General features: G+C 39.0%; 3 protein-coding genes across 4 annotated transcripts; 2 read left to right on the top strand and 1 right to left on the bottom strand.

Moving 5' to 3' along the window:
* Window positions 1-17,498: 17,498 nt before the first annotated feature.
* LOC133803296 (26S proteasome non-ATPase regulatory subunit 12 homolog A) lies at window positions 17,499-24,987 on the top strand. Of its 2 annotated transcripts, none has more exons than XM_062241293.1 (12): window positions 17,499-17,656; window positions 17,999-18,062; window positions 18,153-18,347; window positions 22,023-22,130; window positions 22,216-22,320; window positions 22,404-22,460; window positions 22,582-22,778; window positions 23,778-23,877; window positions 23,947-24,059; window positions 24,171-24,324; window positions 24,409-24,486; window positions 24,651-24,987. In XM_062241293.1, the coding sequence occupies exons 2-12, from the start codon at window positions 18,060-18,062 to the stop codon at window positions 24,867-24,869; spliced, it is 1,329 nt and encodes a 442-aa protein (XP_062097277.1). In that variant the 5' UTR covers window positions 17,499-17,656; window positions 17,999-18,059; the 3' UTR covers window positions 24,870-24,987. The 2 variants fall into 2 exon arrangements, with proteins under 2 accessions (XP_062097277.1, XP_062097283.1); XM_062241299.1 differs by having other exon boundaries at window positions 17,502-17,656; window positions 18,003-18,062.
* Window positions 24,988-26,320, top strand: LOC133803312 (protein TRACHEARY ELEMENT DIFFERENTIATION-RELATED 7A-like). Its single transcript, XM_062241311.1, has one exon. It carries the CDS (start codon window positions 25,570-25,572, stop codon window positions 26,122-26,124), a length of 555 nt encoding a protein of 184 aa, XP_062097295.1. The 5' UTR covers window positions 24,988-25,569; the 3' UTR covers window positions 26,125-26,320.
* A 21,638-nt stretch (window positions 26,321-47,958) lies between these two features.
* LOC133829344 (uncharacterized) lies at window positions 47,959-51,443 on the bottom strand. The gene is made up of 4 exons (XM_062259132.1): window positions 50,873-51,443; window positions 50,200-50,735; window positions 49,116-50,109; window positions 47,959-49,028 (listed from the first exon to the last, which is right to left on the bottom strand). The coding sequence occupies exons 1-4, from the start codon at window positions 51,441-51,443 to the stop codon at window positions 47,959-47,961; spliced, it is 3,171 nt and encodes a 1,056-aa protein (XP_062115116.1).
* Window positions 51,444-72,089: the final 20,646 nt, after the last annotated feature.

Here is a 72,089-nt window from a genome sequence, read left to right as displayed (position 1 = left end):
AAGTCGACCCGCTCCGGATGCCCCAGTCAATCGACCCGGACCTCGGGTAGATCAGGACGTCCTTCCCCCCGCGGTCGAAGGGGAGATTTCCACCATCTCTGGAGGACCACACATGGCTGGCACGAGTAGAGGCGCCCAGAAGAGGTATGTGAATGAGTTGAAGGCCCACAATGGAGCGGAGTTCGTCCCGGAACAGCGTCAATCAAAACAACAAAGATTAGAGAAACAACCGATTATCTTCGCGGAGGAAGACGCAAGCCATGTCCAATTCCCTCATAACGATCCCTTGGTCGTAGCAATCCAGCTCGCCAACCGGAGAGTAAGGAGAGTGTTAGTGGACAATGGGAGCTCGGTGAACCTCCTATTCCGGTCCACCTTAGAAAAAATGGGTCTGACCGTCTCCGATCTGAAGGCAACCTCGATGATGCTATATGGTTTTTCAGGAGAAGGATCAGCAGCGATAGGAACGATTGAGCTGGTGATCACCCTAGGAGACGAGTCCCGAATAGTGTCCAAACTACTCGAATTCGTAGTCATTGACTGCTCCGCTGCTTACAACGCCATTTTGGGCCGACCTACGCTCATTGCTTTCGAGGCTATCACTTCCGTCCGGCACCTCGCCATGAAATTTCCTACTTCAACAGGGATCTGCACTATCAAGGGCGATCAGCTCGCTGCCAGGGAATGCTACAGCATTTCCATGAAGGGAAAATCTAAACCCGGGCAGGTGACGATGGTCGTTCAGGACGAAGAGGAATCTCGGGGACCCAAGGCGGCCCCCGAGATTGAAAAACCTCGGATTTCCGAAGGCGAAAAGCTCGCCCTAAGCGAGGACATTGACCCCCGAGTAGGCGAGGACAGGTCCGAGCTCCAAGCTATTGAAGAGCTCGAGGAGGTAAGCATCGATGAACAAAACCCGTCACGGACGGTTAAGCTCGGAAAGAACCTCTGCGACGGAAGAAAGGCAGAGCTAACTACGTTTCTGAAGAAGAACCTGGACGTATTCGCATGGTCGCACGAGGACATGATAGGGATCAGTCCGAGCGTAATCATGCACACGCTCCACCTAGACAAAAGCGTCCCTGCCAAGTCTCAAAAGCAGAGGCGTTTAGGGACAACCCGAGCTGAAGCCCTTGAAGAAGAAGTGGCCCGGCTCAAAAAATGTGGCTTTATCCGCGAAGCCAAATTTCCTGTTTGGGTTGCCAATCCCGTGTTAGTTCCAAAGCCCAATGGGAAGTGGCGGACCTGTATCGACTTTTTCGACCTGAATAAAGCCTGCCCCAAGGATTGCTTTCCATTACCAAGGATCGATCAGCTAATGGATGCCACGGCGGGGCACGAGCTTATGTCCTTCATGGACGCGTACTCAGGCTACAATCAGATCGCGATGAATCCAGCAGATCAGGAACATACCAGCTTCATGACCCCGACTAATGTCTATTGCTATAAGGTCATGCCGTTCGGTCTTAAGAATGCCGGGGCTACCTACCAAAGGCTGGTAAATAGAATGTTCGCGGACCAGATCGGGAAAAATATGGAAGTGTACGTTATTGATATGCTTGTCAAGTCTAAGATTGCCAGCAACCATGTCACCGATCTGGAAGAATGCTTTAACATACTGCGAGAATATGGCATGAGGCTCAATCCTCAGAAGTGCACTTTCGGTGTCGCATCGGGGAAATTCTTGGGTTTCATAGTCAATACCCGAGGAATCGAGGCAAACCCCGACAAGATCAGGTCACTGCTCGAGCTTCCTTCCCCCAGGTCGCGGAAAGATGTCCAAGGCCTCACAGGAAGGGTGGCTGCACTGAACCGGTTCATTTCCAAATCGACCGATAAGTGCTTACCCTTCTACAACCTGCTCCGGGGAAACAAGAAGTTCGAATGGACAGTAGAATGCGAAGGCACATTCCTTGACCTAAAAGCGCACCTGGCTGAACCGCCTGTGCTATCAAAGCCCAAGGTAGGAGAACCTCTTTTCCTATACATGGCCGTCACTGAGGACGCAGCTAGTGCTGTTCTGGTGCGAGAAGAGGACCAGGCTCAGAAACCGATTTATTACATCAGCAAGAGACTCCTCGAAGCTGAGTCAAGGTACCCATTGATGGAAAAACTGGCGTTCTGCCTAATCACGGCCTCGCGAAAACTCAGGCCATACTTCCATTCCCACTCTGTACACGTCATGACCGATCAGCCTCTAAGGCAGGTTTTGCAAAAGCCTGAAGCCTCAGGACGCTTGCTAAAGTGGGCGGTCGAACTCAGTCAGTTCGAGATTTTCTATACTCCCCGAACTACCATAAAAAGTCAAGCCTTGGCCGACTTCGTGGCAGAATGCGCGGGATTCCATGAGATCCCATCAGAAGACTCACATCAGCTCGCCTCCTCAGGTTCATCGTGGAAGATCTTTGTTGATGGCTCATCTAACGAGAACGGCTCTGGGGCTGGAATCATTCTGATATCCCCAGAGGGGCATAGATTCCACTCGGCGCTAAGGTTTGGGTTCAAGGCATCTAACAACGAGGCAGAGTACGAGGCCTTGTTAGCTGGACTTAGGATAGCTAGCGAGCTAAAGGCGAGCTCTGTCCAATGCTTCAGCGACTCCCAGCTCGTGGTGAATCAGGTTCTAGGCGAGTATCAGGCGCGGGGTCCCAAGATGGCCGCCTATTTGGCAAAGGTAAAGTCCGAAATGTCTGCGTTTGGGCGGGGGTCGATCGAACAGATACCTCGGGAGCAGAACGCCAACGCAGATGCTCTCGCCAAGCTCGCCACCTCGGGAGAGACAGATTCCCTGGGGTTGGTGCCAGTTGAGTTCTTGGAGAAACCTAGCATAGATGGAGATCGAGCAGATATTGAAATGATTGACATCAGGCCTACCTGGATGACTCCCCTTATTGAGTATCTCGTCGAGGGTAAGTTACCCGAAGGGCGCAACGACGCACGATGAGTCCTTTATCAAGCTCCGAGGTATACGCTAGTCGAGGGGGTGTTGTACCGACGTGGGCATTCCTTACCTCTCCTCCGTTGCGTTCTTCCAAGTGAAGTGAAGGCCATCCTGCAAGAAGTTCATGACGGATTCTACGGAGATCACACTGGGGGGCAAAGCCTGGCCTTGAAGATCCTCCGGCAGGGTTATTACTGGCCGACTCTGTCCAAAGACTCGATCTCATATGTAAAAAAGTGCGACAAGTGTCAGCGGTTCGCTGCGGTTGCCCGAGCTCCTCCGACCGAGCTAAAAATGATTTCGTCTCCCTGGCCCTTCGCCGTTTGGGGGATAGATCTAATAGGCGCCCTGCCCACCGGAAAGGGCGGGGTCCGTTACGTCGTGGTAGCCATTGACTACTTCACCAAGTGGGCCGAAGCAGAACCGTTGGCGACAATAACATCGAAAAAGGTGCTAGACTTCGTGGTTAAAAGCATCGTATGTCGATTTGGCCTACCTAAAAAGATCGTCTCCGACAATGGTACTCAATTTGACAGCGATCTGTTCACCGAATTTTGCGAGAGGCACGGAATTGTGAAAATCTTCTCGTCCGTGGCCTATCCCCAGGCGAACGGCCAGGTCGAGGCTGTCAATAAAACTCTGAAGGCAAGCCTCAAGAAGAGGCTAGATGAGGCAAAGGGGATCTGGCCAGAACAGCTCCCCCAAGTTCTGTGGGCCTATAGGACCTCACATCGGACTCCCACGGGTCACACTCCTTTCTCCCTAACCTTTGGAAGTGAAGCAGTCCTCCCCGTGGAGGTGAAGGTCCTGTCACACAGGGTCCGGTCCTACGACCAAGACGGGAACCACGAGCTCCTATGCCACTCCTTAGACTTAGTGGATGAAAGGCGAGAGGATTCACAACTCCAGCTCGCCCATTATCAACAGAAAATCACTCGCTACTTCAACACTAAGGTCAAAAGACGTGCCTTTAGCGTCGGTGATTTGGTCTTGAGAAGAGTTTTCCTGGCCGGGAAAGATCCCAAAGATGGGGTTTTGGGACCAAGCTGGGAAGGACCATACCAGGTCATCGAAGTCATCAAAGAGGGAACTTATAAGTTAGCTCGACTTGGTGGAGGGGCGGTCCCGCGGACTTGGAATGCTATCCACCTAAAGAAATACTATCAATGAGCCATTTGTAAGGCCTAGAAGGTCACCTTCCATGTATAAATAAAAATCAAATGTTTCTCGTTATTTGCAAGTGTAATTTTAAAGTAACCACGAAAGACCCTTTCCCAGTTACTTGGGGGGCATATGGTACCTGGATATAACCAGGTCTCCTTAACGACTTAGGTGTTAATTTTTTATCTACGGATAAGAGTTATCACAAACTAAGTCCTATCCTGGTCTTAACCAGGTCACAAAACTTAGAAGTTAACTAGAATTTGTTGACCGTGGTTCTTCTTTAAAGAGCCCGGGATACGGATAAAAGTTGACGCGAACTGAGTTTTTCAAAATAAGTTCCTGGTCTTAACCAGGTCACAAAACTTAGAAGTTAACTAAAATTTGTTGACCGTGGTTCTTCTTTAAAGAGCCCGGGATACGGATAAAAGTTGGCGCGAACTGAGTTTTTCAAAATAAGTTCCTGGTCTTAACCAGGTCAGAAAACTTAGAAGTTAACTAAAATTTGTTGACCGTGGTTCTTCTTTAAAGAGCCCGGGATACGGATAAAAGTTGACGCGAACTGAGTTTTTCAAAATAAGTTCCTGGTCTTAACCAGGTCAGAAAACTTAGAAGTTAACTAAAATTTGTTGACCGTGGTTCTTCTTTAAAGAGCCCGGGATACGGATAAAAGTTGACGCGAACTGAGTTTTTCAAAATAAGTTCCTGGTCTTAACCAGGTCACAAAACTTAGAAGTTAACTAAAATTTGTTGACCGTGGTTCTTCTTTAAAGAGCCCGGGATACGGATAAAAGTTGACGCGAACTAAGTTTTTCAAAATAAGTTCCTGGTCTTAACCAGGTCAGAAAACTTAGAAGTGAACTAAAATTTTTTGAACGCGGTTCTTCTTTAAAGAGCCCGGGATACAGATAAAGTTAACTCGAACTAAGTTCATAAAAATAAAGAGATGAATTGTAACCAAATGCATAAAAATATATATATGTCAAACTGGCTGAGCAAATTGTCTCGAGGTGGAAACGCCTCACATAAAAAAGAGAATTACAATAGAAAGAGAGTTCAAAATACTTAAAAGAGAAGTATCCTAAGCCCCATCAGTTGGCCCTTTGGAGGTCGCGGTCTCATCCTGCTCCGCCGCGACAGAGGCCTCTCCAGTCTCCGATGGGGGAACCTCCTTATTTAGGCGGGCTTGGAGCTGCGGCAACAAGAATGCCCAGAGGTCCGGCGGCATGAAAGAAAAGTCCGCATCCGGATTGTGGGACCAGCAGTGATAGAACAGGTCTTGTAAGGACTGATCCGAGACGACCCGCTCGGCTTTCAGGGTGGCCTGGGAGGCCTGGGCCTCGGTCTTCGCCGCCTCAAGATCTGTCCGCGAGGCGGCCAGGGAGGTTTTAAGCTCTTGGTTCTCGGAGCGGATCTTCTCTAGCTCGGCTTTAGAGGCCGCCAGCGCGGCTCTCGCCTCCTGAGACTCCTGGAGGGCGGTCTGGCGCTTAGCTTCCAAACCCTCGAGCTGGGCCTTGGTCCTGGCAATGCCTCTGTATGCGGCAGCAATGCCCTGCAAGAAAGGAATGTTAAATTAACAAACTGGAAGGAAAAAGGCGGCGTGTGAGTGTTAAAGCCTTAAACGAAGGGGGCACTTTACCGTTAAGGTCATGTCCACCACAGACTCTATAACTCGGACCGGGCTCGTTGTTTCGATGGCCCGGAGCTCCTTCTCCCTGATATTGTAGAAATGGCTGACGGCGTAGCTAGCCGACTCATACACCGTACCCCGGAATGCTTCGGGCATCTTCTCCAGAGCCCGGGGGTCGACCGGGATACGCACATCCGGGGCTGCCGCGATCAGATTCCCGACCTCTATTACCCCGTCCTGGGCGGCTAATGGAGATCGTTGGGGTGGCGGGTGCATGAGCCCTGTCCTGGCAACAGGAAGGATCGCCCCCGCGACCTGGGATAGCGGAGCTTTCTCCTTCTCCTTAGCCGGGGATTTGGTGGAGGCCCCAGCCGAGCTCTTGGACTCGCGAAGCCTCTTTAACCTCGGCCCTGCTGGGGGGTTCCCGCCGAACACAACGCCCCGCAGACTATTTCCGGGCTGAGACATCTCTTCTGCTAAGAACAAAAAAACATGGTTATTACAAGGTAGCAATCATGCAGAAATAGAGATAAAAGGTTCAAAGGCAGTAAGTAAGCAAATACTAAGGGAGCCCTACCCCCCGAGCTGGAAGAGCCTAGGACGATTATCTCGCGAACTGCCGCAGGTTCTAGGTCTGATTCTGACTCGGGGCTGGACTCTTCTACGTACTGCCTAATCCCCGGAGCATAGATGCCCCTCTGGAGCGCAGGCCACGTGCGTAAGTTGGTCCCGTACTCCTCAAAAAGGACCGACCTAAAGGCTAGGGTATGATCTACTACTACGGTACCCTTAGGCCGACTCTCTTGGTTGTCCAGCACGAGCTGGTCAACGCAGTGAAGCAAGAGCGTGTCCAGGTCCGGATTCCTTGGGTGACGATGGACGAGCTGCCTAGGGTTGAACCTAACCAGCCGGGGGTCTGCAGTGGCCCTATCTACGTTCTTAAATAAGTAAGAGTTACCTTGACTGGAAGGACCCGCGGCTGCTCCGGATTGGGCCCTCTCCTCGCTCATCCCCTGGGCGACTTCCAAGGTCCTCTTCCTGTTCATCACCAGAGGAACTTCCTCACCTTCCTCCTCGCCTTCTTCGTCTGCGACCTCCTCCGCGACGATCGGTCTGTTGTCGCGAGCTGGGGGAGGCCCCCGGGGTCTTTTCAAATTCAAAGTCTGATTTGGGAAAATCAGCTTGCAGAATACCATCGTCTCGTCCGTCACGAGCACGCAGTAGTCTTTCTCACTGGGGGGCAAGTTCGCCAGTGTATCGTATTGACCCCCGAGGGTCACAGACTTTCCGGTCCTCGCGTAAATGGCTGCAAGGTTGGTTGAAATCAGAAGTGGAATAAGGGAGGAGCTAAAACAAGATAACCTTTAAAAGGCGAACTAAATCAAGGATCACTTACGAGGACGGTTGAAGTAGTGATGATCGCAATTGCGAAACCCAGTTGACATGAAAAATTGGTCTTTGAAGTCGTTTGGATGGCTCGGCAGCTCGATGACTGCTGCTGTGTTAGGGAAGCGGGTTAAATAATAGAACCCGTCGCCTCGCCCCCGCTGGTCCGGGCTGGCTTTGAGGCAAAAGAAATATAAAATATCAACCGGGGTGGGGACCTCCCACTCATGCTTTTGGAACAAATACCTCAATCCCACCAGCAGGCGGTATGAGTTGGGGGGGAGCTGAAATGGGGCTAACCCCACATAGTTCAAAAAATCAGCAAAATACTGATCCAGGGGGAGGAAGGCCCCTGCCTTGAAGTGTTCACCGCTCCAGGCCGCGAACGACTCGTCGAGCGGCGTGCAGCTCCGCTCCCCATCCGCAGCAGGTCGGGCGATCACGGAGGCCACCCCCAGGGGAATGTTGTGGTTGAGGAAGATTTTGGTGATCTTTGCCTGGTCGGTTATCTTCGAGACAATTCTCTCCGCCTCGAAAAACGCGTCAGGGGCCACCTCGGCTTGCTTCTCCACCGCCGGCCCAAAGTGAGGAATTGGCGAGCTGGGCACCACCGCCTTTCCTTTATCCTGTTGGGAAGACGAACTTCCCACGTTCTTCTGTGGTAGATTTCTCTTTGGGGCCATCTGGTCGCCTATCGAACAAAAGAAAACACTTTAGAAAAGGCGACCCAAGCAGGAGAGTGAAGCAAATATTAAGTACACGAGCTGGGGTAAGCCCAGCCCGTGGAGAGTGGTGCCACGCGTTCCAAGGAACACGCGTCTATGCCCTCAACAGATCCCAGATTACTCGGAATTCGTGTGTCAGAGGACTCAGAGTAAAACATTGCCTTGGGGGGAAAGTTTCAACAGGCAAGGCGTGGCAAAACCGCTTTTAAGGCGTACTCCCTAAGCTACCCGGTTTTTGCACCCAAAATTCCTAAGGGTCCTACCCAGAAATTGTTCTTAAGAGAGAACCATGGAACCCATATTCTAAGACGATGTCCCATGGCAAGTGTGCCCTAATCTAAGAAGGGCTGTCACCCTCCATATCCGCGCGACCCAGAAAACCTCTGCATGTGGCTACAGTAAAATTTTTTACCTAAGCTACAGTGGCATGCTTTCAAAAATAAACAGGGACAGAAGACTTATAGTATATGGTTAGATGGTGAGCGAGGTTGTTGCGCTGGTAGGAGCTTCGTTGGTACAGTGGCCTCCAAGGCTTTGAAGGAACTCGTACGCTTAAGCTTTGTGAACGGAGAAGATGAGAGCAATGGAAATGAGGGTTTCGTTCTTCGGAAGGTCAAAGAGAAAAGAAGGAAATTTGAGAGGTTTTGAATGGTAAGGTGGCCCGTGCGTGGGATGACCACCCCCTTTTATACAAGGGAAGGATCACGTGTAAAAGGCTCTTGGGAGACCCTCCACTCGAAATGTGAAACGATGGCTGGACAGTAGGCTAGTCCATTTAATGCGGTTCTCGTAGAGTGTACCGTCGCCACCCACGGCGTTCCACGTTTCAGACGCCTACGAAAAGCATGGAATACGAAGGGTTGTGGGGGAAGTCTAAAAGCCCCTACTATGGTCTCCCATATCTGACGTCATAGACCACGAGCAGGAGCTTGGGGGGCAGATGTACGCCCTGGTTTTCCCACGGGCTGTTTAGCAGGACGAGCCTCGGACTAAACATGATTTAGTCCGAGGCTCCCACAGGCCGGAGGGTCTATTTCCAGGACGGGCCCTTTCTAGCTCGAGGGGGTCCTGTTTCCAGCTCGCACTTGTTGCCCCAGGAGCTGGGAACAACATCCGACGACCACGGACGGATAAGCTCGGGTTATGAACTGCTCCGGTAGCGAGCTTCCCAGGAAGCTCTGACCCTATGGGAAGTCAACACGCAAGATAAACGTGCATATTCCTGCCATCACGTGTCCGATATCCCCCTGACTTCTCGGACACGCAGCAGGAACGTGCGTATTCAGACACCCACGGACGAGTTGGGCCGTGCGGCCCATTATCTCCTTCCATACTGATTAGACCACACTTGTGTGTCAGGTTTAGGAATTAATCATGAATATCACAGACTTGATGTGATATATGGTAAGGTCACGGGATGACCTCCCTACCAACTTCCAGGTGCCTTCTCCTATAAATATGGAGACCCTGGGAGTTGATAGGGGTTGGAAAAAATAGTCTTTGAAGAACTATATACTTTGTAAACCAATTACCCAGAGAATATCAATAATATTGACTAGTGGAGTAGAAGGATTTTAACCTTCGAACCACTTAAAAACGTGTCTCGAGTCACCTAGTTCTTTCCCCAAAGATTTCCTATCTGTGACGGTTCTACTTTTAGTACTAATCTCTTTCTCTTCTTCTCTTAATTATCTGTTGCCGAAGAACCGCGTCAACAAAGTATATTTCGCAAGGCCTGGAAGACTCACTCCTGAGTAATCGAACAACTGGATGTCGGAGAGATCTTGCAACGAAGAGTTTTTGGGTTTTCTTTTCTCTAAGAAAGAAGAAGGTCTGAAAAGCACAGAAGAGAGAAGATAGAGAAAGTTTTCGAATAAAAGGTGATGAATTGTGATCATTGTCTCTTCTATTTATACGCAAACGACATAAATCAATGCGAGCCATCCGATTTGGTCAGTACAAGATCTGAAGGGCTGTGTTTCAAAGGACAAAACGGCAGCAAAAAGTTGACAAGACCATTATTGCAGTCCACGAAACCCGAACAGACGCCAATGGTAATGTACCACATGTCCAGTACTCGAGTAGTGGACAAGTGTGGGAAATTGCAATAGAAGTCTACAAGTCCCTACTGTGTAGATCAGAAGATGACATCGTAAACCACGAACAGGGACTTGGGGGGCAAATGTGTATCCTAATTTCAGCACGAGTCTTTTACTCAGATCGTGTACAGATGGCAGGTAACTACAGGGAAGGAATAGCCTATAAGTCCAGGTATCCTCCACGTTGATAGCATGGTTCTCATGACAATTGCACGAGCTAGGGATGCATAAATTGAAAAGTGCGAGCTTGTAATATTTATAAGGCACGACCTCCATGATACGAGCTCGACGGTGCATGCAGCTCGTGGTAACTTGGAGATATGGCGTGTCCACGGATCCCCAAACACTCGGTACTTTATACGTTCATTTATGGTCAGTTTGTGATAGTTAATGTCCCAGATATTAGGAGATTATTTATTTCATAATCAGATCATATCCTAGTATAAATATGAATATTTCATAATAAATGTAATATATACGCAAATCCGTGTTTGACTCACGCGGTTACCCAAACCTGTCCAAGGAATTTATCTATAAATGTTGAGAATATTGGACAGGAAAAGGAGAGGATTATTCTAAAATACCAAGACTCTGTCCAAATAGAGAGAGAAAAACAGTAATAATATAAACTCATGGACTAGGTGGATTTTAACCACTAAACCACGTAAAAAGACCAGTGTTCTTGAGAGTAATTTTCTTACTTCGGTTTACCATCAAGCACTAATTCAACCTTGTTATTTTCTTGATTCACTGTTGGCGAAAAACTGCGTCAACAAGTTGTAATTGACATCTCTTATTGGTAGAGAAGAAATTGCATGGATTGGTGACATGACATCTTCATGAATTGGATTAGATTTTTTCAATTTGGGATTGACTTCTTCAAAATGTCAACTTTCTACATTTTCTTCCACTTTTACTTCCTTTTCTTTTTGTTTTATTTTATTCAGCAAAAAATGTATCATTTTCCTACAAAATGAAAAAAAATTAAATTCAAATTAAATATTTTCATTTATAAAACATATCACATTAATTCTATGAAAACATTAATTAAAACTTAATTTATTTTGACAGTTAATATCAATAAATGCGCATTTTTTACCCTTAATCAATACAATTCATAAATTTGTAAAAATATTATTTCTTACATCCAAATTAACCCTAATAATTATTTAGTGTACAAAATCTAAGTCCATAATTATTAAGATTAAAAATAGACGTGTAGCCTCCCAGCGGTGAAGCAACACATGTCCCACTGACTTGGCGCTCCAAAACTTGGCTCAAAATATTCCCAAATGCTCCCAAACTTTTTGGGTACTCTTATATACTCCAAAGAAACACTTTGGACCCAAAAATATGATTTATAAATGCATATATCAAAAGTCAACTCTCACATCTTGACTTTCGTGTAATCGTTATGGTTTTTGCACCTCTTCGTGCCTAACGAATTTCACTATGTGTTTAACCAATCATAACAAATGGGATGTCCCAAGATGCCGCCCAAACATGGGATACGTGCAGCTACCCCCTAACAGTACCAAAATTCACCCTTTCCAATAAGGTCGTGGGCTTATACACCTCGTAGTGGGCCTATTGACAAGCAAATGGGGTCCAAAAGCCTAACTTATGGGAAGAAAACCTTAATTTACATGTAATCTAATCCCATTAAGAGAATATTATTGTAATCAACTCCCATTAATGAGCTTAACCCCCTCAGCCACCTATTAATAGGACTAGGGTGTCACTTGTAAAAGGATTCCAACCTTAGCGCATGCAAAAACGCTGCCTAAATCTCTAGAGAACTTGAGCTTTTCAACTTCTTCCTCAATACAATTGGCTCGTGGATTATGGCTAATTAATAGCCTGAACCACGTAAAACCTTGTGTGTGATTCTTATTTTCTTTAAGCTTCATCTGTTTATTTGTAGTTGAAGAAAAAACCAGTCCATATATATATATTAAAAGATAGTGATGGCACTTAACATACTACAAGATGTATTATATTTGAATCTATCTCTTGTGTTCATGATTTAATATATATATATATATATATATATATTGATCCTAGCTCGGTATTAGAAAGAAACTTTCATAATACACCTTCTGTTGCACACTATGATTTATACTTTTAAAACCAACACAAACTCACTTTAATGATTTATCTACCAATTTCACCATCATCATTGCAGACCAACTTCAAAATCAATAACCCTATAAATCTAAAGAAAACAAAACCAGTCAAGTGTAGAGGGGCTTACTATAATTAGGAGGAGCTTCATTTTCACCTCTTAGGTATGATATTTCCAACCTTCAATTTCCTTCTCCATTGATTCACGGCTGCTTCAACCTCCCAAAACCCAGATTCAACCTTCCAAAACCCAGAAAACAAAACAATCTAGTATATGGTAACTTTTTCTATTATTTTGTTCTATGATAATTAGATCAATTTGTGGAGGTGTTAGGCTTTTCCTTGGTCATTTTGATTATTTGTTGAGACTTGCTATATGTAATGAAGGTCTTTTGAAATTTGCTGCATTTGTCTCTTATTTAAATTTAGGTGTATGAAATTGTTTATATATTAGAATGATGCAAACAAATTGGTTTATATTCTTTTTGTGATGTTTTTGTCATTTGTAATAAAATAATATGTGGAGCCAATATTTATAAGGGAAAATACCAATTTTATCTCTGTATTTTTTTCAAATACGCGACCAACCTCTGTGTTTTGTTAAATGACAATTCAGACTTTGTATTTTACAAAATAGATCAAAATAGTACTGTAAATCCGATTTTGGTCAAAATATATTCAATTATAATATTTTATTCTTAGCTCCTTGACTATCTTCTCTATTTCTCTGAATCTATCGCATCACCAATGATCAAATAATTGATTTTATATTTGAAAATATTTGGACTAAAATTGGGTCTCGAGTACTATTTTGATCCATTTTTTTAAAACACAAGGCCTGAATTTTTGTTTAATAAAACAAAGAGACCAATTGCATATTCGAAAAAAATATTGGGGCCAAAATACTATTTTTCCTATTTATAAATGAAAAATGAATCTTTAACTAATAATTTTATATTTTATTTTTGAATCCATATATAAAAGAAACAAAGAAAGAGAGAATTGGTGTCATAAAAATGGAAAAGTTCAAATCTAAACTTTACATTGCTCCCTCCATTTGTCTCTAGACTATGTTTTGGTCCATAACGAGGTGATGGTGGTCTTTAATTTGAATTATTATAATATATAAAATTTGAATAAGCACAAAGTCAATGGCCATTTAACATCGAGTGACTTTTCTCTTTGTTTTGGTTACGTTGAATTTGTTGGAAAAATTATATTTTATATATAATAAATAGCCAATTTAGGCTAATGTGTGAATGGAAAATTGATGCTTTAAATGTGGTCTATTGATAGCTGCTAATAAATGCAGATTTGGTCAAGGATGCAATCACCGTAATAATGGTGAATATTCTGATTGATATAAGAAATTATGGTAAAGATTGTGATTGATCAATATCACTAATTTTGTGGGATTTTTGGCATTAATTCCCTTGTGTCCACACTTGGTATTCCACCCCATATGAAGCCTATAAAAGGAGGCTTCACCTTTCATTCTAGAGACACCAACAAATAGAGTCACTCACTAAAAAACTCTCTTGTCTTCTTCTTCTTTGTTTTTCGTAAGTCTTAAGGTGATAGAGTGGAGGTATTAATCCGAGTTCGCTGGAGTAGTGAAAGTGGTATATTCCTCTACTCGTTAGTCATTGTATCCTGGGAAGTGGTTGCTCACGTATCCTCTAACACCAATCAGGTAGAGGGGGTAAATCTGCTTTAAGGAAAGCGTATTTTACGTGCCTCAGCTTTCTTTTCAATTACCAGTTTTATAATTTATTATTTTGTATTTATTTTTTCCTGTTCTTCAATTAATAATATATTATTATGTTTGTTAATTTTCTCCATACTCTTTATTTAAATTTCTAACAGAATTTAACATGGACTAAGCAAGATTCATTTTTTTTTTTAAATTGAGTTTGATATAATCTAATATGTGTTATATGTAGACAGTGATTTCTAACTCATAACTCATATTGAATATGTTTTATGTGAAAACCTTATTAATCTAGTTTTGAAAAAAGTTATTGGGTATTATTTATGAATGTTATTAGTGTTGAGTTTTATGTTTTTATACAACCACATTTCTAATGTAATACTTTTGATTATCAATAAAGAAATAGAAACTATTTTTTTCTATCAATTACATTGCTTTTTTGTTTTATTACATGATTATTTGCTTAAATTAGTGTATAAAATTTTCACTGTTTTGTTAATCTACGGTATGATCTACTTATACACTAAGTGTGATGTTGTGTCTGTGACATTAGCTAAGTTGATAAGATCCAATATATTTTGTTACATTGGACTAGGACCAACACTGATAATTGATATATAAATAAGTATCATTATTATCGAATCTAATTAGAGTTACAACATTGATTAGATGTCAAGTCGATCTAAATTCTTAGTGATACTATTTCTATTAATTGTATTAAGTGAATTTTTTGATTTGATTGTTAAAAACCTACCCTACAACATAGCCTATACTTACATTTTGGATGTCCATTAATATAATTGAATGAGAGTATGTATCATAGATATGAAATCTATAGCTTCTATATGAGAAGTGAAAATATGACTTTCTTAATAGCTTAGTCCAAATGGTCAAATGATTGAGTCATCATATCTGTGATTAAGTTCACGAATTTATCATTTATAAGAGACTTAGTAGTGGTTAAGAATAAAATACTGATAATGGGTAAAACGATAATTTATACCTAGCTCATTAGTAAGTCGTCGATACAAGATTAACTGACGATAATGATTATAACAATGGATAATGACTTTATGCGAGTAAGATTGTTCTATGAATTTAAGAGTTAAATTTCAAATCTATAGTGAAGTTATAAAAAATTAATAAATTGTGAGATAATTTATTTAATATAAAAACTCTCGAGAATTTATTAAAACTTGTATTCATGGATCGATGGTCCCCATGCGTCTCTTATCAAATCAAGTTTAATAGTCTTTGTTGACTGCCTTTTTCGCTATCAACTAATTAAATAAGAACTTAAAGAAATACAGATGGAAGACATAAAATTTACGTGATTCATGTTATAAAACAACCCTAGTCCACGAGACTTTAGTATTAGTGTTCTTGAAGCTTGAGATGGCAAGCTTCAATGAAGATTTTTTCAGGAAGCGTATATATTGCTTTGAGTACAAAAGTGGGATGAAAAGTCCCTTACAATGGATGGCCTAACCCTATTTATAGTGGTTGGGGACAATTAATTCCATTAATGGGGATTTATTACAAATATTCCCAATCATGTGGGAGTTTAATGCTAATTAACACCTTCGGGTGCCCTAATTAAGGTGGCGGGCCCAGGCGTATCGCACGGGGCCCAATTCGCAGGTTGCAGCCCACTACCTTACAGGAGACTCGCCCCTAACACTGCCAGAATGCACCTAAAAGTTTCCCATGTTAGGTGGCGCATTGGGACATGACAATTGTCGAGTGTACGGGCTCAACACCATTACTTGGGGCACAAGAAGATATCAGATGGGCACCTATGATACAAAGCTCGTACGACTAGCATCTGGCATTCCCTCTAGTTCCTCAGGACAAACTCCTAGGTTTGGAGGACTAACTGATCAAGAAGACGAGAGGAACATAACGAATGTCCTCGGGACGTGCCCTAACTTGAAGACTAGGGGTGTTCATTGGTCGGTTTGGTCGGGTTATAACATATTTTAATTAACCTAATGTAAAAATCGGGTTGCAAAAATCCAACTTTAACCCGTCCAATGTTTTAAGTGTTTTGGTCAGGTTAACTCGTCCAAACCAATCTTAAGTTTTTTTTTTTTTAAATGTTCAAATAATTAGATTCAACAAACTAAATGTATAGTATACATCTTCCAAACTTAGACATATTATTCTAAATTGAAACTTTAAAACATTATTCTAAATTCATTGTTAAAAATTTAAAATTAATATTTAATATTACATATAATATATACAATATATGTATGTATAAATGAAAAAAAACTCTCAATAAGTTTATTCGGGTTATTTGGGCGGGTTGATATAATTTCCAAATCGGCCAATATAATAATTGGATGGTTTGAATTTTTGTTGGGTTATTCGGGTTACATTTTTTGTCAGTTTTTTTTTATTTGGTTTGGTTTGGACGGTTTATTCGGGCTAGGCGGTTTGCAAAAGCTTTTGCACAACCTTATTGAAGACATCCACACCTGGAAACATATAATAATGCGTCGGGAGGAATCTGCGATCCAAGGAGCTCTAGGTGAGCTCTACAAGACTTTATTAGCTCCAAAGGAGCCTAATTACTTCTCTAATGACTGCCACATGTCCAATGATGAAATCACAGACAACAGTCTCAAATAATTGATTTAATTATCAATTATAAATGTCAAATTGACAAGGCAAATTTAATGATATTTACATGTATTGTAATTCCCTAATGATGTGTAATTACAATTATCCTCCCTTAATTAATACACCAGTGGGCCCAATTACGAGTCAAACACATAATTAGAGTGTATACTTTTTTGGACCTTGTGTTTTATCTTATTACTTGTTTGGACCCTGTGTTTTGATAAATTCCCTTTTGAACCTGTGTGTTTGTAAAATGGTTCAAATAGACCCATAAACCCAATTTTGATAAAGAAAAAATTGAATGTAACAACACAATTGTTAGGCAGAAATTTTTTGTTTTTGTTTTGAATTGTTAGTTTGATGAATTATTTGTAATTTTAGTTTAGAAAACTTTGACCAAAATTGAGTGAGTTTAGAGTTCTATTTGAACCATTTTACAAAATATAGTGTCCAAAAAGTCATTTGTCAAAACACAGTGTCCAACCACGTAATTGGATAAAACACATGGTCAAAAAATGTTAAGACCACCTCCAATGTAAGATGTAAATTTTGTGCCAAATTTGGCACAAAAAATGAGCATTGCTATATTTTGCTCAATATTTGCAATTGTATTCCAATACACAAAATGTAAATTAACAAAAAAAAAATAAAGTCAACAATTCATTCGATATTGATTGATAATATACAAAAATTATTTAATTTTTCATTTTTTATTGTAAAAAAGTGAATAAAAAAAATAATATGGTTAGTCATTAATTTTTACTAATAAATTAGTGACAATATGGTAAATAAAAAAGTAACATTTATTGTTTGGCCAAATTTGACCGATGCTATATCTTGTGCCAAAATTAACACAATTTTTATCATATGTCAAATTTGACACACTTTTTAAAATAACATTAGAGTAATACTTTTGTTAAAATGTGCTAAATATAACAATGCACTACTTTTTTTATTCTACAATTTATTAATAAAAGTATTTAATTGTTATAAATAATATTTCGAGGACCTTATAACAAAGTAATGGAGATTTTGAGGACTACCCGTGACAAGTACCAGTTTTGGAAAAGCATTTGTTAATTTCTTGATGGAAGAGGCAACCTCGCGGATATAAACTCTCAACAGCCAAACACTCTTCTCTCACCATCGGATCCGAAGCGCCATTGACGGCCATCTGCCCTTAGCTCAGCCCAACTCCACGGCGACTGGTTTTTCGACCGTTGGACACTGATCTTGGATTTCTGTACCTTTACGGTACTCTTACAATTTCCGTTCTTTCTTTACTTTCAGTGATATGGTATTGGTTGTATTTTTTTTGGTTCACAAGAATCTTCTGCCAAGAAAAGATTATCAACTTAGCAACTTTACTACCGTTTGGTTTTCTATCATAGCTTCCTCTAAGTGACAAGGGTTTGACATATTCAGATTTCAATTTTCTTTTTACCAGGAATCTATTGATGGGCTAAGCATTTCTTTTTTTATATTATTATTATTCATAAAAAAAATTCTCATGCATTTTCCCGGAAAACTGAGCTTAATATAAAACTATGTATGAATTACTGAATTACTCTAACTTAGGGTTTTCATTTGTGACAGGCAGTTCTCTGCTAGGGTTTTCATTTGGTTATCGTATATTGGGATCTAAACTAAATTAAATATGGTAATACCCTCTTTTCATTCGGATTTTTCATTGGCGGGATTCATTTGACTGTAAAAGTAAATTATGCATACGAATTTGTTCAACTTCCAGGAAGGAGGAGGTAATTTGGAGGCGACCATAGAGCAATTGCTCAATGTGGAGAAGCAGATGAGGCTTGCTGGAGATGTGGCAGGAACCAAGAAGGCTGCCACTGACATTCTACAACTCTGCTTTGAAGCACGTGCTTGGAAGACCCTCAATGAGCAGATTATTGTCTTATCAAAACGCCGGGGTCAACTTAAGCAGGTACTACATTGAAAAAGACCAACTTAACTTTAATGTTGGATAATGATTTTTAAATTGTTCTGTGTTTCAATTCGGTTTTAAACATTTAGTTACCTGCAGACAAAGAGTTACAAACTGTTTAAAGGGATCTAGGACTTGTGTAATTGTTAAAAATCAGAAACTTCTTTGGAGCAGTATTTATGCTTCATAAGTTGTTTATAATTTTCTATTTTTAGTATGTGCAATTTATGCATTTGCTTATAAATGTTAGAGTTGACTATGTCTAGATGCCAGAACGAGTGTTTTTCTTCTTCAAATTATTGCATATGTTTTTTTTTTGGCGCTGATAGTGTAACCCTCGTGTTGGTGGTATTAGTTTATGCAACAAGAAAACTAACTTTAACTGTGTCGTTTTAGTTAGGACTTTGTTCTGTGTAATGCACCATTATATGTGTGGCGAGTTTGTCTTCTAGTTATTTGTGGCTAACTCAAGTAGTTTAATGAGGAAATGGTCCAGGATTCAACTCCTGTAATCGTATAAACAAAGGTATTTTTTGTTCTCCTAAGAAGTTTATATTATATAGTGTTAGTTTGATTGCTTATTCACTTGATTCAGCGACTGGTATGTTATTTGCGGTGGTATGCCTTCCTTTACCAAGAAAGGACTTTAAAGAAAGGACTTTAGAATACTATGCTTCTTTTTTCCAAAACTAAAGATATAGAAGATAAAAAGAGAATGGAGCATTCAACTTCACTGTTATGGGAACCTCATGTGGAATAGGGATTCCTCAAGGGATTGAGGGACAAAGCATTTAATTACAACTTACCATCACAATGAAAAAGTAAAGTGTTTAGTTAGTGTCTTGGAATTAGTCAAGTAAATACTTCTGTCTTTATTTTAGAGCAGGTTCACCTTGCACTTGGTTTTTTATTTTCATATGATCTTCAAGAATCTCATTTCAGTTTATTTTATTTCTTTTCGTCCCTTGGGTTAACAAACTCTTTCTTCATATATCTTATTTATTCTCACATACAAGATGATAGGCTTTTTCTTAGCAAGAATCTAACTTTCAATCTCACAACACCAATTGCTGAAATCCCTAAAGGAAATCTTTATTAAAATGATAACAGTAGTACAATTTTACAAGCTTTCGAGAGGCATGTACTATCCTATTCCAACCATTCTAGAGGATTGGGCTCTCCACAATGAGTCTAAACTCTCTTAATTTTTTGCACAACCAACTCTCTTAATTTTTTGCACAACCAACTCTCTAATCCCATGACCCTTAAATAAATTTCTATAGCCATGTCAAAGGCTAACCACAACCTATTATTAACTAGCAGCCTATTATTACATGACAACTCAGCTGAAAACTAATTCACTTAGCCTTCTTCCTTTGATAAACAAATCTGATCTGGGCCTTATCAATACCCCCGCAAAACCTTCACCTTGTCCTCAAGGTGGAAGTTGTCGTTGGATGGTGGAGAAATCTTCCCAGGTAGCCTCGAAGTTTGGCAGTGACTTCCCTTTTATCAAAACTTCAGTTCTTCCTACTAGGCCCTGCTGATTTGATCTTAGCTTGAGCTTTTTTAGTCTTTGTCATTGTCTGTAATGCAACTAATGTTCTACCAAGAGATGGGTCACTTTGTAACATTACTCGTTGCTTTCCCACTTGAAATTCCATGGTATGAAGTTTCCAATCTGCGTGAGTCATTCCCAAAGTGGTGAGCCATTGTAACCCCAAAATTACGTCCGCACTTCCCAATTTCAGTGGTAAAAAATCATCTCAAATCTCTACCCCTTGGAAATGGATGTTTAAATTTTTACAAACCCCCTTATTCTTCATGGAATCTCCATTTCCCATCGTCACTCCGTACTCGCTGGTCTTGGTGACAGGAAGGTTCAATTCGGTCACAATATCTTGAGAAATAAAATTATGAGTAGCCCCGAAATCGATTAAAATGACCACCTCACAAGAGTCGAGTTGGCCCTTGAGTTTCATAGTCTTGTTAGAGGTCAAACCAGCCAACAAATGTAGGGACGCTTCTGCAGAATTTCCAACTTCTGTGGAGTCTAACTCTGCTGCCTTTTCCGTTGTATCTTCTGAACCTTGCTTCGAGAGTGCGTCATCGATTTCTTCAGGAACCATCAGGATGTTCATCTCCTTTTGTTTACAGCGATGTCCGGGAGACCATTTATCATCTCATCGGAAACATAGGCCCTTCTCTCTTTTGTATTGAATCTGGTTTTTAGTCAATCTTCTGACCTCTCCCATCAGATTAGTGTAGTTGGTCCTGGTTGGGGTGCTCCCTTGTATTGCACTTGAAAATTGCACTTAGGTGCTATTGAAATTGGATGTTTTCGGTCGGAATTGGGCAGCCGCATTCAACTTTTCCTCAATATTTTGGGCTATTTCCATAGCTTCATGCACATTTCTTGGTCGCTGAATTCGTAATTCTGTTCTTATGGAGGGCACCGATCCATTAATGAAAGTTCCCAATTGAACTTCTAGCTGAATATTGCCTAACGGTGCCAACATTCTTATAAAATTCTTGAATTCAGCAACAGATCCTTCTTGCTTCACAGCCAAGCACTGGTCATATAATGAACCAGTTTATGTCCCGAAAATGGCGCAACATCAGCATTTTCATTTCTTCCCAACTCAATATGGCTCGCCTTTTGTTCTCATATTGGTACCACAATAGAGCATCACTGGAGAACGAGATGAAAGTTGCTTCAATTCTCTCTTCTTCGTCATAATATGACAAGCAAAGTACCTCTCGGCCTGCATAATCTACCCATATGGATTTTCTCTATCAAACAGTGGCATTTTTAACTTCTTAAGTCTTTGTTCATGGCGATAAGAAGAGCTGGAATGATTCCTTTATGTTGAAGTTTCCCCCACGAATCTACTCCCCTTTGAAGCACCAGCATTTGCCATCATCTTCATGCCTTTGCCATGTGCGACTGATGTCGTCTCTCTTGGTTCTGGGTCTCTCTTGGTTCTGGGTTGTTGGTTGCGCCTTCTTGATGATCTTGCTGCTTTCTTGACCTTTCTTGGGTATCTAGGAATGATTGAAGTTGTTGTAACTGTTGTTGTAGTTGTCGCCCTATTTCTTGGATGGAATCTTTGACAACAGCTACTTCGACTTTCAAAGCTTCCATTTCATCTTCCACGGATGCAGTTGAATCTCCTTTCTCCCCTACTTCCTTGACTTTCTTTGGCCCCATGTTCGCAGCTCACCGCACCAAATTGATAGGCTTTTACTTAGCAATCTAACTTTCAATCTCACAACACCAATTGCTGAAATCCCTAAAGGAGATCTTTATTGAAATGATAACTGGAGTACAAATTTACAAGCTTTCGAGAGGCTTGCACTATCCTAATCCAACCTGTCAAGAGGATTGGGCTCTTCACAATGAGTCTAAACTCTTAATTTTCTGCACACCCAACTCTCTAATCCCATGACCCTTAAATACATTTCTATAGCCATCTCAAAGACTAACCACAACCTATTATTACATGACAACTAAGCAATCCTACTAAATAACTAGCAGCCTATTATTACATGACAACTCAGCTAAAAACTAATTCACTTAGCCTTCTTCATTTTATAAGCAAATCTGATCTGGGGCTTATCACAAGATACAAGAACTGTGTTTTCTCAATGCTATTTGTGGGGTGTTATGTACAGGCTGTAACTGCTATGGTCCAGCAAGCAATGCAGTATATAGATGAGACTCCAGATGTTGAAACTCGTGTGGAGCTTATAAAAACCCTTAATAATGTTGCTGCTGGAAAGGTAAATATGTTTTTTAATGCTCCAACCTAAAGGCTCCTATCAGTTTATCTCATACTTTCTTCTACTGATTTCTGTGGATATGTAGATATATGTTGAGATTGAGAGAGCCAGGTTGACTAAAAAACTTGCAAAGATAAAGGAAGAACAAGGACTTATAGCTGAAGCTGCTGATTTGATGCAAGAAATAGCGGTTGGTGCAGGATTTCATCAGTGTGATATTCCATTCCTGTAAGATAACTTTTTCAAGCACTTTTTGATGGTTTAGCTTTACAGGTTGAAACTTTTGGCGCTATGGCAAAAACTGAGAAAATTGCTTTCATTCTTGAACAAGTATGTTATTCTTACCACGGTTACATTAGTATTTATAGAAAGTGTTTTCTTACATTGTTGATGTATTGGAACATAATTTTGATGCTAGTTCCACTGTTTATCCAATCATTAAAATTTGCAGGTCCGACTGTGTTTGGATCGTCAAGATTATGTTCGTGCCCAAATCCTGTCAAGGAAGATTAGTCCAAGGGTTTTTGATGTTGACATCTCAAAAGAGAAGAAAAAACCTAAAGAAGGTGATGGTGTTGTTGAGGAGGCTCCTGCTGATATTCCATCACTCTTGGAGTTAAAGCGGATTTATTATGAATTAATGATAAGGTACATGGGGGGAGTTTTCCCATTTCACTGTTCTCTCTGTATTTTATTGTATCTCATACGATTGGTGATGTTTGACTGAACTGTAATTATCTTAAGGAGGATTTGTGAGATCTCATCTTATGGTTAATCATGGTGTTTCTGACTTTGGTCTTTGAGGTTTGTTTATTGGATTATAGTGCTGCAGTGGTATTGATTCATTGTTGTCGAGGATATCTTACTTTCCCATCAATGTGTGCAGTAATATCATAGTGCTGCAGTAGTATGATGAGCTTGTCAAGCTTTGGTTCATGCTTTGCATAATAGTACTCACTGTCTTCTAGAATATATTACGTTTTCCCATCATTGTTTTAAACTGTGATATATATTTCTCTTTTGGCTTTTGATGAACATATAGTCATCAAAGGCCTTGTGAAATTTTTTTCAAATATATAAGAGGGGTATATAGCTCAAATGGTCTTGTCAGTGGTTTGCTCCCAAGGGTCTGTGGTGCGATACCCATAGTAATTGCTATAGTTTGTGTTCCTCAAATATTATAGGTTCAGGCGATTAAAAAATCATTTCAATATAAATGTTACTTGGTTTATGATTGTTAAGATTGAATACTTTGATTGATTTGGGATAAAGCTTGGCTACTGTAGAAGATTTGTCATTTAAGATGACTAATAGATCACTTTTGGGCAATGAGCTGATCCATTTGTTTTAGGAAAATTTCTTTGGGAATTTTACTCAAAAGTGTATTAACTTATTTTCTTTTGGGTTTTAGTATTTCAAGCCATCACATGAAATTGCGACAAACCAACAGAATATTTGATTTTTCGTAACCTATTGTCTATTTTTGTTGGATATAGCTCTGTAACTAGCCATAATATTTTAGAGGTTGAGGGTTTGCACAAGAACCTCACAGTTTATGTTTTAGTATGCCATCATAACTTTGCTGAAATTTTGTTTTAGTTCCAAAAAGAAATACATGATTTAATACTGGCTTTGGCTTATTTTCAGGTATTATTCACATAACAATGATTACCTTGAAATTTGCCGATGCTACAAGGCAATATATGAGATTCCTGCTGTCAAAGAAAACCCTTCTGACTGGATACCGGTAAAGTACCTCTCTGCCTTTTTTGCTTTTGATTTATTTAGAACTTCTCTGATAGATTTCCGCGTGCAGATCTTAAGGAAAATATGTTGGTACTTGGTTCTGGCGCCACATGATCCAATGCAATCAAGTCTTCTTAATTCCACCTTGGAGGATAAGAATCTCACTGAACTTTCAAATTTTAGGTATGGCTCGGGCAGTTGTATTCATTGCATAAATGCTGTGAGTGTTAGCTGTGTATATAACATACTGCCTTGTTTAATTAGACAATCGAGTGTTGTATCCATTCTTTGTAGGTTGCTGTTGAAGCAACTGGTCACCATGGAGGTTGTACAATGGACAGCTCTTTGGAATTCATACAAGGATGAGTTCGAGAATGAGAAGAACATGCTTGGAGGTTTCTTGGGGGACAAAGCAGCTGAAGATCTAAAACAGAGGGTTATAGAACATGTGTGTTTTCTCCTGACACTAGCATATTTTGCAGCTTTTTGTTTCTGGTTACCTTTATTTATTTGTTTAAATTTTCCTTTTCAGAATATCTTAGTTGTCTCAAAGTACTACGCCAGGATTACGCTGAAGAGACTTGCAGAGCTCTTGTGTCTCAGTATCCAGGTTTGTCAGTGCTAATTTTAATTTACCAGGCTTAAACTTGTAAAGAATTAAATGTAGTTAAATCATGTGTCTGTTAGTTGCTTCCTATATACCATTGTTGGATATTCAAGTTATATTGGTGTTGATCTCTAGCTTGGACTCTTTTTTCTCCTCTGTAAATGCAGGAAGCTGAGAAGCATCTTTCAGAAATGGTTGTTTCCAAGGCCCTAGTTTCAAAGATTGACAGGCCGATGGGTGTCGTTAATTTTCAAACGGCAAAGGATAGCAACGAAATTCTTAACGCCTGGTCTTCAAACTTGGAGAAGCTGCTTGATCTTGTTGAGAAGAGTTGCCACCAGATACACAAGGAAACTATGGTTCACAAAGCTGCTTTGAAAGTTTGAGGTTGCCGTAGCCAATTGCTTGTAGAACTGGCTTATTAACTTTTAGACTCCATAACAATTTGGTTCCTGAACTAAATATTTTTTTTTGGTGGCATTTAAATACCCAACTTTACATCTATGGCTGCGATCTTTTTTTTTATTATTTTATTTTTCACAATTTCATTCAAAGTTTCAGTTAAACTAGCAATGTTTCCTCTCGATTAGGGTTGTTTTAGTGTGTTTTCTTCGTCTTCCAACATTATTTTAGTATGATTTGTGGCTAAGTTGCACTAAATTCCCGCTTATCACTACTAGCATGGTATAATAGTAATACAGATAAAGATATCCCACCTGAATTATAGTTTTATTTTGTCCAAAGCAAAATATACTAAATTCATTAATATATAAGGAGCCAGACTTCATGTGTGTTTAACCGTTTCACCTCGTTTGAAGCTAAAATATGCTTCTTGGGAAATATGAAGTCATCTCTGAGAAGTGTTTTTCAATCCAAACAATCCAATTGGAAATCTTCGAATGAGAGTTAAGTCACTTAAAACCTGCTACTAACTCCGAACTCCAAGTCTCCTAGGTTGGCTTCAAGCCTTTCCTTCAAATAGGCAGGCAATGCTCTCTTCTCCACACAACAGCTGAAATCTAAATCATCAACTTAACAGCTAAAATCTAAACCATCAACTTCCGTATTTGTGAAAAGAACACCAATATGGCATCTCAAAACAACTTCAATTTCCCATATTTCCCTCCTCCCTATCACCCTAATCAGCCACCTCCTCCAGCACCAAAGCCACCAAGCCATCCAAGCTCTCCACCGCCGCCCCATGCCCCTATCCGCCCACCACCTCATCCTCCTATTCGCCCTCCTCCACTGCCACCTCATCCTCCTGTGCACCCTCCTCCGCTGCCTCCTCAGCCACCATCACCGGACAATCATCCAACTGTTATAGTTATTGTGTTCATATCGGTTGGTGGTGTTTTCTTCCTTGCATTCTTTGCGGCTGCTCTGTTCTGTTTCCTCAAGAGGAAGAAGAAGACGGTCCAGAAAACCAAATTAGTCCATTTTGATGAACACGAGAAGGTGACGAAGGCCATTGTGGAAGGTCGTCATGGAACCGAAGCTGTGGTATTATCAGTGGAGGATGATGTTCATATTGAGGAAGAGGTACTGAAGAGTGAAAAGGTTGGTGAAAGTTTGCATGCCAAGTCAGCTGAGGGCAAGGCTTCCACATCAGCACCTTCTTCTAGTGTTTCCTCATCATAATCAACTAGGACAAAAGGCTCTATGATTTTTGAGCTCATTTCATTCCAGAAAATATTGGATTTGAATAATAATAATAAAAAATTTGAGATTATCACAAAAAACTAAAACTATAAATCTTAATTGTTTCATATGTTATTTATTAATTTGTTTAAGTAACAAAATTAATAAAACTTTAGATTTGTTAAATCTAATATTTTGCAACAACTATCAAGAAATATTATATTGGAGTACAAGACTATAGTAATAAAAAGAAAGAAAAAAACAATGATAATTAACTACTTTAGTAATAAATGAAAAAAAAAGTTTGTGATTTAGTAAATGAAAAATAATCAGTTTAAACTTCGTTTATCATAATCATACATGATCATCAGGTGGCACCTGAGAGAAAAAAATATGGAAAAATTATGTTGTTATGGCATTCATTGATTTGACAAAACGAAAATACCAAATTTAAATTAGTCTTAACAATAAAAGTTAGGAAACTATAAGCATGTTTGGTATTGTTTTATGCTTTTTGTTTTAAAAGTTGTGTTCTCATAAAACAGTTTTTGTAATTTAAAAAAAATAAAAGGTGTCTGGTTAATGTTTTCTAAAAATAATATTTTAGGTTTATTTTTTTTAATCTTAAATAAAAAATTAACAAATATATTTACAAAGAGAAAAATCTTTTAAAAGTTTGTAATAAATAATTAGATAAAATAATTTGAAAGAAAAAATGATGAAAAATAAGAAGTGAGAAAGTAAGAAGAGAAAATTTGAAGAAATAGAAATTGAGAAGAGATAAATTGATCCAAGAAAAAATGAGAGAGAATGTGATAAGAAAGAAAGTGACGAGAGAAAAGTGAGTAGAGATAAAGTGATGAGAGAGAATAATGAGAGAAAAAGTGATGAGAGAGAAAGTGATGTGAGAGAAAGTGAAGAGAGAGAAACTAATGAGAGAGAAAATGATACGACAATAAATGATGTTAGAAAATAATAATAATTAAAAAAGTGATGTGAGAAAGAAAAAAGATAAACAAAAAAAATTTGAGAACAATAAAACAACTTTTTGTTGTTTTCAAAATTTTCTGTTTTTTGTAACTTTATTTTTAAAAATTATTTTATGAAAACAACGTCAAACACCCAAATTTGTTTTCAAAAAACAATTTTTAACTTTTAAAAACAAAAAATAAATTTTTAATTAAAGAATCAAACACCTGTCATTTTTGTTGTTATGCTTCTCGTTATAGATTTTGTTGTCATGTTTCTTGATTCTTGTAAAAGGAATATGATAGCCCATAAATTAGCTTCTTTTATAGTCCGATCTAATTCTAATAGAAAGATCAATTAGTTTTTCCAAGAAGTGTTAAGGTTGTAAAAGAAATCTTACTTGATTGTCCTTTATTTTTATTTTCATTTAACAAAAACTTAATCATTTTGGTATAATAATAACTTAATCATTCTTTTAGTGCATTTTAAAAAAAAAACTTAATATCATTCTTTTAATAAGTTATTATATTAGAGTAATGATATGTGCACCCAAAATATACACTCAAATATTATACACAGTGATGTGACAGTTTATGCTAACTAATCACATTTATTAAAATTGAGACCACTGTTTTAAAAAACAGTGACACGTCACTATGTGTAATATTTGGGTGCACATATCATTACTCATTATATTATCATAAAAATAACTACTACTATAGTTGTATTTTTTATAAATGATTTTTAAAAATATATATATATATTTACACCATTTTTCGAAAGCAATTAAAAAAATGGTATTAAACAAAATATAACATAATTACATAAAATATGTTACACCCAGATTTCGAGATAAGGAGTTATGACCCCGAAAGCTAGGCTCATTAGGTGTGAGCTCGAAATATGCATGGTTGTCATATGATTCTTCAGTCAGATCGCTTCACTGTAATTACCGACCTTGAAAGCTCGAGGGTGTGTAGCCTCGAACATGTTCTGAGCTCGCAACGGCATGACACTTAAATATATTTTTCACCGATTGCCTTCAGGCGAGATAGCTCGAGCTCGGGAAGTACAAGCTCGGATGTAGCAGCTTCGTTGGCATCTACTTGTCCTGAGCATAGCACGAAGTTGGGTGGAGAGCTCGTGATTGACTCATGGTCTCGACAGGCTCAATGCTAATTGCTGATCTCGAAGATTTGATGAATCGTCTGGGATAATCCATTACGTGTGAACATGTTTATTGTTGTACAATCCCAATATTTAAGGAATATCATTTAATCTGTTATCCGTTCCCGATCTTCATGGGACGTATAATGCATTTAATAGCATTATGATAATTGATTTACGGAATATCTTCCCGAAATATGTGGGAATGAATTGTGCAACCTTCCCTATAAATAGAGGAGGAAACACCATTTGTAAAGGACCTTTTTTCTGATTTCTAGAGAGAACACTCTGGGCAACTCTTCTCTGAAAAGTTTCTAGAAAACTCCCAAGTATTAATAATATAGACTCGTGGACTAGGCAGAGTTAACTGTTGAACCACGTAAAAATCCTCTTGTTTTCCTCTTCTTTCATTTGCTCCAGTATTTATTTGTTTAATTGCTTTACTATTTAAGTTGACGAAAAACGGCGTCAATAGTTTGGTGCTTTCATTGAGAGCTGTTAAACAATACGTGCATGAGTCTGTTCAGTCAAAGAACCTATCGAATCAACAATGGCAGCAAATGATCCCAATGTTCCTGAGGAGGAAATTTTAGATGAAGCTGACTACCCCCGATGCCCTGGAAAGCAGCCCATGGTGAACTCGGACCCTGATGAGAGGAGTGGTTCATCCGATTCTCGGGGGCCACCAACCCCCAGGGACGATGAGGACATGTACTACAATCCTGAATGATATGTCTTGGTAGTGGAGCTCGAAAATCCTCAACTGCGAAAGCAGTTGGCAGAGGCAAAGAAATGCAATGAAGAGCTAGCCAGACTAGCTGTTGAGGCGCAAGCGGCTCAAGCCCCACCTCCACTAGAGGATCAGGCTCCCCCTTCGTGGGACGTTCATGTTCCGCCACGTAGGCCTCGAGGGCGGCCACACAAAAATGCTGCCACCCGAAGAGCGGAGCAACCTCCACCGCCAGCAGAATAGCCTGTTCCGCCGAGAACCCGAAGAAGTAACCAGGCTGGAGGTCCTGCCAACCTAACCGCGGAGACACTAACTGGAGTAGGGAATAACCGAGCCCCCTCGGAGGCTCAGACCCAAAATCCTGGCGCCACGCAGAACGTTGCAGAACCCGCTTGAGCAAACTCAAGGCCTTCTAGGCCCCATAATGGATGGCAGCCACCATCACCAATAAGGCACCCACCATCGCCAATAAGATACCCCTCACCAATTCGGAGGAACACACAACTGACCCATGGTGATAGGGAAAGGCGAGTTGGGCAAAGGCATGGAAATGGGGAGACTGCTAGGGAGCATAAAGGCCCCCAACCAACAAGAAGCCAAATGTCACGGTCTCACACTATTGAGATGAGGCAACCGACAAGAAACCCATCTCGAAACAACCATGCAATGAGCCATGTCAATGAAGGCTCGGGAGACACTAGATTAGTCAGTATGTATGACTAGGAACGTAGAAACACTGGGAATTGAAGGAAACACCCAGATCTACGAGAACATCTGAACCATAATCGGGGGAATGATAATCCATCAAACCCGGATCTGAGGGATCATCTCAATGGGCGCAAGAACCCTGCGCCGAGATACGAAATTGGAGTTTTAATCAACGATAACTAGTTCCCGCTGCTTCAAGTCAGACCCCCCTAGATCCAGTCCAAGAAAGGATTGAACAGTTGGAAAGAGCGTTCAAGCTCTTACAAAACGAATGAGGAAAGGAACGAGACGAAGAGTTCGATGAAGAATTCGAGCCCTTCGCCCCGCATATTTCTAGCACCCCATTTCCTTAGGGATTTAGAATCCCTCATGTCCCACCATTTGATGGGAATTCGGATCCGCACAATCATTTAAGCATGTTCAACACAATCATGCGAGCCAGTAATGTGGGCTACGAGCTCAGATGCATGTTGTTCCTAACCTCGCTCACGGGACCAGCAAAGAGCTGGTTTGAGAAGTATAAGAGACATTCGATTGCTTCTTGGGATCAATTATCAAGAGATTTCAAGAAACAGTTCAAGGCCATGGTCGACATTAGGCCCGAGGCGTCTGCCTTGACCAATGTTCGACAACAGCCGAACGAATCCCTGAAAAGTTACCTCACAAGGTTTAATTTGGAAGTCGCCCGAGCTCATGACGTCAATGATAGTGGCCATCTAATGGTTGTCCGAGCCGGAGTAACGCCTGGAAGTCCTCTCTGGGAGGATATGCAGAGGAAGCCTGTAAGGTCCCTAACCGAGTTCAATCGACGAGCTCAGAGATTTGTTAATGTAGAAGAGGCGAGGTCAGCACTGAATATGACCTCTCAGCCCATGACTACAACAACAAATGTAAACTCTGCCTCAACCTCGGCGGATCCTACGACCTCAAAACCCCCTGGAGAAAACCCTTCTAAAAGGAAGAAGAATGAAGGGAATAATCCCGAGGCGGAAGGGGGAAAGAAGAAGAAAGGAGAAAGATATTTCTCTGTATACAAAGTGTATACCGAGCTCAATGAGTCTCGGGAGAATATCTACCTGGCTAATGAAAACCAGGTCCCTTTCAGATGGCCCGACTCCATGAGGAACCAAAAGGCAAAAAGAGACTCCAACAAGTACTTTGATTCCATGGAGATATCGGACATACAACCGATTAATGCAGGCAATTAAAAGACGAGATCAAATGATTGATCTCGAGAGGATATTTCAGACAATATGTTAAGAACCAAAACCCCAATCAGGCTTCCACTAGCCAGAGGGCAGCAGCAGCACCACTTGCTCAGAATAACAACTCCCGAGCAAGGGAGGACGAACGACCCCCTCCGATCGATGGAGAAGATGTCATAACCATTTAGGGGGGGGGGGGGGGACCACATATTGCAGGATCGGGCAAGAACACCCAGAAAAAATATGTGAATGAACTGAAAACTGGTGATAGGTCTCCCTACGAACCTGAACCCAGAGCTCCAAAACAACAAAGGGTTGAATCTCAACCCATGAATTTTACTGAGGACGATGCATCTCATGTACAGTTTCCTCACAACGACCCGCTAGTCATCACCCTTCAGCTTGCGAACAAGAGGGTACACCGAGTCCTAGTTGATAATGCGACCTCAGTAAATATCCTCTACAAGGCTACCTTAGAAAAGATGGGACTCGCGCTTCGCGACCTAAAGGCCTGTGCAACGACGTTGTACGACTTTTCAAGAGAAGGGATTGCCTGTATGGGATCCATTGAACTCCTCGTAACCTTGGGTGACTTCCCAGTCTCAATAACCAAGATGATGGAGTTTGTAGTAGTGGATCTTCCATCAGCCTACAACGTACTGCTTGGGAGACCCACCCTAGTAGGGCTGGGGGTAGTTACGTCTGTAAGGCATCTGGCCATCAAGTTCCCAACTTCTAGTGGCATTAGGACTCCGAAAGGGTACTAACTCGCAGGAAGGGAATGTTATAGAACTTCCATAAGAGGAAAGAAGCAGATGAGTGCACAAACACTTGTCATAATTCAGAATAAGGATGGGACAATCTTCAAAATAGACGAAGAGATTGATCCAAGATTAGAAGAAAGGGATGATCTCGAGCTGCTAGAAGAACTCGAAGAAATCAAGCTCGAAGAGGTCGGTCCCCTGAAAACTGTGAAGGTAGGGAAAAACCTGTCGGAGGAAACAAAGTAGCAATTAATCTGCTTCCCAAGGAAGAACCAGGACGTCTTTGCATGGTCACATTCGGACATGGAGGGGATAAGCCCGAATGTGATAAGCCATGCCCTTAACATTGACAATAGCTTCCCCTCGAAGCAACAAAAACGAAGACTCATGGATGATGATAGGAAGAAAGCCCTGAAGGAAGAGGTCGATAGGTTAAAAGAAAATCGATTCATACGAGACGCCTTCTACCCTGATTGGGTCGCCAACCCGGTCCTAGTTCCAAAACCTAACGAAACATGGCGGACTTGTATCGACTACTCATACCTCAATAAAGCATGTCCTAAGGACTGCTTTTCCCTACCTCGGATCGACCAACTTGTAGATGCCATAGCCGGGCATGGCTTATGTCGTTCATGGACGCTTATTCTGGATATAACTAGATTGCCATGCATGCCCTGGACCAAGAGCATACGAGTTTTGTGATAGATAAAGGGCTGCACTGCTACAACGTCATGCCGTTCGGGCTCAAAAATGCTAGAGCCACGTACCAACGGCTCGTAAACATGATGTTCTCCAAGAAGATATGTAATAACATGGAAGTTTATGTTGATGATATGTTGGTCAAATCTAAACATAACAGAAACCATGTGGATGACCTCGATGAAGGCTTCGTCGTGCTACGGAAGTATAACATGAAGCTCAACCCCCAAAAATGCTATTTTGGAGTATTGTCGGGGAAGTTCCTGGGTTTCATTGTGAACGCACGGGGAATAGAGGCTAATCCTGACAAGATCCAGGCGCTAATTGACATGCCCTCACCTCGAAAGCATAAAGATGTCCATAGTTTGATTGGACGGATGGCGACATTACGTAGGTTTATCTCAAAATCTACAGACCGCTGTCTTCCATTTTTCAACCTGTTGAGAGGGGGCAAAAAATTCGAGTGGATAGAGGAATGCGAGCTCGCATTTCAGGGGCTCAAGAAGCACCTCGCGGAGCCTCCTATCTTGTCGAAACCTCTCACATGTGAAATTTTGTACCTATATCTCGCTACAACTGAGCACGCCATCAGCGCCATACTCGTCCGAGAAGACCAGAAGGTACAAAAGCCAGTTTACTATGTCAGTAAAAGGTTACTGGGGGCAGAATCGAGATACCCCTTAATGGAAAAATTGGCTCTTAGCCTAATTCACTCATCTCGAAAGCTCCGATCTTATTTTCAAGCACATCCCATCCATGTGCTGACTGACCAACCACTACGACAAGTCTTATCAAAACCAGAAGCCTCGGACTGATTATTAAAATGGGCTGTTGAGCTCGGACAATTCAAGATCACTTATCATCCGAGGACAACCATAAGAGGACAGGCCCTGGCAGACTTTGTAGTGGAATGTACTGAAATGACTGACGATGAAGTTATAACCCCAGCTCACGAGCTGTGGAAACTTTATGTCAATGGGTCTTCCAATGAAAATGGATTGGGGGCAGGAATCATATTGATCACTCCAACTGGAAGCCAATTTCACTCTGCCTTGAGATTTGACTTCGAAGCATCTAACAACGAGGCTGAATACGAAGCTCTATTGGCAGGACTTTGAATAGCCAAGGAACTCAAGGCTAAAGCGATACACTGTTATAGTGACTCGCAGTTGGTGGTCAACCAAATTTTAGGGGAATACCAAGCTCGTGGGACAAAGATGGCTGCGTACTTAGAAAAAGCAAAAACAGTACTCGAACATTTCGAGTTCTACACAATAGAGCAGGTTCCCCGAGAACAAAATTCGAACGCAGATGCCCTAGCCAGACTCACCACATCTACAGAGATCGACGAGCTAAATGTTGTGCCAATCGAGCATTTGTCGACACCTAGTATTTGTGAGCCGGAACAGGAAGATGTCTGCATGATCAACTCTGAGCCAACCTGGATGACCCCAATAGTTGAGTACCTTGAAACTGACATTCTCCCAGCAGAACGAAACAAGGCTCAGAAACTGATGTATCAGATCCCCAGATACACTATTGTGGAAGGAAGGCTATATCGGAGAGGATACTCTATGCCACTACTCTGATGTGTGCTCCACCCGAGGCCAAAAAGATCCTAGAAGAGATACATGAGGAATTTTGTGGGGACCACATTGGGGGGCATAGCTTATCAAAGAAAATTGTACGCCAAGGATACTTCTGGCCTACTATCAAAGTAGACTCATTTGATTACGTTAATAAATGCGATAAGTGTCAACGGTTCACCACAATCCCACGAGCTCCACCCTCCGAGCTAACTATGATGACCTCCCCATGGACATGTGCGGTCTGGGGAATTGACCTCACAGGCTCATTGCCTACTGGCAAAGGCGAAGTTAAGTACACAGTAGTCGCAGTAGATTATTTTACGAAGTCCACCGAGCCGAACCTCTGGCAACAATTATCTCGAAGAAAGTTTTGGACTTTGTGGTAAAAAATATAATCTGCCGATATGGAATGCCAAGGAAGATAGTATCAGATAACAGTACTCAGTTCGATAGTGAACTATTTACAAATTTTTGTGAGAAAAAATGGGATAATAAAAAGCTTCTCCTCTGTGGCTCATCCTCAAACGAATGGCCAAGTCGAAGCTGTGAATAAAACCCTGAAGAGTTCCATGAAGAAAAAATTGGAAGAAGCTAAGGGAAAATGGCTCGAGGAGTTACCACAAGTTTTGTGGGGATATCGGATCACAGCTCGCACTTCAACAGGACATACCCCTTTTTCTCTGGCATATGGATGTGAGGCTATGCTACCAATCGAGGTCAAAGTACCCACTATTCGTAGCCATGTTTTTGACCAAATCTCAAACTAATCCCAGCTCGAAGTAAGTCTGGACCTGATTGAAGAAAGACGGGACGAGGCCCAGCTAAAAAACGCAGCATACCAGCAGCGAGCTACTCGATATTTTAATAAAAAGGTTCAGAACAGGAAATTCGGATTGGGAGACTTGGTGCTGAGGTGCGTATTCCTAGCCACGTGGGACCCAGTCGCTGGCGTGCTCAGGCCTAATTGGGAAGGGCCTTATCAAATTGAGTCAGTTATCCGACCTGGCGTCTGCAAATTGGCAAGATTAAACGGGGAATTGGTACCACGAGCATGGAATGGCGAACATCTACGACCTTACTATCAATAGTGTAGGAATGATGTCACCTGTAACCGTGCTTGTTTATCTTTACTATGCTTCTGTTAATAAATTGTTCAATTTTGAATAAAGTTCATTTTCGTTTCAGTATGCTGTATTTTTTGCAAACTCTCTTAATTTAATAACCTATGGTCACACTCATAGGATATTAAGGGGGCATTAGTGGTATATATACTATAAGCTTGAAAAAATAAAAAATATCATACACGAAAAGAAGTAAAGTGTTTGGATGTAACCAAATATGCGAGCTAAGATAATTTGGACATAACCAGATTATTAAAAATAAGGAGTTTGGATGTAACCAAATACGCGAGCTAAGATAATTTGGACATAACCAGATTATTAAAAGTAAGGTGTTTGGATGTAACCAAATACGCGAGCTAAGATAATTTGGACATAACCAGATTATTAAAAGTAAAGGGTTTGGATGTAACCAAATGCGCGAACTAAAATAACTAGATTATCAAAAGTAAAGTATTTGGATATAACCGAATGCGCGAGCTAAAATAATTTGGACATTAAAAGTAAAGTGTTTGGATGTAGCCAAACGCACAAGCCAAGGTAATTTGGATATAACCAAATGCACGATCTAGATATAACTAGGTCAAAAAATATGTGTATGGATTACGAACCAAAAACACGACTTAAATAGGTTTGGAACAAACCAACTAAAACTAATCGACAGAAAGATGGGATATAGATAAACCCACCTCAAATTAAGTCGAGATCGAGGCTGGAATATCTTTCAAAAAGATAGTTTCGTCCTCATAACCTCAGGGAGCTACATGAGGATGAGGAAAAGTAACTAGAAAAGCAGGATATAACTAAACTACCCGCCTTACATGCCATATAAGTACTTTCTAGTGCATGGTAAAAGTAAGTTCCGACCTTGACAAATAACGAGATCGGACAGGGATACATTGAGTAAACTGTGCATGAATGTATTGAAACTCGAGCATAAATCCACCACGTGTTTGTGTGAATAAACAGACATAAGGACAAACTTTTAATACAAGTTGCTTAAAATATTTTGATTTAAGAGATGTAAAGCAAAAATATTAAAGTAAAGTCAAATATGGTATTGTAAATATCATAAGAAAACAACTCTTTTACGAGCTATAAATTGTCTTAGCCCCAAGGGCATAAAAAGCGAAAAATAATAAAAACTATTATAAAAGCCTTAAAGGGACATAACCCAGGATTGAGATTTAGGAGGAAGGGGCACCCCCCTTAGCCTTCTCAGCATCATCCCCCTTAGCCTTCTCGACATCCTCCTTAGCCTTTTTTGCATCCTCCCGAGCAGCCTCCTCCGCTTCAAGCCGAGCTTGCCATTTAGCCACAAGCTCCTCCTCAAAAGAGCCTAGGAAGCTGGTATTGAGATCAACATTGCTGACCCAGATCCTGTACATGGCCAGGTCAACTACTCGGTCCTTCCTCTCCTTGAACTCTTCGAGAAGACGAGCCTTTTCCTCCTCCATTATCTCAAAGGTGGCCTTTTTCTCCTCCTCAAGCTTGGCATTGATCTTCTCAAGCTCCTCAAGCCTGGCATTCAGCTTCTCGAGCTTTGCTATCCTGGACTTCATCTGCTCGGCCTCAACCTCTAGTTTTAATTTTTCGACCTTAAACTCGTCTGCGAGCTTGAGCTGGAGATCCTTCGCCTCTTGAGCATATGACATGCTCAAGTGGATCTTGTTGTTCAACTTATAATTTAGCTGAGCAAATGCAGTAAGAGACTGACACACAAACATATCAAGTTAGAACATACACTAAGCACAACTACAATGAATAATAAGGTGAGAGAAGTTACCGCAGCAACGAGCTCGACACTCTTGTCATAAAGGGTGTTGCAGTCCCAAGCATTGTTCAAGAACTGCCACTAGGGAGCCTCAAAGTTGCTAATGCTCTGGCCTACTTGAGATAGGACGTCCGAGCCAAGTGTAGCCCCATGGGTCCCGGCAGCATTGTCGATGACATACTCATCAACATGAGTAGAAATCGACAACAGACGCCTTTTGGACGCTAGTTTCTTCAGAGGAGGGCCGAGCGTAGGGAGGATTTTGATGGCAGGAGGCAGGGGAGGAGCATCTATGGAAGAAGCATCGACTTGGGAGACGGGATCCGCGACCGGGCTCACAACAATGGGAGCTGGGGGAGGAGGAGTCTTCTCGGTCCTCTTAGAGATCTTAGCAGATCGATCAGACCTCTGCGAGGCTCTCAGGCGCTTGCTCTTCTTAGCCCCTCACCCATGGCAAGTATGGTCTCGAGATCAGAATCCATAGTGCCTGCACAGTCACACCACATTATAAGAAATTTCAAGACACAAAAAGTTAGCATAATGCAGACAGTCAAGGAATAAAAGGACAAGTAACGAGGAACCTAACTGGAAGTCTCCCCCGAGCTCGTGCTCGACGACCACGTAATTCCCCCATCTTCGGAAGAGGCAGGGGGAGTCCTTTCCCTATATGTGGAAGCCAACCTCGAAAGGTCCCTATAATCATTCATCCCGTATTGGACGGCTATTCCATTCCAGACCTCATTCAGACTATACATAGTATCGTACTTCCCTAACCAACTATCAAACCTATGGACCCTTTCATCTACCCAGGACCATACATAAAAATTTTCCCTATCATCTGGGCACAAGATTAGAGTGTCGGGTTTATGCTTAAGTAGCGAAGGAGACCATAAAGCCGAGCTAAGGATGACTGTACTTCTGTCACTCGAGCTCAAAGCCTCATCATTGGCCTCATTCCCCGAGCACGGACTCCTTGGATGGCAAACTGGGGATCGTGCCTTAGAGCTGTGCCTCGGGGGAAGGCTGCCGGTTTGGAGAGGCACAAACTCCCACTTGGTATACTTCTTGTTGGACCAGTCATTTGTGGATTGATCCTTCTCTAAGAGACCACAGGCCCGAAGCTTATCTTCATGAAGAAGATAAGACAGGGAGCGCCTGCCATAAAGAAGTTGAAGCAAAGTCTCCTTATGCTCCTTCATCTCACCAGTGGGAGTAGGGCGATGATAGTTGGCTGAAGAAATAAATGTATTATGAGTGGTTCGAGCCTAAGCAAGAATTCGAACATAAAAAGAAAACAAATTGTATACTTACGGATTCGCCTAAACGAATAGTGTCTGGAGAGAGCCAGGTCGTCCGTCCAAAAGAACGCCACCTTGAAGTTGGGAGGATGGTTCAGGAGGTCCTCAAAGATTTTCTTCTCACGAGGGTAGCTCAAGAGATAATAGAAGCCATCTCCTCCCTGAGCTCGGGAGGGATTGCTTTTCAAGCAAAAGAGATACAAAATCTCTTTTGGTGAAGGTCCTTCCCACTTTAGCTCGTGGTAAAGCGACCTCAGGGCTGACAAAACCCTGTATGAATTGGAAAGGAGCGAGCCCGACAAAATCCAAAAAGTCCTTAAAAAGGGACTTTAAGGGCAATAAGGCCCCTGCCCTCATGTGTTCATGGCTCCAAGCCGCATATTTTAACTTACAGTCAGGATTACCATCTCTCGGGGCGCGACAGCTTAGCTCGTGGGAGGTTGGAGCTCGACACCTCAGTGAGCTTGATAATCCAATTCCGTGGAGGGCCAAGATGTCAGAGATCTGCCCTAGTGAAGAAATCGAGCTCCAATAATGCTTAGCCTCGAAAAATTCTCCCCTCGAGGTGGGATAGTGGTTGGCTGTGAGGTAGACAAGGGATTTGATGGTTCTTCCATCAGTGAAAATTGGAGATCGCCCGGTTTGAATGCGATCATCACTTTAAGAGTAGGATCGAGGGGGATTGGTCTAGGCTCGGGGTCTGGATTTGGGTAAATGGCGACCCTAAGTCTTTTCCTTTTCCTCTATTCGACCTCGTCGATTTGACGTCGAAAGTGAGCTCGGGTGTCTTCTTGCTCACGCCTTAGTTCGTGCTCCCGAATCAAGCGCTGATTCCGAGTAAAAGGTGACTCCGGGCTCGGAGTTGCCGGTGAGTAAGGAATCGCGAGTTTTGACCCCCACTGCTTTTCCAAATTCTGCGACATCTATCAAGAAAGAAAAAGGGTGAGGGCCAGGCGAACAAGAGATTAAGAATAAAAATCAAGACGGTCTGAGCTCGAATGCTCGAGACTATGGAACGAGCTCGGTCAAAAGAGTGAGATTAGGCTCAGGGCGTGTATTCCACATAAAGGGAAAAATTGGATTTATTTTTTAGAATCCCGGATTTTCAGGGAAAAAGTTGGCGGTTACTCAAAAAGTGATATTTTTGGGAAACGTGCAATTTGAAAACCCTAATCCTGTACCCAGTTTCTTGGTCTACACAATACGATATTTGAAATCAAGAAAACTTAATAAAATGCAAAAATCTGGGTTTGGAAAATCTTAACAATAGAAGAGCCTATAAACTACACGTTGTTGACTAGAGCATTCTAATACAAAACTAGTAAATGTGCCTAAATGCTAATACAACAATAAACATGCATGGAAAAACAAAGTATATACACGAACATATGGGGATCAAGAAGAGATACTTACACAATGTAGATGGTGGGAACAGAGAAATGGATGACCGAAGGAAAGGTTGCAAAAATGATCTCACGGAGTCGAACAGGCCGACGGTGCTTTGTTTCCTCTGCTTGGAGAACATACAACAGTAGAATGGGTTTTTAAGTTCTGGGTTTTTGTTCTTCTCTTTTCTTTGAAAGCTTGAAAATTTAAAAGTGAAATGAAGAAGACGATGGGCGTATTTATAGGCCATAGCAGAATACCAAACGACAAATTAAATCTGGACCATTGGACGAGATTGGTATCTGATCGAACGAACAGGTATTGGCGTGGCAATGACGGCAAAAAGATGGCAGATAGGGAGACGTGGGCATGGTGCAAACATACTCAAGTACTCTAATCTTCCAATACCCACCTGACGCGTGTCCGCACTCGAGTACAAATGATGGTACAGTTTTCAAGAAGGGCAGTTCAAAAGTTTCCTTCTCATGGGATTCGAACTGATACTTTTGAGGGGGCAAAATGTTACACCCAGATTTTGAGATAAGGAGTTATGACCCTGAAAGCTGGGCTCGTCAGGTGTGAGTTCAAAATATGCATGGTCGTTATATGATCCTTTAGTTAGACCGCTTCGTTGTAATTACCGACCTCGAAAGCTCGAGGGTGTGTAGCCTCGAATATGTTCTGAGCTCGCAATGGCATGACACTTAAATATATTTTTCACCAATTTCCTTTAGGCGGGATAGCTCGAGTTTGGGTAGTACAAGCTCGATGTAGCAGCTTCGTCGGCATCTACTTGTCCCGAGCATAGCGCGAAGTTGGGTGACGAGCTCGTGATTGACTCATGGTCTCGACAGACTCAATGCTAATTGCTGATCTCGAAGATTTGATGAATTTTCTGGGATAACCCATTACGTGTGAACATGTTTATTGTTGTACAATCCCAATATTTAAGGAATATCATTTAATCTGTTATCCGTTCCCGATCTTCATGGGACGTTTCCGTGTATGTAGGAGATAATGAATTTAATAGCATTATGATAATTGATTTATAGAATATCTTCCCGAAATATGTGGGAATGAATTCTACAACCTTCTCTATAAATAGAGGAGGAAACACCATTTGTAAAGGACCTTTTTTCTGATTTCTGGAGAGAACACTCTGGGCAACTCTTCTCTGAAAAGTTTCCAGAAAACTCCCAAGTCTTAATAATATAGACTCGTGGACTAGGCAGAGTAAACTGCTGAACCACGTAAAAACCCTCTTGTTTTCCTCTTCTTTCATTTGCTCTAGTATTTATTTGTTTAATTGCTCTACTATTTAAGTTGACGAAAAACAGCGTCAACAAAATATTTGCAAAACTATTTGATTTATAAAGAAATTATTCAATTATTGCTATTCAATCTAATTCAAAACTCAATTAATCGATACTCCATTAGTAGTGAAAATGCTATTATATCTAAATTACGATATGTTTTTTCACAACTCATTTAGAAAGTAATTAAAAAGTGGTATAAAATATAATATAATTTACAAATAATATGTAGGGAATGACCAATGTTTTAGATTTATATTTTTGAACTAAGGTAATTTAATAATGATGAATGAAGACTATGCTCGAAATATAGATTGAATAAAACTCTAATAATTTTATATTATTGTCTTGTATTTAACTATTTTTATTAGCTTTCACAGTTTTTTGGTTAATTTTAACAAAATATTACAAATATTTAACGGAATATACTTTTAAAATCAATTAAAAAATATAGTAAAATAAATATTTAGTAATTATATTAATATAAAGTCGAATATTAATATATTATTATTATTATTATAATATTTAATACAAAACTAAATAATTAAATTAATTATATTAATATAAATTTAAATATTATAAAATATCACCATCATAATAATATATAATACAATACTAGATATTTAATAATTATATTAATATAAATTTAAATATTATAAAATAATATTACTCTAATAATATATAATCCCAATTTTTATAAAAAGTTGGGTAGAATAAATATTTTTTAATTATATTAATATGAATTCTAATATTCTAATAATATTTAATACAAGAGTACATATTTAATAATTATATTAATATAAATTCAAATGTTATAAAATATCATTATTATAATAATATACAATACATAATATTAATTTTTATTAAAAAATATTATTTATATACAAATAAAAAAATATATTGCTTTTTTTTTTTATTAATTATTCTAACTTATATAAATATGTATTCATATTAAATAACAAAAAATATTATAAATGCATTATATATAAGCATCGTGTGCTTAAAAATAACATGACTGTGTAACTACCTAAAAAATTAGAATAATATTTATTTTCTATCAAGAATAAACAAGTTTCTTCTCCAATTGTTGAATGGTGATTTGAGTAATGTCATGAATGTTTTATACCTTGAATATGGTAGTTTGTGATCTAAAAATTTATCATATTATTTTAAAAAAAAAACCATAGAAAATATTTTAGTTTAATTTTTCTTTTAATATGTTTATGTCATTCTTTTATATATAATATTGTTTATTTATTTAAAATTTATATGACAACAATAAAAACATAATAAAAATAATTAATAAATTTTCTAAATAAAACTAAGCAAATGTGACATTGCTTGCACCTAATATATATAAAAAGTGTGTATTTAGCAAGTTCTTGATTTAACGTTTTCTTCTTCTATTTTTTGTCAATTTTAACGTAATCTAACAAATTAACGAAATATATATTTTATACCAATTAAAAAATACGTGTTGACGTATTTTTTCGTCAATTAAATAAGAGCAATTAAGCATAAAAACGATTTAAAGACAAAGATGAACATATATTTTTTACGCGGTTCAGTAGTTAACTCTAGTTAGTTCATGAGTCACTTTTATTGATTGACTTGAGTTAAAGCTTAAGAAAGCAATTTCCCAAAATTTGAGTATAAAAATTGTGCGTGAAAAAATTAAAATGACTAATCCCAGGTATTTATAGACTGGGTTCAGATACTCTTCCCCCCGATTTTTGGGGAAAGTTACATAAAAATCTACATTCAAATTTAAAATAATTTGGATTACAAATGAATCAGTTTGACCATGTTAATATCTAAACCGATTCTTTAAAAATAGGCTTTATTTTCTCAGATATTGCTTCCTATCATCTTGAAAATGCGCTTTCGAGCCAATATGTATCATCTTCGAGCTGATACTCTTTTTTTCCAAGCTAATCATCATTTACCTTACGAGTTGACTCTCTCATAGCGATTGGATCTTTTGAGCTAATCCTCCATTTTGAGCAAAAATTGTAACGACCCAAAATTACTAATGAGGCTTAAGAGCCTTGATTAGTGTGCTGGGATGGCATAACTGGATTATGTGTGATTTAAATGATTAAATGCATGATTATGTGATAAGCATGCTTATATGATTATTTGCCTACTTGAGATGCATGATTACGAGTATTAGTATGCATGTAGGCCCTGATTAGGTTATAAGGGCATATTTGTAATTTTGGCCTGTTGAGGGCATAAATGTAAATATTTGTGATAAATTTTTGAGACCACATTATTATGTGGATATATCTGTAGCTTGTGACTCAAGGCGATCCTGGTGAGCGGTTTAGCGGAAAAGTCACGGTGGGAATTTATACCCGGCTCAAGGGAGCCTGGGGGTATTTATGAGAATTTTGGAAATATATTGGAGGCTATTTGACATTGAGGAAAATAATTGTTGATTAGTTAGGTGTCGGGAAGTAAGCGATAATTATTAGGGTCACTTGAGGAATTATCGGGAATTGGAAGCAAATGACCCAAATGCCCTTAGAATGTTTAAAGGCTTGGTTATAATTGGGAGGGTAATATGGTCTTTTGGTATTTAAAAACAGGGATAAGTATTAATCTGCCTTTATAAGCTATTTAGAAAGCAGTAGAGGCTGAAGGAAGGGAAAAGAAAGACAAAGAAAAATAGAACTCATAAGCTAACCCTTCTCTCTCACTCGGTTCCCTTTTTCTTCACCATCTCTTGAGGAATTTTGAAGCTTTAACTCAAGAAAGCTTGGGCTGGAGCTTGGGGCTAGGATCCCTGATAAAGCTAGAGGATTTAGCATGAGTTATTCACCCAATTAAGGTAAGGTTTCTAGTTTTTTTTTTTTTTTCTGGGATTGCTAAACTCTGTTGTGTTGATCTTGAATCTGAACTTTGGATGGGAATTCAAGGTGTTGAGCTTTGGGGATTGAGGAGCTAAGGACTGGAAGGATACTAGGGACAACCTAGGTTTGAACTCTCCATAAAAGGTGAGGATTTCTGGGTTTGGTCATCTTGAATTGCTAGGTAGTTTATGGTTTTCTGATGAGTTCTTGAATTCTGAGTCCAATGCTTATTTTCTTTGTTTGATGATGCATGTGATTAGAATTGAGGTTGTTGGGCCATGTGGGGTGAGATGTAGTGATTGGTAGGCTTGTTTTGAAGTGTAGTTGATGTTTGGAAGGGTTCTAGGGGGTTTTAGTTCGAGAAAATTCGAAGGAGAAAACTCTGAGAAGTTTGGTGCTGTAACTAGCGCTGTAGCGCTAGACTTTGGGCGCTACAGCGCTAGGCCTGGAAATTTCTGGGCATTTTGCTTCTAGTTGTAGCGCTGTAGCGCCCACTTTGTGGCGTTGTAGCGCTACCCTGTTTCCAGAAGTGGGGTTTTGGGTTATTTCTTAAGGTTTTTGCTTGGGGGTTCAGGGTTTGATTCCACCACCCCGTTTGGTGGAATTAGGGCGTCCCGAGGGCTCGAGATTGGTCCCGAGGTTAGGTTTTGGAATTGAATTTTAGTGATGGTTCTAATTTATGGCTGTGACAAGGTGTACGCTAGGGCTCGGACGGGAACGTGCTTGAAGGTCAATTTCACTAATCAAAGCTATCAGAATCAAAGGTAAGAAACTGCACCAAATTATGTGTTTGTGTTGGGACTAAGAGTTCCCTATATTCATATGTGATGTCATGAGATGGTATTATGCCATGGGACATGTGATAAATGACCTAAGAGTGCCAGAATCAATACTTGCGCACAAGACGCGACTCAACCACTGGTAGCTGAGGTTAAATATATAATCACTGAGGTTAAATATATAATCACTGAGCTCGGCCTAAGCGAGCCAGAGTCAGTGGGATAATCAGAGGGTGCGGCCTAAGGGCGCCGACCCTATATTTTGGTATGATATGTTTAATGTTGTTTAATTGATGATTGTGACGAGTTTGTTATCTGAATAACTGATTATTGGTTTGCAGTTTGATATCACTACTTATGTGAGCTGTATGACTTGTTATATGTCTGACTGTCGATTATTGCTATTACACTGTATTATGGTTTCTTGCTGGGCCTTGGCTCACGGGTGCTATGTGGTGCAGGTAAAGGAAAGGGCAAAGTGGATCAGTCCTGAGTTGGAGAGCTTTGAGGAGTAATATAGTCAGCTGATCGGTCACCATGACCGAGGAGTAATATAGGACGAGAGAAGCCTAAATGTCTGTTTTGCCCTTAGAGTGGCCAGTACATATTTGTAACCTGGAATTTTTTGTAAACTGTCTTTTAAACTCTATTTCTTTTGGGATCCCATGTACAAAATGTTTAATTATATGAGATGTAACTTTTGTAACCAAAATATTTCTAACCCTAGTTCAATTATAGTTTCAGTAACACGTTTCTAACTCAATGACTTGATTAGCAAGTCTTGCACCTTTATAAACACACAATGTAACGGTCTTGGCTATCCAGGGCGTTACAGAAATGGTTTAGTGCTGCAAGTTAGCAATATTGTTACTAATTTCCATATGCATCCGAGCTCATCAAATTATTTTTTGAGATTACATTTTGAGATAAATCGTCTCAAAATTAGGGTATAACATTTGGCCCTTCAAAAGTATCTGCTCAATCTCTGAGAGATAAACTTTTGAACTTCTTTAATCGGGAAACGTGCTCACCTACCACACTCGAGTGTGTACACATGTCGGCTTGCGAGTGGGAAATCTCAATACTCGAGTACTGTCTCACTGCCCACGTCCTTTCACTTGCTTTTTTACCGCCATTTCGAGATCAAATTTGAACTGTAAGATTAAGAGCAAACTTAATCCTGCAGTTATAAAACATCAAGGCCTCTCTCTTTCCTTTATAAAGACCTAATTCTCGTTCATTTTAGAAATTTTTGCATGTTTTCTAAGAAAGAACCATAGCCAACTTTTCGCTCTAAATATCCGCTCTTTCACGAAGAATTTCCAAGAGTTTCCCTCTACAAGTTATTGCGATCACCAGTCTGATTTCACCATCAACTCCCTTTGTATAAGTTTCTATAAATTTTTCCCTCATTGTTTTTGTCAAAAATTTGCCATCTGCCACTACGTTGTTTTTTTTTCTTGGTATGCATGCACTGGTCCTTGAAGTGTTCTTGAGAACTTCAAAGAAATATGGGCATTTTGAACAGATTTTCGTAGAAAACAACCCACAAAAATGGTTTCTTTTTGTGTATAGCTATAAGTTCATAGGTTTCGTGTAGTACAATATATTTAGGGTATTTTGGCATTAGTGTTTCCCCTTTTTTTCACAGAAATCAATGAAACCCCCTTTTTGGGTAACTGCCCACTCTTCCTAGAAAATCAGGATAGCCCAAAAAGGGAATCAATCACCTAATGTCGGTAGGTGTATCTCATTATTTTGAGCTCCTCTTAGCTCGAATTTTTGAGAAAATTCATTCAATTTTGTTTTTTTTTTTTTACTTTTTACCCTTAAGCGAAGGGCCCTCACCTTTTCTTTTATTGTTAGATGTTGCAGTACTCTTCTGAGAAGAATTGGTGGGGTCCTCTGATCACGCCATCTCATACCAAACTCCTTCTCCCCGAGCTGAGTCTCCGTTCACACGCAACTAGAGACTCATTAGAGAATCTGAGGAGCGTAGGGAACGACAAGATTTAAGTTCCTTTTACAAACGCCTCATCACCGAGATCCAAGAGGGCAAAAGAAAAAGACTACGGTTTGTAGTTTATCCTGAGCTAATTTCCATTCCTCGAGCTTTACCACTAGACTGTTCTTTGTCGGTCTCCCTAGCCTTCCGACCTAACGAACTTTCCTACTAGATAATGGAAAGTTCTTCAAGCAAAGCTTCAAACCATCCTCTGAACCTCCACTCCCTTCTTTTGGTCCCAAAGTAAACACCTCTCTTCCAATCACCAAGTTCAAGTTTTTTGAGGCAGACTATTATCAAAGTTCTATCCAAAACACGAGCCAGATCTCTGATATACTATCCTCCCATGGCCTTAAGTTATCCAACAACTTGGTATGCCGAGCTCCCTCAAATGACAAGAGGAGAAGTTAGGCACCAGGCGATGATTAACGCCCAAAATGTGACATCCACTAGTGGTGGTTGTAGTATAGATCGGGCGGTCGATTTCACAAGGAGGCAAAAAAACAAAGTTATAACAATAAATAGTGTCGAGATAAATAATGTGAGAACAAGATAAGAAGTGATATTTTTGTTGCTTTTGATAATTTAAAGAATACAAATAAAGATATGATAAAAGTGTGACATAACAAAATGTAACAAGTAGGAAGAAACAATAGTCACATATGCATACTTATTTATTTGGATATTTGATTCACAAAAGTTACACAAATGAAAAGTTCACACCCCAACTATTCATTTAAAATATTAAACATTGACGCACAAATACATTTCACAAAAATATATTTAAGTGATTAATATTCTTTACCATGGAAGGAGGAGATAAATTTTATGAGAAATCCAAAAACTGATAATATACCATTGGAAATAATGCAATAAAAGATTTGACATAAAACCTATCACAAATATTACATTCATTATTTATAAAATATATCGAAAGAGCATGACTAATTCTATATGAATTTAGCAAAAGTAAATATATATGAATGTGATGAAGTATATGATAAAGATATTATATATATTATTTTTACTAATTTGATAATACAAAGAAAATTCTTGACAAAATCTATATGCTATTAATAAATATAAATAGAGATAATAAGATGAAGAGAAAGGGATGAAAGAAAATAAACCACTCAAATATATTAACTTAAAGCACATAGTGAATAAAAATACCAAATAAAGTCATAATGAATATATGTTAGCCTATTATATTACACATTCTCAAAAAAATTCTAGAAAGAAAAGAAGAGAAGTGAGATTGAAATTGAGTAGAGTTTTGTTACCTAAAAATTACATATCAAACTAATAAAAATAGCTCCTATTTATAGAGCCTAAAAAATGATTGAAAAATAAATAAAGATAATAATAATATTAATATTATTATTATTATTTTTTTTTTTGATGAAAGGAAACTTTTATAGAACCACAAAAACAACAGTACAAAGCCAGCTCAAAAGAGCCCCTCCAACCGAGGATTACAACAAATTAACACTCTCAAGAAACCTTACATCCTTACTAGAAAGCTTACAACTAGACAAGTTTTTAACTCTAGCACATAAACTATTTTGCAACACAGTAAAAACTGAGTTAACAGAGAAAGAACAATGATTATATAGGCATTGATTCCTATTCCACCAGACCAAATAAACCACAGCAGCTAGACCAGCAGCAAGCAGTTTTTGCTGGAGACCTTTCGGCTTCCCCTTCATCCAATTAATCCATTCTTGGTAATGGATAGGCCAAATATCCCAATTCAGCCAAGAAGCCACTCTTTGCCTCACCATTTGCGAGAAAGGGCACTGAAAAAAGAGGTGATCATGACTTTCTTGCTGCAACTCACACACAGGGCACAACTCAGAAATAATCTGTAAATGACACTTAACCAAGTTGTCTCTAGTTAGTAAGTGCCCCAAAGTCGCTTGCCAAAGTATAAATCTATGCTTGGGCATAGATAAATTGCACCAGACAACATGAAAAAAAGGAACTCTATCCTTGTGAACCAACAGCTCATATAGCTTGCTGGTATGTAATTTGTTCTTCACAGTAGACTTAGCCAGGATTTCTGCATTAATGATAGTAGACAACTTAATGAGATTGCGCCAGTACCAACTTACATCTACTTGAAGCTTATGATCCCAAATTGATTGTCCTTTAAGGTAAATGGCATCTATCCATTTGACCCAAAGAACATCCTGTTTAGTAGAAACAACCCATATGTATTTGGCAAGCAAAACCATATTCCATTGTCCTTTAAGGTAAATGGCATCTATCCATTTGACCCAAAGAACATCCTGTTTAGTAGAAACAGCCCATATGTATTTGGCAAGCAAAACCATATTCCATTTAACACTATCCTTAAACCCAACACCCCCCATCTGTTTGGGAAGGCAGACTTGATCCCAATTTGTGAGATGTAACTTACTCCTGTTATCATTCCTCCCACTAGAGCCCCACAGAAATTTCCTGCAAAGATGGTCAATCTCAGCAATAATTTTCTTAGGGAGCATGAAGATACTCATCCAAAAGGCTCTTATCCCCAAAAGCACTGAGTGAATCAGCTGAGATTTTCCAGCAAAGGACAAATGCTTGTTAGACTAGTGAAAAAGCTTCAGCCTTATCTTCTTTAAAATACCATCACAGTCCCCAGCTTGCCACTTTGTAGGTCTTAGAGGCACCCCAAGATATTTGAGAGGAAAATCCCCTTCAGCAATCTGAATCTCCTTCAATATCTCGCTGGTTTCAGTCACAGACAGCTCCCCAAAATAAATTTTCGACTTCTCCAAGTTAGCTATTAACCCAGAAACCGCACTAAAGGCTTTAAAACAATCCTGAATAACCTGAACTGAAGAGTTGTTCCCCTTACAAAACAGAACAAGGTCATCTGCAAAGCATAAACTAGCCAATCTCAGCTTTTTGCATCTAGGATGAAACTTAAAAACTTTATCCTGAGTAGCTTGGATGAGGCTTCTAGTAAAATATTCCATAATAAGCACAAACAACAAAGGGGAGATCGGGTCCCCTTGTATTAATCCCTTCCTTCCTGTAAAACACCCCTGAATTCTTCCATTTAGCAGAATAGAATAAGAAAAGTCCTTTAAACAAGTCATGATCCATTTAATAAAAAGACCTGGAAAACAAAAGGCAGTTAGAATGTCCTCCAAACAATTCCAATCAATTGAATCATAAGCTTTGCTTAGATCAACTTTCATCACGCAACGAGGAGATATATGTTTCCTCCTATAGCCTTTAAGAATATCCTGAAAGATAAGGATATTATGAGTTAAAAGTCTATTTTTCACAAAAGCTCCTTGGTTTTGGTTTATTAGCACTGGAAGGACCACATTCAATCTACTACAAATCATATTCGAAATGCATTTATATAATGCATTACAGCAAGCTATAGGACGATATTCCACTGCCTTAGTAGGATTCGGAACTTTAGGAATCAAAGTTAACAAAGCATTATTTAGGCCTTTAGGAAGTGATCCATGCTGAAAGAAGCCTAAAATGGCATCTGAAATGTCATCACCAATTTCATTCCACATAGCTTTAAAGAACCCCGAACCATATCCATCTGGACCCGAACTCTTAATAAACCCAATGCTAAACATAGCATTTTTAACATCCTTTTAAGAAAAAGGTTTGATTAGCTCCAGTTGGTGCTCAAGAGAAAGAGTGTTACCATGTATAAAACAGTCTTTCTGGATAGTGCTCACTGTCTTACTGTTGCTGCCCAAAGCATTCCGAAAATGCACTAAAAAATGATCCACCACTTCATCAAAATCCTCAACTAACTGCCCTGTGTCAGAAACAAAAGAAGTAATACGATTAATTTCCTTCTGATGCTTCAAACAAGCATGAAAAAAGGCTGTGTTATCATCACCACATCTGAGCCAGTTCACTTTACTTCTTTGTCTAAGGTAGCTGTCATAAATTTTATACTGCTGGGTCAATTCAGTACAAGCAATTTGCTCTTCTATTTGAAAACCAGCAACAAGAGGATTTTTCTGACATTGAATTTGAGCCCGATTATAATTCTCCTTAGCAATCTGAAAATTCCGTTCAACATCTCCCACTTGCTGTTTATTAAACAGCCTCAGAACTCTAGCTAACCTTTTAAGTTGCACCATCACTCTATCAAGACCAACAACCTGAACTGGTTTGTACCAACTCTCCAACACAGTCCTCTTGAAATTAGCATGATCAATCCACATGTTGAAAAATTTAAAAGGCCTAAACCCGAAACCACCTCCTGAACAGCCTTAATGAGACAATAACAGTGATCTGAAAAAATGTCCCACTTTATTACAGCAATTGACTCAGGGAAAAGATCAATCCACTCTTCATTCTTAAAAATATGGTCTATTTTAGAGTAAATCCTAGCTCTACCATCTTGGTTATTAGTCCAAGTATAGTGTGAGCCAATAGATCTAAGCTCATCCGCCAAACCTAAAGCTTTCCAACCTTGAGCATCAACCACTTCAGCTGCCATCACTGGCCGACCCCCAAGTCTATCATCAACATTAAACACTGAGTTGAAATCACCTGTCAGTAACCAGGCAGTAGCAGGGAAATGAAGATTCGATAAGTCCCTCCATAACTGATATCTTTCTTGGATAGTATTTCTGCCATAAACAAAAGTAATACAGTACTTCCTATTATATCTGACCTCTTTAATAAGAGTATGCATAAATTGGTCACTCTCTTGAATAATATCCACAACCAGTATATTACTTTTCCACACCAACAGAATTCTACCTTCATTGATAATCCCTTTATAAAAGCTCCAACCATTAAAATAACTTCTCATCATATCCTCCACTTTTTCTCCCTTTATTTTGGTCTCAAGAAAAGCACCTAAACCAATCTTATTCACTTGACAAAAAGCACTAAGGGATCGTTGCTTATCCCTCTTATTCAAACCTCGAACATTCCAACTAAGAATGTGGAATTCCCCCATGTATTTTGTTTGCTAACTTCTCATCCTGTTTCAGACCCTCCATTCGTTTCTCCTGTAACACCTCATAAGAGTTCCTCAATTTATTCTGAACTTTATGACTCACTTTCTTCACCCCACCCACTCTCTTAGGGGTTACCCAAGCACCCTCCTAAACTACAGTGGTACCCGAAGTACTCCTATGTTTCTTATTCTGAACTGGTTTAGCAATCTGTGTAACACCCTCAGCATCAGTTGCTGGCTTCTCGTGAACAATAGGACCCTCCAGACTGTCATCCATCTGTTTAACACCCAGACCAGCATCAGGCTCTGAAATAACAGAAGTACTGCCTTGTTGTGTCTCAGACAAACTACCCTGTTTTATCTCCCCAGTTTTCGGAACTTTTGGTTTCCACACCTCCTCTTTTTTCCTATTGCAGAGAGACATAGAATGGCCAAATACTTTGCAATTCTTACATTGAGTGGGGAGCCATTCAAACTCAACCAACTGTTCCATTAATTGGCCTCTTTCATTCATGAATTGAATATACTTCGGAACCTCATCAGCTATATCAATCTCTACTAAAACCCTTGCAAATTGCATCATAGATCTATCCTTTGTGACCTTATCAACTAGAATTGGCCTCCCAAGAGTACTCACCAAAGTACTTAGACATTTGGTTCCCCAATATTGCAAACCCAACCCAGGTAATCTAACCCAAACAGGGACTGATTTGACCAACCTCAACTGATCTAACTCAGTAGTCCAAGGTCTCACAATAACTGGCTTCCTATCAAAATGCAAAACACCATTCTCTAAGACCAAATCTCTAGTGACTTCATCTCTGAATTTAACTAGGGTATGACCAGCATTTAACCTTGCAATCTTCTCAATCCCCAACTTTCCCCACATTCTCTTTATAAACCCTTCAAAGACAGCAAAAGGAGGATTGGCCCCTAAAACCATACAAACAACAGCTGAATTCCAAAACGAAGCTTCAACTGCAATTTCCTCCAAATCTACTTGAGCAATTCGATGGCCATCTTGAACCAAAGGTTCAGCAAATTCCAATCGAGCACCACCCTGATTTGGTAACAAATTTTTAAATGAAGACCACTTATCTTTGGCTTGAGTCAAAAAATCAGTGCCATCATCATCCTGTTCGCTCCATTTTAACCCAGCATCATGAACCGCATCATCATCCCTCATCCGCTCCTTCAAATTCGAGCCACCCACCTCAGGGAACTCGGCCACAGTATCCTTAAAAACCTCTTCCAACTCAGTCAGAAGATCTTGATCCTCTTCTACTAACAAGCATTCCTCTGTATTCTCAATCCCTGGTGTAATCTTCCCCTTATCGTTTGTAACAGGCTTCTGGTGAATCTTCTTGCGCCTCGCCATGGAGAAGCTAGAAGAAAACCCTCACGCCCTCATTTCACTTTTTATGATTTTTGTTTTAGGGTTTTTTTGTTGTTTTTCCTTTTTCTTGTGTTGTTTATACCTTTTTCTCCTCTGTCATAGTCTAATGTCTTGGAGCTTTGCTGGCTTTAATTCTAATCTTCCTCCCCAATCTAATATTATTATTTTTGGTCTTGTTATATTTATTATTTTGGCTTTTGTTTTGCATGGACGAGAAGTGTGATAAAAAATGGAGAAAAAAGAATGCTGATGAGATTAATTAGACTAAGAATAGCAGAGTTTGACTCTCTTGAATGGTGCACGAATAGAAAAGCGACATATGGAGCATTGACTGAAGGGTGAAGAAGGCTGCCAGAAACCGGGTCGGGCGCGGGTTACGTGCGGGTCGCCAACTAGGTCGCGGAGCAGGCTGGGCTGCTGGGGCAACACGTGTTGCGTGGAGAGCGCACTAGGTGGCGCTCTGGCTGCAAAGGGTAGGCAGCCCTGTCTGGGCCTGCGCGAGGCGGGCCTTGGGTTTCTAGAGGGCCGGGGCCTTGCTTCTTTGGGTTGGTGGCTTGCAAAAATGCCAATATCTCAATTCTCTTTTCAACTTTAATTCTTTTCTTTTCTCTTCATTTCAAAGTACCACAATAAATTTTATTTCCTACAACATAACACAAATTAAATAAAAATTAATATTTTCAATTGTAGAATATATCACATTAAATTCAAGAAAATATTATTTAAAACTCAATTTATTTTAACATTTAAGATCTATAAAATGTGCATTTTTCACCACTAATCACAACCCCAATAGCTAATTGCTAGTCCCTAGAAATTCAAGCAGGTAAAAATTATTACCAAGATGAATTAGTGAGCTAAATTATGTAAAATTACTTGGCAAAAATGTTTAGCGAGAATTTAGAAAATGTTATTTAAAACTATCAAAGTTGTAATTCAAGAGCTTTGTGTGTGTGCACCAAACCATATTCATCTTTCCACAATTCATAACACAAACAGTATTGAAAAATCACCAAAGAATAAAGTCTCAACTCCAAATCCTCACAAAGGTATTGAAAGTATTTTTACAGGAGATGGTTGACACTCTTGGAGTTGGAAATTTATCAATTAATGCTAAACAATCGATGTTACCGTTTTAGGACAAGCAATATTAACGAATATTGATCAAAAGATAGACTAATCAATTAATTGGAATCTAAATGACATAAAAACCTTCGAGATTTTACAATATAACACCAAGAACCAAGAGCCAAAATAAAGAACAATACACAATAAAATACAATTTTCTTAATCTTTTTAAATAACATAAAATTGAAAACAAATGTAGTAGCAATGTTGATTTTTTTTATTTGACAAAATTTTTTTTTCAACAAAACTACAAAAGATGAAAATGAAAAATGTTGCTCTCGCTTTTTTTTTTTTCATTCATTTTTATATATATATATATATTTTCTTCTTTTTTTCTATATTTTTTTCTTTTTGACAAGAGACAAAATAGGAATAAAGAAAAAATATAAGAAAATAAAAAGAAAATTACAATAAAATACGACAAAGACTCTTTTAACACAAAAATTATCCCTGTAGTAAATTTCATGTTTTAAATTCCCAAAAATTAATTATACCAAAACAAATGATCAATATAAGTTTTCAAAGTTGTTTTCTCATTCTCACAACTCACAAAAAATTAAAAGCTTTAAACTTTAGGATTTTTCTCAACTGAATGTGTTAAAAACTTTATTTTCACATGTTTGGTTGTGCATGAGATTACTATAAAAAATTACTTCATAATAGTCAAAATAGTCAAATATATCTCACAAAAATTTTCTTGTCATGAATTTTGCAAAAAATTAACTCAAAATTTCAAAATAGTAATCAAAATATATTTCAACGCATGAATATGCTCCATAACCCCAACTTTAAATGAGACATTTCTCTCAATATCTAACGTTATGCACATTTTAAGGGAAAAATGATAAAATGACAACCACCCAAGCAAAATCAAAGCAACCAACACACAAAAGTAAAATGCAAGACAAAAATTATACACACAAAACTGAAAGATAAAACATGGAAAGATAAAACCTGATCAGTCTTTGGTAGGCAGAAGCATTGCTCTCAGATGTGTCTACCAACTGCATATTGCATCTTATCCTGTATCAAAAATGAATTTTCTTTTATCACGAGTCTAAAAAATAGAAGCGTTAACTACATTTTCAGGAAAAAGAAAATGTTTAGTTTTAAAATCGTGAAGGAATTTGTGTGATTTTGAGAAATTTTTTATAATTTCCTCCATGAATTTGTCTATCACATCAGTATGATATCATTTGATTTCATTCAGAGTGGTTGAAAGAATTTCAGCACAGGAAATATTTTCACTCTGAATGGTAATGGCATCAGCCTCAACGAATTGATCGAAAATGGGAGTGGAGAATGGTGCTATGGTCTCGGGTGGTGACTGGAATTGATTTTCATTATGTGAGTTAACAACGTCGGTGCACTCTGAGAGTTGAGCCTTAAGTTCTCTAAGTTCCTCCATAAATTGTGCATTAAACTCTCTTTGTGCCTCCATAAATGTGTAAGATGTGTCCTCAAAAGGATCCCTATCAGGCCAGACATTATATTGAGGTTCATGGTAAAAGTTAAAAAAATTGTGCTCAAAAGGCGATACATGGTAGTTGTACTCAGACTTCCAACTAAAATCAATGGGGTTGTTCCAGCTTATTCCAGCTAGGATTATGATTCCTATGGTCACATAGTCACTATAAGGTTCATCATAATCTACCTTTGTAACCTCAGGATTTTCACTATCAAACTTAGCTTCTAAAACCTCGAATTCTTGGTATTGTCTTAAACTAAGTTTGTGGCCACCCTTAAAACAGCTAGTACCATCTGTAGCACTAGAATATGAATTGTTGAATGAAGATAAGTACATTGGACAATAAAGCTCAAAACGACGTTTCTCTTCTTCATTCATTCTTTTAAAAAAAAAATAATAAAAATAAAAATAAATTGCTGAAAGTAAATAAAAAAATGACAAAATAAAATGACATTCTCAAGAAATCTTTTTTGATGAGGCAGATCAGATAAAACCGCAACTTCAAAGCATACTTTGAGTTTTAAGAGAATATTTATTTATTTTTAAACGAAATCTCAAGAAATATTTTCTGACGAGGAAGATCAGGTGTAAAACACCTTATTCTACTATCATTTGCAAAAGACTATTAATCGATGCTTATTTAGAAAAATACCACAATTTTTCAAAAGGTTCAACGGGGCCTTATTAAAACATGCATTATGGGCCCATTTGTTCAAATCAAAATATAAAGTTTTTCATATAATTTAAAATAAAAATAGCAAAGTCCCGCTGAAATATAATTAAACGTAATAAAATTCATAAAAATATTCATCGGCGTTTCTAGATCGCTTTTTGTTGATTCACATCCCCACGACATACACTTTGACCATGGAACGCCCCATATCACCATGTATATGAATAAAAAAATCTCACCTACCTAAAAAGGGGAAAAGTAAGGGGGAGAGCTAAAAGCCTAGCAAGGAAGTACAAACATGAACAGCAATTCATATAAGTATAATACAAAACTATTTTCATCGTGCATAAACTTAAAAAGCATAACATAGACATTTCATAGTGTCATACACTTTATTTGAAAATTCATCATAATAAATAAAACCAACAATTCTATGAGGTAACCAATAAAGCATAACTCGGTATATCCTCCTCTAGCCCTCGTGGGCCTCTTGGTGCGTCTGCCCTATGAGTTACGTTATACCTTAGTAACTCCTTTGTTGTGTCGCGTTTCAGCACGCTAACGACACTCTATTTTTCATACAATCATACAATACATACATACATAACAACTTATCGCATAACTGATATCTCATATAGTTCAACATAATCACATAAGAATTCTAGCTAACTTCCTTACCTCAAGTCCAGGCTGTAGAATGCGATATAGCTTGACAACGAGCCTAGAAGAGTCAATCAAACACTCTTCTTAATATCAAGTAAAACTAAATATATCACCCAAACATACACCACGTGTGCATGGGCCATGCACACATGACACAAGTTGCACCACGACTTTATTCACACAAAAATGTCACATAAAATCATAAAAGAATAAAGTCAATTCTACTAAGTAATTCTCAATGGTTTCAAAACAAGAACCATGGATTTGATTAATTAACATATATTTGAACGTAAAAGTATTCTTGCAGGTAACATGCATATATCGGATGGTTCTTAAAACTCACTTTGAAGTTGACAATATTTATTCATTTATTTTCTTGTAAATTTCACAAAAATTCAGTAAGCATAAAATAAATTACCAACACAATTTATTCTACTTTATTCCTTTAAATCATACAATTGTCATTCATAAAATTCATTACAAAAATTTATTTCACTAAAATAGTTCAGTAGCTTGAACTGTACAAAATAATAGTCTTATTTATTGTTCAATATCAATAAAATGTGACAACATTTATAATTACTTATAAAATAATTAATTTGGCAAAATTAATTAATCCCATAAAAGTACTTTTTTAATTTGGCAAAATTAAATAAATAATACCAATAAAATGTGACATAATTTAATTTTAATTTTTTTTTTCTAGATCATAACAATTCACACTAATTATAATTAGCTACAATTTGATAAAAGGACCAATAATACTCACATTTTCAATAAACCAAATTCTAGACATCTTTTTTAAAAAGAATTTTCTCAACTTATAAACACTAAAAATATGCATATATCTTATAAAGGAAAAATACATTGCTCATGTATGAAATTCACCTTTTACGTGTATTAGTTTTAAAATATGAATTTAAGACATAAATTGTTCTCTTTTTAAATTATTTATAAATTATCGTAAAGGATAAACTAAAAATCAGCAAGCATATTTTAATTTAAAAATACACGTAGTCATTTTTAACTATTAAACTAGCATGTTTCTATATCTTTTTTATGCATTTTAATATTATCATTAGCATGCAAACAAACAATTAAATCATTTAAAAAACATAATCCCAAAAAGAGATGCATTGGCCGAGACACACTAACAAGCATAAATGAAAAATGCGAAACAAATTAAGACAGTACTATCATGCTTCCTAACTCAAACATACACCTTCATATATTCTTAAGTCACAAAACATTATCATATAATCAACACCAAATTCAATATGTTTTTATTTTATATCAATAAAAATTCTAACATGCTCCCTTTTTACAATTATATTACAACAACTTTTCATGCTCAAAACTAAGTAAACAAAAGAACCTAAAGCCTAATATATGTCATGGCCGAAACCCTAGCACCATATAATTTTATGAGCCACAATTTTCACATAGATCATCATCATAACCCAAACTCATACCCTAGCATGCTTTCTAATGATACATAGACAATATAAACATCATATTTCTCATGCTCCAATTTACACCACATTCCCTAATCAAGAAACATGTTTATATCATAATTCAAAAGAAATAAAATGAACCATACAACATAGGCTAGGCCGAAACATACATCAACATATATTCTTGTTTCCATAATTTAATTAAAAACCTAACATGCTTCTAATCAAAATATCATAACAACTCATGTATTCATCATAACAATATTGTGAAAGCATATTAGAACCTATACCTATCAAGACCACCGTGATCAATACATCATCATACATCACAAACATGCTTTCTCAAAATAACAAACAATAATCCAAAGTCATAAACAAGAATATAACAACATCAAAACAACAAAAGGCAAGGAATTCCCATTACCTCCTTTGATAGTGATCACAAACACAAGATTGATCAATCCTTTGACACCATAGGAATTTCGAAACACACCACATAAAAGAAAAAGAAATCTTAGGATCAAGAAGATGGGAAGATGAACATAGAGGATTCAAAGCACAAAGCAAGGTTCTTACCAAGGGGTTTTCAAAAATCTATTCTCCTTCTCCTTCTCTTTCTTTATTTCTCTCTTTCTCATGCCCTCTCTCTCCCTTTCTCTCTCTATGCTCGACAACCAACAAAATGGAGCCTTCAAGTTCTATTATTTTCTTTATATAAAAACCCTAGAGGTCAACCACTATGCTAATGGGAAAAGGGTAAGTTCCAATTTTAAATTTTCTTGAATTTTGTCTTGGAATTAAATGGGAATAATGGTGAAAAATTAAGAGATATGTCAACAAACTAAAAAAAAGAAAGTATTGCCACACTCACCCTCGTTGACTAACCCCACTCTCTCACTCTCACTTTCTATACTCGGCCAAGAAAGAGCCAACTCACACCACCCTTCCAACTTTCTACTTTCCCAAAATAGCTCAAGGTAACTAATGGCAATCCCTTATTCATACCTTATCTTATTTTCTTTAATTTCTATCAAGAAAATAATTAAAATTAAATAGAAAAAGGTTTCCCACTCTAACTCTCTCTCTTTACTCTTACATTGTTTTTCCATTTACACTTGTGTGAACACAAGTGTTCTAGAACTTTCTTTACATAATTTAAAATATAGGGAAATTATAATATCCCCTTTATGTGATCTAAATGCATGGTAATCTATAGCATGCTCACCATGCATACCATGTACATGCACACACACAAGTACACAAATCTATCACTACTAACCTGCACTCTCTTGCGCACAACCAAATTTCAATGCACAAAACTTACACAATAATTTAAATAAATAAAACAAATAAAATTCAATTCACACAATTAGAATTTAACATTTAAATAATTAAAGTAAAAATAACTAAACACTTAAACAATTAATAATAAAATAAAAAAATTGGTGTGCTACAAATACCCCCCCTTAAAGGGAATTTCTTCTCAAAATTCTTTCTTACCAAATAACTCAAGGTATCTTTCTCTCATGAATTCCTCTTGCTTCCATGTTGCTTTTCTCTCCATACTATTCTTCCACAGGACCTTAACTAATGAAATCTTCTTGAACCTTAGTTCCTTAAATCTCTATTCGATGATACACTCAGGCTGTTCATCATAACTCAAGTCTTGCTTCAGCTATAACGACTCATAACTAAAATATGGGAGAGATTTGACACGTACTTACGCAACAATGAGATGTGAAAGGTGCTATGCATTTCAGTGAGTGCGAGGACAATTCTAGTCTATATGCAACTTGCCTAACTCTGTCCAAAATCTCAAATGGACCTATAAATCTCGGGCTTAACTTCCTTTTCTTGTAAAAATGCACAACTCCATTCATTGGCGAGACTCTTAAAAACACAGAATCGCCTACTGAGAATCCGATGTCCCTTCTCTTAAGGTCGACGTAACTCTTTTGCCTACTCTGAGCAGTGAGCATTCTCTAGCGAGTCTTCTCAACTTCCTCACTAGCTTCCCTAACTGCCTCGAGGCCTAGTATCTATTTCTCACCAACTTCATCCCAGTGCAAGGGAGAGCTACACTTGCGCCCATATAGCATATGATAGGAATGTTGGGGTTTTATGCCCTAATTAAAACCCAAATTCTTTGTAATCTCATTTTATTTATCAATAAAAGAATAGAAATCATTTTTTGACTTGGTCAATCACTTTGCTCACATGTTTTATTTTCATGATTATTTGTTTAATATAAACTTCTATTAAATCCTGAGCATATAGCTAATCTTATTTATTGTGACGTAATCACAGTGGAATATAAATATGATTATATGTTCAAAATAAGTTAGTCCTAAGATTATTCAGTGCACCGGATTTACACCGACTTGCCAATCTACGATATGATCTACTTACACATTACAGTGTTATGTTCTTTCCAGAACATTAGCAAAGTAGATAAGATCGGATGTATTTGTTACATCGGACATGACCGATATTGACAGTTGGTAGGATAAGTAAACATACTGTTATTATCTATTCTAGTCATATCATAGAGTTGACCATAGGTCAATTCAATCTCAATTCTGAGTGATTAATATTCTAACTGATTGTATTATTTGAGTTCTTTGACTTGTTCGTTACCAGCTTACCCTACAGACTAGCCCATACTTACATCTTGGGAACTTAGTAGTATAATTGAGTAGGAGTGTTAATCATAGATATGAACATCTATAGCTTCTGATGAAGAAGTGAAACGATGGTTTCCTTTTAGTTTGGTTCAAGGTGTTAAATGATAGAGATCTCATTTCAGTAATTAAATTAGTTTACTGAAATATCATTTACAAGGAACTAAGTGTTTTAAGGATAAAATATAATGAGGGGTGAAACGGTATTTTAGTCCTATCTCATTGTAGACCGTCTATAGAGGATTGAGTGACAATTATGGTTGTAACAATGGATAATTAATAGCGTATCTATATTTTTTATAGAGCGTTCTATGAATTCAAGAGTGCAATTCTGAGTCTATAGTGGAGTCACGAGGAATCAATAAGTTACTAAATTTATTAGTTAGATTTATGATAACTTATTGGAGCTTGATTTCATAGGCCCATGGTCCCTATTGTACCTTGGATAAAATCATCAAGATAGTCTCAATTAATTGATTTAATTATCAATTAGAATTATCAAAGTTGATCAGGTCAATTTTGGATAGTTTCACAGAGTTATGTAATTTTGAGAAGAAAAGAGAAATTATGGCAGATTTATTAATTAAGATAAATTGGTATCTAAATTAATAAATAAGTTTAAATCAAGGTTCAAATTATAAATAATTAATTTGATAAAGGATTTAAATAATTGTTTAATTAATTAAATCAATTGAAAATAATACAGGCATTGATTTTAAGTCCAACGGGCTTATAATCAAATGGGAAATTTCACGGGGCTAAAACCCATGATAATTTCGACCTAGGGCTTTAAAATAGCTATTATTTTATTAATTTTTTAATTAAATTAAATAGCCTAATTGAGTCTATAAAAGGAGATCTTAGAGAGAAGTCATCAGTGAAGATTTCTGAGACGACAGAGAAGTTTAATCACTAGTTTTCTGATAGTTTTAGATTCTCTCTAAACACAAGTCCTTTTCTAAGCCTCTTTGCTATTATCTCTTCTTCTCTCTGTATCTATCTCATGTATTGAGAATTTCCCACACTAGTCTAGGTGATTCTAAGGATACATTGGAAGGCTGTGAAGAAATTAGAAGAACGGTTCAGTTTCTTGATAATACTCTACGACAGAAAGGATACAAGAGTTAGAGAAACTGAAGGAAGGACTCTTTAATTCCGATGCGTATACTGTAAGTATTCTAATCATTGTTCTCTTTGAATTCAATTTTAGAAACATGTTCTAGGCTATTTCATATTAATTTGTTTAATATTAGATATACATGAAAATAAATAAAGATCCTGTATAAGTTTTCCCAACAAGGAAGCCATACCAATAGTTGACTGGTAACTATTGTTATAAGAGAACTCCATTAGGGGTAGGTATCGACTCCATGATTCTGAAAAATCTAAAGCACAACACCTCAACATATCCTCCAAGATCTGGATGGTTCTCTCAGACTGTCCACCCGCCTGAGGATGAAAAATGGTACTTAACTTTGTAACGGTTGCTTTCTGTAATCCTTCCCAAAAGTTTGAAGTAAACACTGAGCCTTTGTTGGAGATAATCAACTTTGGTACCCCGTGAAGTCTCACAATTGCACTAACATATAACTCCTCATACTGGTCTACTGAATCGGTTGACTTAACTTGCAGGAAGTAAGCAGACTTAGTGAGTCTATCTACTATTATCCGGGTAGAGTCATGCTGTTTTGTGGTCCTAGATAGTCCTACCACAAAATCCATTGCTATATCTTCCTATTTCCATTATGGAATATAGAGTGGATGTAGTAACCCTGCTGGCCTTTGATGTTCTGCCTTCACTTGCTGACAAGTCAGGCATGTGGTGACAAACTCAGCAATGTCTCTCTTCATCCCTGGCCACTAGTATACTGTCTTAAGGTCTTGGTACATTTTGGTAGATCCCGGATGCAAGCAATAGGGTATCGTACGTGCCTCTTTCATAATACTTGTCTTAATCTCATCATCATTAGGCACACAGTGTAACCTCCAAAAATTTCTAATAAGGATTAGTGCCTTGATTAGTGTGCCGGGAGGGCATAATTGAATATCTATATGTGATTATATGAAATATATGAGTTATATTATGATATGACTGTCTTTGCATGTTTAAGTGTATTAAGTGTGCTTAAGGGCCCACTTTTGTTAAAAATGAGCATTTTCGTAATTTTGAACCGTAGAGGGTATAATTGTAATTATATGTGTTATATGTTTGAGACCACATTATTATGTATTTTTGAGATATTCGGCTTGAGATGATCCTTTTGAGCAAATTATCGAAAAAGTCACATCGAGGATTAATATCTGGCTCGGGGTGAGCCTAGGGGTATTCTGGTAAATTATCGGGAATTATTGGGATAGGGGTATATATTTGAGAAAAATATTAGTATTTGGAAGATTAGTGGGTTAATTGAGAATTTTAAGTTTAATTGGAGGTTTAGTGGGAATTGGTGTCAAATGAACTTTGTGCCCTTGTGGGCTTTGGTGAGAGACTTAATGGGCAAAGGTATAATAGTCTTTTGCCAGGGATATAGCTAAAATCTTAGCAAAGTCTGAAGCATACCCTTTCATTCACGTTCCTCTTGCTTTCTCTCTCTCTCTCTCTCTCTCTTTCACTCTACTTTGTTCCAAGGAGGAGCTCTTGAAGTGTTGAACCTAGAGGTGATCTTAGTGGGAGTTAGAACTTGTGGCTGAGGATTTGAGGTAATAGGAGTACCTATAGTTAAGGGATTCAAATTTTCGCTGAGGAATTCAAAGGTAATAACTCTTTTCATAGCTTTTCCGTGGTGTTCTTGAGGAGTTAAGGTTTTTGGTCCTTGAGTTGAGAATTGTTGGTTTTAGAGCATTTTTGGGAGTGTTTTTTGGTTTATTGATATTGTAGGGCTGGTTTGTGATTGTTTGTTGGTGCAAATTTGGCTGAATGGGGTGTTTGGGATGACTGGCAATTTCTGAAAATCGCAAAAATCTGGGTTCTCGCAGTAGCTTCGCGGCGCTTGGTAGGAGCGTCGCGACCCATTTGAAGCTGGGTTACCCTTGGGCCGCCTTGGCATTGCGACACAAAATGGGGAGAGTTTATGGGGTAAGCTCTCAGCCAGTAGGGCCCCACGACCCTTGTGGAGGGCACCGCAACTCAAAATGCATAGGAAGGCTTCTCAACCTATTAAGGGGCAGCGACACAGCTAGGGGGTGCGCGTGGTGCTAAATGGGATTTTAGAGTATATTGATTTTGGGTTTTGGGAAACCAAATTGGAGGACTCATGAATGATTCCGCTACCTAGTTTAGCAGAATCTGAGGTCTCGAGGACTAGGGCTTGGTCTTGAAGCTCTTTATTGGTTTTAATTCTTGATGGAATTCATCGTTGATGTTGTGACTAGGGTTCCACGAGGCTCAGGAAAAAGGATCACACTCAAGGTCGCTCTGTCATCAACACATGACTTGAGGTAAGAAAACTAGCACATGCACTGAGTGTAGGGCTTGAGCCCTGCTTAGCAAGCGCGTGTGTGATCGTGCTATGAATCTGTTTAAAGTTGTTTGCTCTATGTAAGCCTCTATTGTTATAAACATTTGTAACGATTGGTTGTAGTTTGTGATTGATCGGTTGGGAGGCTGTTATCGACCTTGAGGTCGTTATCGGCACTACATGCGTAATGTAGGTCGTAGTGGCCGGGCCATTATAGGGATGCAGTATGCATCTACTTAGCCTGAGTCGTTATACGTGTTAGAAAATCCACGTGAATCTGGTTTTGATTTATAAAGCATGTATTTGATAGAAATGCTGGGCCTTGGCTCATGTGTGTTTTGTGGTGTAGGTAAGAGCAAAGGAAACTGGACCAATCATGAGTTGGAGAGCTCTAGGGGTGGCGCGTACATACTCAGCCTGCTTGGCTGCCACAGACGAGATACTTTTGAGGTACATGGGTTATTAGTTTAGTTTGCCACTTAGGTCAGCTAAATTTGTACTTATGATATATTTGTATTTTTAATTTAAAACCTTTGGGATCCCTTGTATTTAGTCAAACATTTTTAATGAAAAGTTCAAGTTCTTTGACCAAACTTTTTAGTACCTAAACCATCGTTTAATTTTAATTACACTTTTGAGTCCAAATGACTCGCTTACTGAGTTAAGCACTACTTTTAACACACAATGTAACGGTCCTGGATTAGTAGGGCATTACACATAGATTCTATCCTTGTATCGTAGCAACCCTCCCTTTGACATAGAGAAGTCACTGCCACCATTTTATTGTACCAAAATCTCATGCTTCACTAGGGCTTCATCTACTTTCGGCCCTTCTCTAATATGATATAACAAGGTGGACTGCAAGGTGAGATTTTCTAGGCCTCCGGTTACCATCTCTATTCCAACACTGATGATCTCTCTCTGGAAAGGTGCCTCTATTGTACTCAGGGCTGAGACACTTCCATGTCCACGCCTACTCAATGCGTTGGCCACTACATTGGCCTTGCCTGGGTGGTATAAAATTTTGCAATCATAGTCTTTCATAATTATAGCCACCTTAGGTGTTTCATATTCCACTCCATCTGAGTGAAGAAGTATTTCAGACTCTTATGGTCGGTGTAAATCTCGTACTTGTCTCCATATAGGTGGTGTCTCCATATCTTGAGTGCGAAAACTACTGCTACCAACTCCAGGTCATGTGTAGGATACCTATGTTCATAATCCTTGAGCTGTCTCAAAGAATAAGCTACTACCTTTCCATTTTTCATTAGCACACATCCCAATCCATTCTTGGATGCATCACAATACACCACGATCTTTCCCTCTTCAGTGGGAACACTAAGGATAGGTGCAGAGATTAACTTATCTTTCATAGTCTGAAAATTCTCTTCACATTTCTCTGTCCAACTGAACTTCTGGTGGTTGTGGGTCAGATTGGTTAAGGGTGTTGCAATCTTGGAGAAACCCTTACGAACTTCCAGTAATAGTCCACTAACCCTAAGAAAATTCAGACCTCGAAGGCATTCTTGGGTTGGGGCCAGTCCCTAATGACCTCAATCTTAGCTGGGTCCACTGCTATTCCATCTTTGGACACTATATGCCATAGGAAAGTTACTTGTTCTAACCAGAAATCACACTTGGAAAACTTAGCATAAAGCTGATGTTCTCGAAGTTTGTTGAATGTCAATCTCAGATGATCTTCATGCTCTTCCTTAGTCTTAGATGAACACCACTATGAACTTGTCCAAAAAGTCCTTGAATACTATGTTCATCATATCCATTGATGCTGTTGGGGCATTAGTGAGTCCGAAAGACATCACTAAAAACTCATAGTGCCCATAGTGAGTTCTGAATGCCGTCTTGGAAATATCTCCTTCCTTCACCTTCAACTGGTGGTACCCAGATCGCAGATCAATCTTGAAGATCACTACTTCCCATTGCAGTTGGTCAAAAAGGTTGTCTATCCTAGGCAAAGGATACTTGATCTTGATTGTGACCTTATTGAGTTCTCAATAAACGATGCATATTCTCATACTCTCATCATTCTTCTTTACAAACAGTACTGGTGGCCCCATGGCGAATGACTTGGTCGAATGAAACCTTTGTCCAATAACTCCTGTAGTTGGGTCTTAAGTTCTTTCAACTCTACAGGTGCCATTTGGTAGTGTGCCTTAGATATTGGTGCTGTTTCTGTTGCAAGTTCGATCACAAATTCAATTTCTCTTTCCACGGGTAAGCCTGGTAGGTCCTCGGGAAATACTTCGGGAAATTCACAGACTATGTGAACATTTTTTGGTTTCAACTCGGTCTCTCTGGATTTATCTATGAGACTTGCCAAATATGCTGAACACCCATGTTGCATCATGTTCTGAGCTTCCAATGCTGAAATGATAGGTGTTCGGAGTCCCGTCATTTCTCCCTTAAAATAAAAAGTCTCCCCTTTCGTCTGGATAGAATTCTACTGTTTTTCCACAACAGTCTATAGTTGCTTCAAACAGTCAACCGATCCATGCCAAGAATAACATCATAATCTGACATGTCTAATTCTATGAGGTTTGAACCTTTGGAGCTTGTACATAGAGATGTCTGTGGTCCAATAAATGTACAAGAAAGAGGTGGGTATGAGTACTTTGTCACCTTTATTGACGATTACTCTAGATATGGTCATACTTACTTAATGCTGAGGAAATCTAAAACCTTCGGTAATTTTCAAGAGTTCAAAGCTGAGTCTGAGAAGCAATTAGGTAAGACTCTTAAAACGGTTTGATCAGATCAAAGTGGTGAATATTTTGATTTAGAATTCAAAGATTTCATGCTGGAGCATGGTATTCTATCCCAACTCACAACACCTAGAATGCCACAACAAAATGGTGTTTCAGAAAGAAGAAACAGGACCTTGTTGGACATGGTTAGGTCTATGTTAACCTATATTTCACTTCCTCTCTCATTCTAAGGATATGCACTTCAAATGGCAACTTAAATTTTGAATGTAGTCCCATCTAAGACCATAAGCAAAATTCCACTGGAACTGTGGAATGGTAACAATCCTAGTTTGCACAATTTCTGTATTTGGGGCTGTCCTGCTCATGTTCTTCAAGGTATGAAGTATGCATTTTCGTGGGCTATGCTCCAGAAACAAGAGGCGGTTACTTTTATAGTCCCAAGCACCAAAATTTATTTGTTTCAACAAATGCGACCTTCCTTGAACACGACTATATGAATAACTATAAACCTTGGAGCAAAGTAATTTTGGAGAAACTCACAGCTGATAAGATTCCATCACCTTCATCATCATCATTAAATGATAAACGACAAACAGAGGAAAACACTATTCCTGAAAAGGAAACCCCAGTGCAACGTCATAGTGGGAGGGTTGTGAAAAAATCTGTTCGCTATGAACATGAGGCACATGTCCTTGTTTCTGATACAGACAAGGATGATCCATTAACATTTAAATAGGCTATGGATGATCCTGAAAAGGAGAAATGACAAGAAGCCATGAACCAAGAAATGGAATCTATGTATTCCAATTATGTATGGGAACTTGTAGACCCACCTAAAGATGTTAGGCCCATTGGGTACAAATGGATATACAAGAAGAAAAGAGGTGTAGGTGGGAAAGTGAAGACTTTCAAAGCAGTGCTAGTAGCCAAAGGTTACACTCAGAGAGAATGTGTTGATTGTGAAGAAACATTTTCTCCTGTGGCCATGCTGAAATCCATTCACATCCTCTTATTCATGGCTGCCATGTATGATTATGAGATATGGCAGATGGACGTCAAGACAACCTTCTAGAATGGCTATCTTGATGAAAATATCTATATGGTACAAACAGAAGGGTTCATCAAGAATGGGGAAGATCAAAAGATGTGAAAGTTGTGGAAATCCATTTATAGATTAAAACAAGCCTAGGTCTTGGAATATCACCTTTGATGAAACAATTAAAACATATGTCTTTAAACAGAATGTCAACAAAGCATGTGTATATAAATATATCAAAGGAAAAGTAATGGTTTTTGTAGCTTTCAAAATTTGCTAATAGGGCTTAGAGCCTTGATTAGTGTGTTGGGAGGGAAATAAGTGATTTAATTATGCTAATATGTGAATTAAATGATTATGTGATTAGAAGTGCATGTTTAGGTGTATTAAATATGTATGTGGGCCCCATTTGGTTATTAGGGGCAGATTTGTAATTTTATCCCGTCGAGGGCATAATTTTGATATATGTGTGTATTGTGATTAGTACCACGAGGGTGTGGTGATATACTTGTGATGTGCGATCCGAGACGATCTTAGGGAGAAAATTAGCTAAATAGTAACAACGGGGTCGAATACCCTACTCGGGAGGAGCCTAGGGGTATTTTGGGAACATTGTTGGTGTTCGGGATTTATTGGGTAGCGGGTAGTAATTTGGCGATTATTTGGGCATGTTAGGATTAAATGGGGATTTATAGGAACACTCGAGGATTTAGCGGGATGTGGAAATTGACGGGATTGCCCTTGGTGACACTAGAGGATTTAGGTTAGTTTTGAGAGCGTTTTGGACATTTCAGTTAGGGGATAACCTTAGACCTTAGGCAGCTAAGACTCTAGAGTCACTTAAAAGAAAACATAAACTCTCACTCTCTCTCTCTCTATCTCATGGGTTTCTCTCCCTCTCTTGGTCCTTGGAGTGGTTTGAGAATTTTGAAGGAAGTTGCCCAGAAAATTGAGGATTCAAGGCTTGGATTTGTTGGGGAAAACAGGCTTGAAGACTTTGGGAATTAGCTCAGGCCGAAACTATCACAGAGGTAAGAATCATGTATTGAATTATCTATGTATTTTGCTGTAATTTTTGGTATGATGGTATAGGTTCAAGTTTGGTTGAATTTAAGTGTTGAGCTTAGGTTGTGATCAGGTTGTAGTTAAGTTTTTGGATGCTTATATTAGTTCTGTTGTTTGGATATGAATCCTAGGCTGAATTCTAGGATTAAGGCTCAAAATTTGTGAGTTTTAGGGAGGTTAGCTCGTAAAATGCATGGGGAGTTATGGGATTTGGGGCTCGAGCCGCGACCCTGTTCATTAGGCGCCGCAACCCATTTGAACATTTAGGCCTGGGGACCTTAGAAACTTGCTCAGGTGCCGCGACGCAAGGTATAGTGCACCGCGGCTTGTGTCCTTCAGCAGAGAGGGCTTTGCCCTCTGAATTGAGCGCGCCGCGGACCTTATGGGACTGTTTGAGGGTTATAAGCTTGGGAACCCAAATGTTAAGGCTCGAGAAGGATTTTACTACCTGGTTTAGTAGAATCTAAAGCTACGGAGGCTAGATTAATATTCTGAAGTTCTTATTTGGTTTAGGGCTTGATGGATGGTTATTGTGAATACGTTGTGAATAGGTTTTCAACAAAGCTCAAGTTAGGAGATCGTGCTTGGGATTGCGGTAGTCAATCGATTCAGGACACAGGTGAGAAAACTGTTGTACCTGTAGAGCAGGGCATGGCCCTATGGTTTGTGTTTCAGGGTGTGACCCTATTGTTTATGTTTAACTTATGTGTGAATATCTATGAATGCCATGTTGTGTTATACATGTTTATGAGAGAACGACGAAGGTCGGGAACAACGAAGGCTGAGAACGGCAAGAAGCCTGATATGGCAAGGGGTCGGGAATAGCGTTGAACACATTGAGTGCAGGCCGCTAGGGCGAGACCCTCTAAGGGTGCTGTATCCACCCGCTCGGTGAAAACCTTGAACCCATGGCCTAGTAAATCACTTGGGTCGGCGTAGGTTGCTACGTGTTTAGTCTATTGACTGTTTTGCTGTATATTGTTGGATTGATATGTGATATGTTGAGTTTTCTTGCTGGGCTTTGGCTCATGGGTGCTCTATGGTGCAGGTATGGGCAAAGGAAAGGTCGACCAACCATTAGTACAGAGAGCGTGGAGCGACGGGTACATGTTCGGCCTACCTGGCTGCCACGACCAACGTTATTTTGGGAATGTACTGTAATGAACTAATTTTTCGCCTAGGTCGATCGTATTTACATTCTTGAGTTGTAATACATTTTCTAAATAGTATTTTGGGATCCCAACTGTATAAATTTTTATGATTTCAATGAATGTCAAAATATTTTTCATTAATGTCATTAAACAAGTTTTATTTCAATTTAGTCACACTTTTAACCTAAAACCTCGATTTGCGAGCTAATGGCACATTTATAACTCACACAATAACGACACTAAGGTAGAAAGGCATTACAACTTGGTATCAGAGCATGCCAAGGTTTATGGTTCCTAGAGATCGACTGAACATGTATGCTCGTTGCCAGTGACAAGCTTGACTCAGGGTTGGTTGGTATTTAATGAACTATATGCTTAATTGCTTGCTTAAGTGGCCCTGTTTGCCTGAATGTATAGATAAAGCATGATGAATGTGTTGATGTATGCATGATGCTAGGGCAAGACCCCTTGACTGTTATATGTTATGTGTGATATGTGAATTCATTGATTGTGGCTGGTTGATGAGATTGTGAGGTGGTTTTGGATGTTGTTATCATGCCTGATGTTCGGCGTCATTGACAGTAATGCCTCGGCAATCAATCAGACTCCGCGGGCCGAGGATGATAGCCAGGGTCAGGACCCTCCACCTACCCCACCAAATTGGCAACAGTTATTTGCTGAGATGGAAGCTAGACTTCATCGAACAGAAGAAGACCTTTGACAGTTGAGACAACAGGCCCTTCCTCGGGGCATTGGGTTACAGGTTCCACAGGCTGTGGCACCAGTGCCAACCCAACCTGTTATGGAAAATAGGTGGGAGCCCTTGTACGAGAGGTTCAAGAGGCATCATCCTCCAACCTTTGAGGGTGGCCCAGAACCACTGTGGGCAAATCAGTGGATGAATATGATTTCTTCCATCCTTAATTTCATGAGGGTGGAAGGGAATGAGAGAGTAGCCTGCACCAACTACATGTTGAGAGAGGACGCCCGCATCTGGTGGGATGTCGTGTCCCAGAGGAGGAATGTGATAGTTATGGCTTGGGAAGAATTCAGGAACATTTTCAATGAGAAGTATTATAGTGTTGTAGTCCGAGCTGCAAAGGTGGACAAGTTCGTTAATCTGACTCAGAACTGGATGATGGTTACCGAGTATGCCTTGAAGTTTGACCGATTAGCAAAGTTCGCATCGGACTTGGTTCCTATTGATATGGCATGGAGGGATCGATTTGTGTGGGGATTGAATGTTATGATAGCCCGTGACGTCAAGATAACTTTGGATCCGGGAACTACGACCTATGCACAAATAGTGGAGAAGGCCCTTACAGTTGAGGGGGCCAAGGATCAGATTTGGAGAGAGGGCACCGCTAGGCGCAATGCTCAGAGGACGGTGCCTCCTTTTACGGGATCTAGTCGGGTAGTGGCCTAAGTGAACAGAATAGAAAGGCCCCAAATTATTTTATTCCTCCTGGCTCAGATAGGAGGGCACGAGGTGCTTTCAGTGGTTGTTAGGGTGGGGGAGACAACTAGAGGAATTTCCTAGTGTGTCCTCGGTGCAGGCGATGACGTCAGGGAGAGTGCAGGATCAAGGCCTGTTTTACTTGTGGGAGCATTAGTCATTTGAGGAAGGACTGCCTACAAGCCAGGAAAGAAGAACCGAAGCAGAGCGACAACCTCGCCCTTGCCAGAGTATTTACCTTGACCCAGACTGAGGCTAAGGCTAGCCCTCGGTCGTGATAGGTCAGATTTCTAG

This window comes from Humulus lupulus, chromosome 1 (genome assembly GCF_963169125.1).
Source record: "Humulus lupulus chromosome 1, drHumLupu1.1, whole genome shotgun sequence".
Lineage (NCBI taxonomy): Eukaryota > Viridiplantae > Streptophyta > Magnoliopsida > Rosales > Cannabaceae > Humulus > Humulus lupulus.
This window is presented reverse-complemented; position numbering and strand designations above follow the sequence as displayed.

Bases quoted from the DNA above. Each gene is read 5' to 3' on its own strand.
- LOC133803296 (XM_062241293.1), top strand. The intron at 22,131-22,215 runs GTAAATATGTTT...GTGGATATGTAG, and splicing joins ATAATGTTGCTGCTGGAAAG to ATATATGTTGAGATTGAGAG. The intron at 24,325-24,408 runs GTGTGTTTTCTC...TTTCCTTTTCAG, and splicing joins AACAGAGGGTTATAGAACAT to AATATCTTAGTTGTCTCAAA.
- LOC133803312 (XM_062241311.1), top strand. From the start codon at position 25,570: ATGGCATCTCAAAACAACTTCAATTTCCCATATTTCCCTCCTCCCTAT.
- LOC133829344 (XM_062259132.1), bottom strand. From the start codon at position 51,443: ATGGGGGAATTCCACATTCTTAGTTGGAATGTTCGAGGTTTGAATAAG. The intron at 50,110-50,199 runs GTGAGCACTATC...TTTTCTTAAAAG, and splicing joins TGGGCAGCAACAGTAAGACA to GATGTTAAAAATGCTATGTT. The intron at 49,029-49,115 runs GTATTTTAAAGA...TGATTCACTCAG, and splicing joins GCAAGCTGGGGACTGTGATG to TGCTTTTGGGGATAAGAGCC.